Source organism: Eutrigla gurnardus (genome assembly GCF_963514095.1).
Source record: "Eutrigla gurnardus genome assembly, chromosome: 10".
NCBI classification, from domain to species: domain Eukaryota; kingdom Metazoa; phylum Chordata; class Actinopteri; order Perciformes; family Triglidae; genus Eutrigla; species Eutrigla gurnardus.
Window position 1 is genome coordinate 25,496,452 of NC_139924.1, and position 60,948 is coordinate 25,557,399.

At 41.1% G+C, this 60,948-nt stretch overlaps 9 protein-coding genes across 11 annotated transcripts; 5 read left to right on the top strand and 4 right to left on the bottom strand.

Moving 5' to 3' along the window:
* Positions 1–1,730: 1,730 nt before the first annotated feature.
* On the top strand, positions 1,731–14,350 carry LOC311019911 (protocadherin Fat 4). 3 transcript variants are annotated; one of them, XR_014597844.1, is made up of 16 exons: positions 1,731–1,801; positions 1,943–2,180; positions 2,339–2,680; positions 3,428–4,332; positions 4,410–4,584; positions 4,672–4,852; positions 5,281–5,531; positions 5,622–9,947; positions 10,038–10,139; positions 10,535–10,836; positions 10,939–11,024; positions 11,119–11,295; positions 11,419–11,546; positions 11,637–11,842; positions 11,965–12,180; positions 12,692–12,825. XR_014597844.1 is itself a non-coding variant. In XM_084019571.1 (16 exons), the coding sequence occupies exons 1-16, from the start codon at positions 1,754–1,756 to the stop codon at positions 14,002–14,004; spliced, it is 9,030 nt and encodes a 3,009-aa protein (XP_083875697.1). In that variant the 5' UTR covers positions 1,731–1,753; the 3' UTR covers positions 14,005–14,350. The 3 variants fall into 3 exon arrangements, 1 of the variants encoding a protein (XP_083875697.1); XR_014597845.1 differs by having other exon boundaries at positions 12,050–12,180; XM_084019571.1 differs by having other exon boundaries at positions 11,931–12,180; positions 12,692–14,350.
* A 1,404-nt stretch (positions 14,351–15,754) lies between these two features.
* Positions 15,755–16,730, bottom strand: LOC311019672 (olfactory receptor 51E2-like; the record flags this gene model as incomplete). The annotated part of the gene is made up of 1 exon (XM_084019268.1): positions 15,755–16,730. Exon 1 carries the CDS (start codon positions 16,727–16,729, stop codon positions 15,755–15,757), a length of 975 nt encoding a protein of 324 aa, XP_083875394.1. The 5' UTR covers position 16,730.
* A 1,738-nt stretch (positions 16,731–18,468) lies between these two features.
* Positions 18,469–19,434, bottom strand: LOC311019673 (olfactory receptor 52E8-like; the record flags this gene model as incomplete). Its single annotated transcript, XM_084019269.1, has 1 exon — positions 18,469–19,434. One exon carries the CDS (start codon positions 19,432–19,434, stop codon positions 18,469–18,471), a length of 966 nt encoding a protein of 321 aa, XP_083875395.1.
* Positions 19,435–23,269: 3,835 nt separating this feature from the next.
* LOC311019674 (olfactory receptor 2AT4-like) lies at positions 23,270–24,244 on the bottom strand (the record flags this gene model as incomplete). Its single annotated transcript, XM_084019270.1, has 1 exon — positions 23,270–24,244. One exon carries the CDS (start codon positions 24,242–24,244, stop codon positions 23,270–23,272), a length of 975 nt encoding a protein of 324 aa, XP_083875396.1.
* A 2,562-nt stretch (positions 24,245–26,806) lies between these two features.
* On the top strand, positions 26,807–27,733 carry LOC311019675 (olfactory receptor 13C8-like; the record flags this gene model as incomplete). The annotated part of the gene is made up of 1 exon (XM_084019271.1): positions 26,807–27,733. One exon carries the CDS (start codon positions 26,807–26,809, stop codon positions 27,731–27,733), a length of 927 nt encoding a protein of 308 aa, XP_083875397.1.
* Positions 27,734–41,346: 13,613 nt separating this feature from the next.
* On the bottom strand, positions 41,347–42,321 carry LOC311019676 (olfactory receptor 2AT4-like; the record flags this gene model as incomplete). Its single annotated transcript, XM_084019272.1, has 1 exon — positions 41,347–42,321. The coding sequence occupies one exon, from the start codon at positions 42,319–42,321 to the stop codon at positions 41,347–41,349; it is 975 nt and encodes a 324-aa protein (XP_083875398.1).
* A 2,288-nt stretch (positions 42,322–44,609) lies between these two features.
* Positions 44,610–45,530, top strand: LOC311019677 (olfactory receptor 13G1-like; the record flags this gene model as incomplete). The annotated part of the gene is made up of 1 exon (XM_084019273.1): positions 44,610–45,530. One exon carries the CDS (start codon positions 44,610–44,612, stop codon positions 45,528–45,530), a length of 921 nt encoding a protein of 306 aa, XP_083875399.1.
* A 5,046-nt stretch (positions 45,531–50,576) lies between these two features.
* Positions 50,577–51,497, top strand: LOC311019678 (olfactory receptor 10D3-like; the record flags this gene model as incomplete). The annotated part of the gene is made up of 1 exon (XM_084019274.1): positions 50,577–51,497. One exon carries the CDS (start codon positions 50,577–50,579, stop codon positions 51,495–51,497), a length of 921 nt encoding a protein of 306 aa, XP_083875400.1.
* Positions 51,498–56,160: 4,663 nt separating this feature from the next.
* On the top strand, positions 56,161–57,087 carry LOC311019679 (olfactory receptor 13C8-like; the record flags this gene model as incomplete). The annotated part of the gene is made up of 1 exon (XM_084019275.1): positions 56,161–57,087. The coding sequence occupies one exon, from the start codon at positions 56,161–56,163 to the stop codon at positions 57,085–57,087; it is 927 nt and encodes a 308-aa protein (XP_083875401.1).
* Between the last annotated feature and the right edge of the window lie 3,861 nt (positions 57,088–60,948).

A 60,948-nucleotide genomic window follows, 5' to 3' on the forward strand; every position in this document is an offset into this window, starting at 1 on the left:
TTGTAAATGTGCAAAACTCACGGTATGAATATAATGAATGTTATCTATCTGCCTGATTTCTATCTTGTGTGATGCTTTTTCAGTTTTGCTCTTCCTAAATTGCCTTGAAAAGTGAACGTAGTCCCTGTTTTGAAAATTGTACTGGGGTTTGAGGAACCAGAATCCAGGAGGTGGCGCCACTATTAAACTGTACAGTTTGCAGTTGAAACCATAGTTAAGTTAGTATTTGATTCAGGCACTCGGGGGCCCAGCCCACTTGCATTTATAGGACACAAAGTTGTCATGGTGACACATTTGGCGGACATGAACATAACTTTGTACGTTGTAAACAATGAACTTTGTCTTTTTTTCCAATCTCAAACGAAACGAAAACAGTCCAAGAAGACAAAAAGTCCTATTAAAGAATTAGTAGATGTGTTTTGTGACTGATGGAGGATGAATCCCAACTGGTGTGTGTGTGTGTGTGTGTGTGTGTGTGTGTGTGTGTGTGTGTGTGTGTGTGTGTGTGTGTGTGTGTGTGTGTGTGTGTGTGTGTGTGTGTGTGTGTGTGTGTGTGTGTGTGTGTGTGTGTGTGTGTGTGTGTGTGTGTGTGTGTGTGTGTGTGTTGAAGTCTCACCAAAGTGTCCGGAGAAAAAGCTCTTTCTGTGTGCATTCCCCCAGGGACCCTTTGTGATCCTTTCCCGGGATAGTGTTCCCTCTGCGTGTAATTGGAGACCGTCTCACAGTCACGGTGGCCTCGCAGTCGCTTAAAGGGTCTTCACATGTCCATTTATCAGTCTTTTCTCAGCCACATTGACCTTTGCCGTACAAAGACCCGTCCTCTCCGAAGTGTTTGCATATATGAACAGAGCCACAGCGGTCTCCTTTCAGCGGGACCCTCACAGAAACCGGCTTTCATCCTCCGTGTTGCTGCATCTAGTTAGCATTAGGATTACAGCAGATGTTTTAATAGGGAATAAGCAGTGTTGATGATGATGCTCCAGTTGGAACAGTAAATCATTAATGTAATCCCATAAGAGGCAGTGCATTCACTACTTTGGCAATGCTGGTCACATACTCTAATTCTAGGCTTGAGAAACCTAGATTATAGCTAATCTAAATTCACTTTTAACATTCTGTGCCACAGTTTTGTGTCAGCCGTCCTTGGAAACCTGTGATTCATAGAAGCAGTGTTCCTTTCTCTCCTTTCACCCGTTGACTGAATGCCTTGCAGTCCCTTAATGAATCCCCCGTCTGACATGCAGCAAGAAAGGATCCCTCTAGGCTACCTTACTGCCGGCAAGTGTTCAAAGAGTCCGTTACAACTCTACATCGTGGTCCCTTCACGGACGGAATATAAAACAGACCAATTCAGCAAAACGTGATAGTTTTACTTCCCAGAATTCATTTTTATAAAGAAAGCAACAAAAAAAACGTGGATAATTCATTCAGGGATTGTGAGGCATGCTTTCTTTTGAAACGCAACAAACTTTCAATCTGGAGCATTTCGGAGCCTCAAAGAGCTCTTTTTCCTCCGCTGCAGGATTTGCATAGAGTGATGTCAAAGGGGTGTGTCACTCAGGATTACAAGCTGAGCAGATTGAGTAATCACTATGGATACAGCTTTTATAGCTGTCCATTTGTCGGTGTTGTGTGGAGTAAAGCTGTGCTGTTTCCACGACTTCACACTTTTTTTAAGCCATGTCTCTTTTGTTTTGCTCATGATCTTTTTTTTTTGTTGTCCCTAAGAGGCACTTATGAAGTAAACGTTATAATGGACTCTACTGGACGAAAATGTGCAATTTTATTCTTTCAGTTTGTGGTAAGTTAGCCTCATTTGTTAAAAGTGCATTTTACCGTGTGGAATTGATCTTAAATCTATGGAATCTATCATTTAAATGCTGTAAAAGTTGCCTTTTTATGCACATTTCACTTCAAGTCTTTTCTGTGTTCCACGTCTCAGGTGTTTAATGGTTCCTCACGTGAACCGTCATCTGGAAATACAGTGAATGTGAGCAATGAAAGACAGTTTGCAGATATGGCTTCAGGGCAGCATACGCTTCCCTTCTGGTATTATACATCTGTTGCTGTTGTGGCCGAGCATGGCACAGTCGGCTCGCGCTCCCATAACAGATGGCCAACGCAGATGGCTTTCTCCAAAACTGTGTATTCTTTTGAAGTGAAAGAAGACACAGAACCAGGTTAGTCATCTGTGCAGCGAGGCCTCTCCACATGTCCATTCAGCACAAATTAAATTATGTTAATTTATGTGATTTTTACATACTATTTTTATTGAAATGTTTTTCTTTTTTATCTCCATGTTGCTATATCTAATATAGAATTATTCATGCGTTGACAGGAACAGTTGTGGGAAAGGTGGAAGCGGTGTTTGAGAGTCTCACGGCTATCACATACTCGGTGCAGGAGGACGACGGTGAGAGCCTGTTCCTCCTCAGCCCCTTCTCGGGGGAGTTCCTATTATCCCGCAGCCTGGATTTCGAAGCACAAAGATTCTACATACTCACCGTGCTGGTGCAGCGGGGGGATTCACAGGTATCCGGTGTCAGGGTGTACTTCAATGTGTTGGATATGAACGACAACCCGCCTGTTTTCAGTCGGGACACCTTTTCTGCGTCACTGCTAGAAGACGCACAGTTGGGCATCTGCTTCCTGTACTTGGATGTGTCGGATAAAGATGAAGGTAGGAGCAGAAGTACAATTGAAATAAAACATTCATGCAACATCCAGCAGATGTCAGATTGTATGAGTGCTGTTGCATTTGAAGGCACAGTAAATTCTCCACACAATAAGCAGCACCAACATGTCACAATAAAATGTATTTACATGTCAAAATGATGCATCTTCAGAAAACAATGAAGTAATCGTTAAAAACTGAAATTTAAGTCATAAAAAACCTAAAAGCCTCAAACTGTTGCACAAAGGATGTGAAATGACAGAACCTTCTGTAAAAGCATCAACTTAATGTTGCATAAGCATTTTTGGGCAGACAACCTCAAACAGCATCGTTCAAAAGTTAGATTTTTTTTAAAGGGTTGAGATTGTATTGAGGGAGAAGAAGGCAAAAGCTCATATTCTATGTGATGAATTCACCATAAAGATGGAATTAAATTAAATACAGCTAAAAGCACATTTGAATGTCTGCTTCATTGTTGAATTCATGGCAGAGAAGAAAATACAGATACATGTTTATTGAAAATGAAATTCTTAAGATTTGGACTGACATTCACACCTGGAAGCCTTCCAGTACAACCACATTCTGATAATTTGCCTTGCTCAAAGGCACCTCAATGCAACCTTCTTTATCTTTGTGGTATTTGAACCTACTGAACCCAAATACACAAATCCAGGTTCACATATAGAACACCAAACCATATGAGGAGGACGATCCATCACTTGTGATGACATCATGTGTTTTCCTCTCCGCCAGGTGACAACGGAGCACTTACACTAAGAGTGGTCGCTGGCGATGAAGAGGAAGTGTTCTTCATAAACCCAGCCGGGAGTTTATGCCTGAAAGCAGATTTGGACAGAGAGAGACGACCCGTCTACAATCTGACCGTCACAGCCAATGACCGTGTCCAGCCTGCGTCTCTACAGCTCACCAGCACAGCACACGTTATTGTGGTGGTCGATGACGTCAACGACAACGCTCCATCGTTTGTGTCGGCGATGGTCATCAGCGTACCAGAGGACGCGGCACTTCATTCGGTTATAACCACTGTACACGCCGAGGATGAAGACGCCGGACCCAACGGGGAAGTTGTGTATTATTTAAACGACACTTCTGGTGTCTTGAGCATCGATAACAGGAGTGGGAACGTCTACGTGGAAGAGGCGTTGGACCGAGAACAGGTAGATACCCTGACTGTTACTGTAATAGCCACTGATAAAGGCTCCCCCAGCATGGCAGCCGCTATGAATCTCACGGTGCACGTCTCGGACGCCAACGACCACGACCCCGAGTTTCCTCAGAGCGCCTACAGCCTGACAGTCAGAGAGGACGTCCCTCGAGGAACGGCCCTGTTTCAGGTGCAGGCTCTCGATCGGGACATCGGGACGAATGGGCGAGTAAGGTACACGCTGACCCAGGAGAGTCCGTTCATGGTGGACGCGGTTCGGGGTGTCATCACGGTCATGGAGGGACTGGACCGGGAGACGGATTCAAACTACACCTTAATCATAACGGCCGTGGATCAGGGGTCGACGCAGAGATCTACTACGGTTGCCATCGGTGTCACGGTGTCTGACGTCAACGACTGTGCGCCCGTCTTTACGCCACAAACACTGAGCGTCCACGTGATGGAGAATGGGAAGGATCAGCTCACACATCAGGTGTGACAGGCTCTTCATTGAATGTTGGCTCCAGAATGTTCTGAAGTTAATATCTAGACGTGTCCTTTGTTAACCAGGTATCAGCCTCGGATGAAGATTTAGGCATCAACAGCCAGCTGACGTATTTTATACAGGAAGGAAATAGTGATGGCTTGTTCTCCATCACTCCCAGTGGCACGTTTCAAATTCTACACAGCCTGGACAGAGAGAGGGAGCCACTGCACCTCGTTACTGTCATCGCTGTCGATTCAGGTGATGCAAAGCTAAATGGGATCACTTTATAATATGTACATCTTTTTACTCTGCGTGTTAAACCATTGGTTACTTTGCCCTGTGAAGGATCGCCACCTCTTACAGGAGCTCTAACCATCCACGTCGTAGTGGACGATGTCAACGATAACCGTCCAGAGTTTACTGAGGACGTCTACAACACCATAGTACCCGAGGACAGTCCCCCAGGCGCCGTGTTTGCCATGGTAACGGCATCTGATATCGATGACGGTGTCAATGGGGAAATAAGGTAAAATGTCAAAACGTCACTCCAAATTTGAGAAGCACAGTCTATAATACATGAGTAATTAAAGGTTGAGTAGCCGTGGCAAGACTGTAAAAACGCTGTCCAATCAAATGCTTACTTCCTGATTGAACGCCCTCTGCTGATCTCGAGCACTCATTGCAGCGTTCTGGGGTTTGGAAAGAGGTCTGAACGAAGGGGTGGGATTTTTTCAGTTCGGTGATGCGTTCAAAGTCAAAATCTCTGTGGTTTTTCCAAGTTACATACTCAACCTTTAAATTACTGCTTAAGCTACCATTAGCTGTGGGCGGCTTCGGTATCATGTTTCCAGTAGCGTAACATTACGATCAACATTTCTTCTTTCTTGTGAATTTGCTGAATATTCGACATTATAATGATTTATACTTCTATTCCATCTTTCGACTCTCCTTCAGGTATTCCATGGAGAACCTCGATGTGCCTTTCGCCATCGCAGAAACATCTGGCGAGCTGTTTACAACCGACATCCTGGACAGGGAGACACAATCCGTGTACCGTTTGATGGTGATCGGCAGTGATCAGCATCCCACCCAGCCTCTGTCGAGCTCGATGCTCGTCACCGTTCTCATCGGAGATGTTAACGACCACCGGCCCCGGTTTATGAACGGCCCCTATGTGGCCTACGTGCCCACGGAGATGACTCCAGGTGAGAGATTTCACTTCCATTCGACAGGTATATAATTAATTCTGCATAGCATGGAGAGTTTTTTATTTGATGCTTCTTTTTTTTTTGCAGGCTCGGTCGTTTGTGCAATAAGAGCAACAGATGGAGACACCGAGATGAATGCAGAACTGCATTATTCCTTGTATGGACAGAGTTCACATCTCTTTTCCATCCATCCTCACAGCGGCACTGTGTTCGCTTCAAGCGTTCTCTGGGGACCGGAGGCTATCATTGTCGATGTACTTGTGAAAGATGCTGGAGAGAATCCTAAATCTGACACCACGACCATCAGCGTCAGGTTTCAGAACGTCTCCCAGTTCCCAGAGATGAACGTGGACGTGGTGAGTGACGTCCTCCCCGAGGACGAGCCGGCGGGAGCGTTAGTCACCGTCGTCTCTGCGGCGAGCACCAGAGCCGAGCCCGTCTCCTTTTATCTGGCTTCTGGTGACTTTGGGGACAGGTTTCATGTGGATCGACTGAGTGGAGAGTTGACGGTGGAGAACCCCCTGGATTATGAGAACAACAAGGAACTCACTTTGTTAATAGAAGCCAGAGACTCCGGCTCGCCTCCTTTCTCCTCATTTGCAGAAATTCACATAAACATCAGCGATGTGAATGATAACCTCCCTCTGTTCACCCAAGCCGAGTACAGGTGTGAGGTCTTTGAGAACTCCCCGCCATCCTGGGTTTGCGATGTTCTTGCCACTGATGCGGATTCAGGCAGCTACGCTATCGTGCGGTACAATATCACAGGAGGAAACGCTGATGCTTTGTTCACAATTGGCCCTGAAAATGGTTTTCTGAGCACCGCCGTTCAGTTAGACAGAGAACACACTCCTGAATTCAACGTAACGGTTGAAGCTGCAGAGCTGAACAACCCTCTCCATAAAGACACTGCAACGGTTATAGTTGTGGTTTTAGACAGAAATGACAACGCACCTCGTTTTTCACAGATCTTTCTCACTGAAGTCCCTGAGGATTCCCCCGTCGGACACACGGTGATGCAAGTCAGCTCAACCGATGAGGATACTGGTGCCAATGCTATAATTAATTACTCCATAATGGACCAAAGTGATGACATGCCGTTTAATATCGACTTCACCACCGGCCACATCACCGTTGAAAGGCTTCTAGACAGAGAGATGCAGGATCATTACGTCTTGAAAGTAAATGCAAATGATTCAGCGTGGAGCATCAGCACTGACGTCACTGTAGTCATCGGAGATGTGAATGATAACAGACCGGTGTTCTCTGATGGTTTCTACAGCGTTGTCCTCTCTGAAACACAAGATAAAGAGGTGTTCGTCATGCAGGTTCTTGCCACAGATGCAGACTTGGGGCAAAACGGTGAGATTTTCTACGTTATTGAACCTCAGAATGAGCAGTTTTGGGTGAACCTGTCCTCTGGTGAGATCTACACAAAGCAGCCACTGATGTTACAGAACTCTGCTTTTCAAATCTACCAGTTTACAGTTATTGCGTGTGATCGTGGCAGTGTTCCTCTGTACAGCAATGCCACCGTCACTGTGAATTTAGAACCATATAACTACCACCCACCAATGTTTTTGCCTTCCCAGCCTCTGATTGCGATCCCGTACCACCTGGATGTGGGAACTGAGGTTGTCCAGCTCACGGCGATAGATCAGGATGTCGGTAACATGAGCGTCGGCGTTGAATACCTTTTGAATGGCGGTAATGCATCTGATTTCTTCTGGATCCAAGCCGACAATGGAAAAGTGATGTTGAATCAAAGTTTGGTGGAGAGCCTTAATTTGCTTTTCACTTTATCGGTTATTGCTAAGGATCAGGGCTCCCCCTCTCTGTCATCACAGACTGAAATCACATTTGAAATAACTGGCAGAAATCAATTCTCTCCCAGCTTTAGAGAGCCACATGTCATTTTCTCTGTCCCCGAGGACTTGCCGGTAGGATCAGTAATTGGGAAAATTCAAGCAGAAGATTGGGATGATGGTCCCAATGGTGCCATCGTGTACTGTATTACCCCCGAAAATCAATATTTACCGTTCTCTGTAGGAGAAGCATCGGGGCGGCTCACACTGATCAGAGAGCTTGACTTTGAAATAGAAGGTGTTTATCATTTCCAAATCACAGCACTGGATGGAGGCTGGCTCTCTACAACTGGCATGTTAAATGTTACAGTGGTAGTTATGGATGTAAATGACAATCCTCCAGTCTTTTCAGCCTCGACGTTTACCACATCAGTGCCTGAAAACTCTGAAATTGGAACAACTGTCTTAGTTGTGAAGGCTACGGATGCTGATTCAGGTGCACAGATATCCTACTCTCTTATCGCTGGCCGTGTGGATAAATTCAATGTTGATTCAAGAAATGGAACTATCACCACTTTGGACTTCTTTGATTACGAGCGAGAGCAGATCTTTGACATCACAATCAAAGCTTCGAACGTCGGCGGTCTTACTTTATTCAGTTTGGCACACGTCGTCGTCCAAATCTCAGATGTTAATGAGTTCATACCTGCATTCAGGAACAAAGAATATCACTTTTCTATATTTAAAAACGTGCCTGTTGGAAGTAGGATTGGACGAGTAGCAGCCACGGATTACGACCACGGCCCTGAAGGTCAGGTGTTCTACCTGATGTTTGGTCAAAACAAATACCTGGGCTTTGACATCAACAAACTTTCTGGGGAAATATACACAACTGGCAGTTTGAGGAAACAAGGCAACAGTCACGTCGTTGTAAAAGTCCTGGCGAAGAACTCTGGAGTCATCACTGGCTTGGATGTAGACGAGGCTCTGGTCCACATCGGTGTGATGGATACAAACGATGCCCCTGTTTTCACCGTTGCCCTTTATGTGGCCAATGTTGCAGAAGACATCCCACTGGGAACGTCCGTGGTCACCGTGAGTGCTCTGGATGAGGACGCCATCTTGGACTGGAACACGTTCTTCTTTGGTATTGAAAATGGAAACACAAACTTGTCTTTTGCCGTCGATCCATCGAGTGGTGTTATTTCAGTCAATGCTCCACTCGACAGAGAACTTTGGCCGGTTTACAATCTGACGGTTACGGCCACTGATGATGGTTCTCCACCAGCCACCGGGACTACTAACGTTGTTGTGACTATTGAAGACGTTAACGACAACGCTCCCAAGCTTGCGATCACCGAGGCTCGAGTGAAGGAAAATCAGCCTCAAGGCACGATAGTTGCCAGATTAAATGCATCGGATTCTGATTTGCCTTCGAATGGAGGTCCTTTTACCTACTGGTTGGTCAACCCTTCTCCTGGTGGTGCTTTTTCACTGACTGCCGATGGAGTTTTGTTCACCACATGGACTATTGATCGGGAACAAATCTCCGTATATCCCCTCCTGGTGGCTGTCAGGGATGCAGGGCTCCCTCCGCTCTCATCATCAACAATGATTCACATCAACATCGTGGATGAAAACGACAACCCCTCACTGCCTAGAAACATCTTCATCGAGGTGAAATATTTTGGCAGTTCTTTCCAAGGAGGCATGATCGGAAGCGTCCGTCCCGAGGATCGGGATGAGTCCGATACGTTCAACTGCACCATCAAAAGTGGACAGATGAACATGTTTACGATACCCGACGGGACGTGTGAGCTGTGGTCGTCTCCTTTCCAAGGCGAGGCTACATTTAACATCACGATTGAGGCTACGGACCAGCTTCACTTCCCGGTCAACAACAGCATCTATGTTCACTACAAAGGCTTCACGAACGCCTCTATAGACAGCTGCATATTATTCTATGTGTCATCGCCCTCAATGGAAGAGTTTATGTCTAATAAGTATTTGCGGTTTGTAAAAGCTCTTGACAGTCTGTTTAACCTCCAGGCCTCTAAGACACACGTGTTTGGAATCAAACAAATTGGCAGTGAAATCCTTCTATTGGCTGCGGTGAAAAATTACAACGGTCAATATCTTAGCAGAGAGGTAGCCAGTGGTATCTCTGTAGGCCATCAGAAGTTACTGGAAGGCCAGAACAATGTGACGATTTCTCACATTACAAGTGATCCGTGTCTCACTGGGCCTTGTCGCCATGGGGCAACGTGCAACAAAAACATCTACATCAGCCAGGACGTTGCTGTTCTGGAAAGCCCGGCGGTCATCTTCGTGTCACCGCAGAAGGAGATCTTTAATTGCACCTGTGCGGCCGGCTTCACCGGGACACTGTGTGAAGGTGACGTTGACGAATGCGAGGTGAATCCCTGTGAGAATAACGCCACGTGTGTGAATACGCCAGGAAGCTTCTACTGTCACTGTCGCCGAGGCTTCTCCGGCTCTTTCTGCTCCGCCGATGTCGATGAATGCCCGAAGGTGAAGTGCCAAAATGGAGGAACTTGTATTCCCACTCAGGACGGATATCTCTGTCACTGCGTGCCTGGATTTGAGGGTAGACTTTGGAGTATTCAAAAAAGAACATTATTCTGCATTAAACGAGTCTTCAAAGTCTGACCTTTGGTGTTTTTTTTCCCTCCTCCAGGATACATGTGTGAGCATTTCATAGACCACTGTGGATCACTCCCTTGTGTTCAGGGCAGCTGCATCAACTCACAGACAGGATTCTCTTGTCATTGTCCCTTTGGTAAGAATAATGCATTAAGATCTTTGAAGGAACATTTTGGGGAAATATGTGAGAAGGTCGATACAATATTTGTCTGTTTACTATAAGATCATAGTAAAACGACGAAGCTATTTTTGCCCTAAAGTTGTGATAAATGACCTTTGATTCTGGTGGTTTTGTTTCCTGTGGACAGAGCCAGGCTAGCTGCTGTCCCCCCATTTCCAGTCTTTGTGCTAAGCTAAGCTCACCGGCTGCTTGCCTTATTTTATTGACAATATGAGAGTGCTATCGAGCTTATCATTACATTTTCTGCAAAGAAGTGAAATTAAAAAAGTCATTAAATGTACTCCCAGCTACAGGTGAGAACAACTTCCTTGTACAAAATGTTCAAACGCAATGCTTCGTCTTTATTGTAGGAGTCAGTGGAGTCCACTGTGAGGAGCACGGTTACGGCTTCGAGGAGCTGTCCTTCATGGAGTTTCCCCCGTTGGATCGTTGGACTAATTTAATCTCCCTCGAGTTTGCGACGGTGCAGAGGAACTCCCTGCTCCTGTACAACCCCGGAGGACCATCCAGCAGGGACTTCTTGGCACTGGAGATCCTGAATGGGGCCTTGCACCTCTCTTATGACCTGGGCTCAGGACCTGTGAGGCTGCAGGCGCTCAAGCAAGTGGCAGACGGACATTTCCACAGCGTCACCGCCAGGAGGATCGGCAACGTGAGTTTGAGATATCTGGGGCACAAGAGTAGTGAGATGGCATTTTTAAATTGGAAGTGAGTGAAGTCAATCTGAAAACTCTTGATGATTTACATTTAACAGATGGGTTCTTTGCATGTGGATAACTGCACAGATGTTGAGAACGATGGGTTTTGTTCTTCACGGAGTGATGGCAGTAGTTTAAAGAGGTATCACTGACATAATAATCACCACTTACCCACAATTCACGGCCTTGGGTTTAATCTCTATTAATGACCCCTCTTTGTCTCCATCTGCAACCAGAACATTGGATGTTGGCAGTAATATGACGTTGGGAGGAACCACGACTTTTGAATCTATTTTACTGCTTCCTGCTCAATTAAAAAGCCACGACTTTGTTGGATGTATTCGTAACATTCGTGTGAATGGCATCCTGCTGAGACCTTCAATGGCATTCACAACGTATAACATTGTTGATGGGTAAGCGTTTATATACTTATACCTTGTGACCTTCAGCAGCTGTTTATCAGGCCGCTTCTCTCCATCTCTTAAATCGCCAAACACACTTTTAAAAAACTGTTTTGTTTACGTCTCCATGTCAAGGTGTCCTCGGACAACACCATCACCATGTCATAGCAACCCATGTAAGAATGGTGGCGTGTGCCGTGACCTCTGGTCGGACTATCTTTGCGAGTGCAGAAGCCCTTTTACTGGAAACAACTGTGCTAAAGGTACAAAAGTCCTTTTAAAACACAGTGCTGGTTCCTCATCCTAACTTTAAAACCATTTTTTTTCTCCATCATCTGTTTTTTTTGGAACAGAAATGTCAGAGGAGCTTGTGTTGCGATTTAATGGGAATGGCTACATCGAGTATGTCATCAAGGAGCGATTCAAGAGAGACTACCTGCTGAAAGATGAAAAAGAGGTGAACAACAGAGACCAAATAGGGATTAACATCAAGTTCAAGACCCAAGATAATGGAGTGTTAATATCTGTGGTTGGACAGACAGGATACACTGTGCTGAAGGTAGGTATGGATGCATTTATCCACATACTCACTCACCTTGGATTTAGGTCTGATGGGTGAAATGTTGTTTTATTCCTGTCTAATTCAGATATCAGACAGAAAGCCTGTGTATATTTCTAAAGATGCACAGTCGGGACACCTGTCAGAGTTCACTGCTGACTCTCCCGTGGCTGACGGGCTCTGGCATGTTCTCTCCCTGCTCAACAGTGGACAGAATACCATTCTGCTTCTGGACAGTAAATCAGTCTTGAACATCACTGACCACAGGATGGATCTCACTCCTGTTAGTGTGGAAAAGATCATTGTTGGTGCAGCTGTGACAGAGGACTCAAAGTCAGGTAATTATACACTAACCAGTGCTTCTTACTGAGATAATTAGTCAGAATCACAATGTATCTTGAGCACGAATCTGTAAGAAAAAAAGTGAATCTTTGTTGCATATAAGCTCAAGTAAAATTATTTTTATCTTAGTTTGGTGTTTGGATGGAGAATTGATGGTGTAAGATGGTGCCACCTGTAGCAGCTCACGATGTGCATTTAGATATTTTCATGTTTGTGTACATGTACATGTATATATATATGGGTTTGAAATGTAAATTCACTGTGTGTTTGCTGCTGTAAGACAATCATTTCCTTGTTTGGGGTAAATAAAGTCTGTCCATCCATCTGTTTGTGCTGTATACAGTATTTCTCTTACAATCTATAATAAACTCGTAGCAAAAGGACTTAAATGAGGAGCAAACACAACATGTAGATCACCCTGAAATCAACCTGTATGTCTACACTACAATGTTTTGAAGCACTTTGAGTAACACTGATGAAACTGTCTCCATTCTTTTTACATGGCAGGGTTCATTGGATGTGTGCAGTATTTCAATGTGAGCGGTTACACTCTGCCTGTCGGTGGACGCAGCGTGACGGTGGACGTCTGGCCGAGCTCCACTCTTGTTCAGTCGGGCTGCAGCTCTCCGGGCGTCTGCCTCCCCTCGCCCTGCTCTGAGGAGGACACAGCCGGGAGGCGTTGTCTCTCTGCAACCTGTCAGAGCCGGTGGAGTGTGTGTGCACCTGCTGTGCAGAACGGATCCTGCGTCTGTTTACAGAACGTTTCTGGCCACGCCTGTGATATATGCACATCTCCAACGGGGAGCCACAATCAGTGCTCTGAGGTGCAGGGCGGTGTGCCTCTGTGGCTCATCGCTGTGATCCTTCCTCTAATCTCCATCCTGGTGATTACAGGAATGTGTGTGTCCCTCTACAGAGCGAGGCGGAGGAACTCAAAGTGTCCAAGTGATGGCTCGCCTCAGAAAACGGGAGGGACAGACAACGTAGTGTTTTGCTTTGATGACGACCAAACGATCACAGATGCTGCAGCTGCAGAAAAAGAGACACAACGCGACCCGACGAGTGCCGATGTGGAGTTGTACGTTGATGCCAGCCTCTCAAGTCTTCAGCCGGCGCCAAACAGTGAGCTGGAGTATTATGAAATCGGCAGCATCTCCAGTGCACTCCATGCAGACGCTGCCTCACTGAAGCTCAGCTGGCACAAGCATCTGTACAGCGCAAAGTGTGTGAAAGCTGATCCCAAACGCTGGGGAGATGTGAGGACGCTGTTAGCAGGATTAAGGAAAGAACGCTCCACTGAGGAGAGGGCAAAAAGTCAGACGGAGCCTCAGGATGTGGCTTTCCTTAACAAGCAGCTGTTGGCTGAGATCGAGGTGGAGCGCTCCCAGCTTACACCGCCTTGTTACAAGAAGAGGTTCCTACAACCAGAGTGTCTGGAACCTGTACAATGCCTCACTTTTGAAGAAATTAGCAAATTAAACTCCGTCAAGAAAACAGCATCCCTGGAGTCTAGACTTGTCGAGTCCACCACGATGTTCGGTGCCTCCTCGTCTGACAGCGAATCAGACAGCACGCTCACCTGCTCCGAGGCTGACTTCAGACAGTTTCCCATCACCGGCGCCAAGTCTACCTTCACACACACCCGTCACTCTGCTCTGCAGCATAAAGCTCCCTCGGGTACATTTGAGCAATGGGAAAATATTTTAGATATGCACCTCCCTTTTAGCAGCTATGCTCCCGTATTTGAGGATATAGCATGTCTACCCACTGAGCCTCGTCAGAGCTATGACATGCAAAGTGATATAGAGGAAATGATTTGACGGCGGTAGACAGTAAATATTGATGCAGTCTGTCACTTTTATTTTCTTTCAATAATTGATGATTAATGGAAAGACGTTGCATGTTCGGCTGTATTTTTATTATTTTTTTGTCATGTTTTGAAGTGTCTTTTGTGCATATTTTATGTTTTATTTCCTGTTAACTCGTCTCACCATAGATCCCCATGTTCTGTTAGGTTTCCCACCCGTATGATTGCCTGCCCTGCCCTCATGTGTTTCACCTGTGTCCTGTTGTCTCCTCCCCTCTTAAACTGTGTGTTTCCCCTCGTCCGGATCAACTTAGCAACTCAGCGTTCCTTCCTTTTGGGGTTTCCCAGTGAGTATCCTCATGCTTAATAAACCACTAATACAACTAAATATCACCACATTTGACAATATCGCCAAATGTTTTCCTCAACCTTTGCTGAAACCTCTGACACCAGAGTTTTGGAGGTTAGCAAGGGAAAGACCATCTGTCTTGTTCCGTCTGACAACACTTTTGTCTGGCCAAGTTCTGATCCTAAATCCATTGCCATATACTTATCTCCGATTCCAAGCGTGGGTTAAAAAGGCTGGTCAAGAGTTCCTGGCCCTGGAAGTGTGTTTGGTCACCCGGAGAACAAGAGAGGGGCCATGTGTGGCCTTTAATTCACTGCATTGTCTGCCAAAAGCTAATCTTGGCCCGGCTCAGAGTCTTACTGCTCACGGCCTGTGAATGGATGACTGAAAAGTTAAATATGCTTTCAAATGTAAAACTGAAGACCGGCCTGGTATTGTGGTCATGGCATTGTGGGAATGTGAGATTTGCCGTAGACCAAGGCAAATGGAGGAAAGGGGCTCGTTTCAGTTAGAGATGCTGTAATTCTTTTAGAATTTGATGACTTGTGAAAAGAGTAGTGGACTGGTCGTTGGAGACTTCGCCAATGGACTTCAATTCATCACAGATAAGCACTGAGATTTCACCACGCTCCATTTAGCAACACAAATAAACACGATGGAAGTACTGATGAGGTCCCTCATATTTAAGTGTCTAATGTACTAAAGTGGTTTGTAAATTTTTAACAAACAAATGTGCCAGTAATTAAATTGCCACAGAAGCTGCTTTTATTCTTTTTTTGGTTAAGTGCACATTTGGGATTGCTTGAATACAGCTTAATCCTATTACTATAAGCTGTTATCAAATCAAGCACAAAATGGGTATTTCATAAAGTTACCTTCTTCCAAGTGTGATAATCCATCTGTTTTCAACTCGAATAGAAGCTCAGCTTGTCACGTTGTCAGAACTTGTAATTATCACTGGGAAAGAATATCATACGAAAGGAATAAATGTAGTTTATTGGAGAATGTACTTTGACTACAGTTGATTTTGATAACATCAACAGAAATTAATTTAACAGACATCTATACTTTTTGTTTTTTAATATTTTCAAAACTGTTAGAAAATGTACACATATTTCTTTCTCCTGCTAAAGCCAGATGAAATGCACCAGAATACACCAAATGTTCTGGGGGCGGACCCCACACCCCCGTTTAATGGTCCCATCCACATGTATTTTGCTTGCGACGCCCATGGGCAAATGTACAGTATTATTTCTTATCTAGCAATTATATCTGATATCAGACATTATAATCTGAACTACAGGCTTTACAGCAATGACACACTCAAGCACACAAAACATAGAATTTCGACATCATCCCAACCTTTAATTAAAATAATGACATTTCCATTGCACACATTTCTTGCAAACTAAGCCTAAATGTTAGAGTGGATGACTTTGGTATCAGTCTGTCCAATCCTAGTTGTTTTCAGCTTCTTTATCAAAGCCTGCTTGATATCCTGAGTCTTGAAACAATATATAACTGGATTAACAGCAGCAGGGAGAAGACTGTACAACATGACCAATAAAATACGAACATCTAAGCTGAAAGAAAATCCAACAGTATTGGCCACATAAACAAAACATCTGGGGAGGTAAAAAAGGCAAGTGATAAATATTTGTGGGGTACAAGTCGTGATGGCCCGTTTACGACCCGTTGTATTGGACATTTTCAAAATCACCACAATGATGGAGATGTAAGAAAACAAGATGAATACGAGAGGGAGCAAGAGAGAAAACATGGCCAGACAGAGAGCAGTGACTTGAACCGGTTTCACGTCCTCGCCACATGCCTGACTTGTTAAAGAGATGTGGTCACAGTAGCACTGAGCGATGACGTTCGCTCTACAGAAAGTGAGGGCATGGAGTACAATGGTCACCATCAAGGGCAGAGGTATAAACCAGGCGAACCCACAGAGCACAGATATGATGTTGTTGGTGATTAGGCCAGTATAACGAAGTGGAACGCATATTGCTATAAAGCGATCGAGAGCCATCACCAGCAAGATGAAAGAGGTTACTGCTCCTAAATAATGAACAAAGAACATCTGTGTAAAGCAACCATAGAATGAAATGATGCCGTCACCAAACCAATATTTTGATATGATCTTTGGGAGCGTCAAAATGCCAAATGTTAAGTCATTCAGTGCCAGGTGACAAAAGACCAGATATGTTGGTTTCTGCAGAGACTTCTCGTAGATCACAAATGTTAAAATGAAGATATTTCCTATTGTAATAGCCAGGTAGACGAAAAACAGCAGAGCTGACACAGGTCCGTAATATTTTGGTGAAAGTCCAGGGAATCCGATAATGAAGAAGCTCCTCATCCTTGTGGCGTTGGTGTAGATCATAATCACCTATTTTTTTGCAGTCAGTGAAAATTGTTTGATTTAAGTTGGCATGAAACACAAGAAATATAAGTTAAAGCTACTCAAACGTGAAGATGTAATCTCACACATTGCTTTAGGCTCTGTTAACTTCTTATTGTCACTTTGTAATTTTACATTTAATAATAAAATATAAATTGATAATATAAACAATATACAATGAAATCATTAATTGAAGGTAATTCTTTCAATTCAATTCAATTCATTCTTCTCTTTCTACCTGAGGAGGATATCAGAACAAACAACTTTTGTCATGAATTGTAACACTTTATTTCACACGTTTTGACAAAAGCAAACATAAAGATGATATAGGTTTTGAGTTTTACATTTATTTAGAATCCAAGTTTGAGTCTTACCTCCTCAGGCCAGCAGCTAAAGGCTGAGTGCAATGCCGGGTGACAACTAATATAATGTGATGTCTGACCATCCTCAAAGGGTCATATTCTCAAATGAATCTGCATAATGGCATCGTCTCCTCTAACGACATGGAACAATTCATTGAAGCTCTACATGATTAAAACAATTCAGAAATGTCATCAAGATGAAAAGAAATTCAAATTTAAAAGGCAAACTTTACAGGATATTGTGGCAAAACAAACAAATGTGAATCCCCATCCCCAAAATAATAATATTATGTTTGTTCCCAAACCTCCATTAACACTGTACACAGCTGTGTTTTTTCAAATTTTGTAGACTAGTGCATTTGTTAAAATGTCTAAAAATTCAGTAAATATGTGAGCAAGACCAGGTGAAGTGGTGTTTCACTTCCACACTGATCTGTAGCTTCTATCTTTATCTTTATTAACTATGATTAACTTTAATACCACAATGTGACCAAACCCCTCGGGAACACTGGTCCCATCATGTATTGTCATTTAATATGAATTAATGTGCATACAGTAGAACAGAAGTATGTGCTGATCTGGGAGCAGATGTAACAGAGGTAGTAGTGATCACGGCAGAGGTTAGTGCTCCCAGTCACCAGCGAGTGGAGCTCCAGTGCTAAAAGTTATTTATCCTATTGTGACAATGGTGATTCAGTGTGTTGTACATGTTTGTATATTATCTGAACCTTTAGGTTTGGGGCTTCCTCTTTCCGACAAATATAACTTGAGTAACACATTGTATCAATGCAGGCACTAACTCCCAATTATCTACTTTTTTTAAGCTTACATTAAACTAAAATCTGTGTTGAGACAAAAAAAAAATAAAAAATGTACATCAAATAATGAAAATGAGTTAAAAATAATCTGTAAGAGACGTTTTTCTTCTTCCCCTCAAGCTTTTGTGGCAGCCGATATCAAACCTTTGAACGACTTTTCATCATTATAATCTGAAGCAGTCTTTCCCTAACCTTAAACAAAGAGCCTGACAACACACTACACTATACACAAAGTAATTTATTTTATTTATTTATTTTTATAATGGGGCTTTCTGTCCATCCTTCTTTCAGTAAATGTGTAGCTACTCATGTATTGGACTGTAACATTTTCATCAACGCCTTCTCACATTTAATTTTGAGTGCAGATCTTTGTTCAGGTCTTTGACAGAACATACGAACAATCATATTTATATTTGCTGAGCAGAATGTGACAATTAAAATGTGACAATGAACGCCATAGCACTATAAAGAGTTCACATATAGCATAAACTTACAATCTGGTTGAGATGGAAGAATTAAATGCACACATTTAAACACTGCATTACCTTGAAATGTGATTAATTCTAACTTTAGCATTTTGCAATCTCTTCAGCAATATATTTTTGATATCTTTGGTTTTGAAGCAGTATATGATTGGATTCACAGCACAGGGTAGCAGACTGTATAACAGTATCAATACAATGCGGAAGTCCAAACTGAAAGTGTATCCTGTATAATGAGCTAGATAAACAAAACATCTTGGCAGGTAATACAGGCAGGAAATCAACAACTGTGGTGAACACGTTGATAAGGTTTTGTATCGTCCTGCTGTGTTTGATATTCCCAAAACAACTACAAAGATGGAAATATAGGAAACAATAATGAATGTAAGTGGAAGCAGAAGACTAAACATTGCAAAGCTGACAGCAACAACCTGAACATATTTAACGTCTCCATCACATGCCAGGTTTGTGATTGAGATATGGTCACAATAACATTGCACAATGACATTAGAGTTACAATAAGGCAAAGTTAGGGCATGAAATACAATCGCCATCATCCTGAGAAATGTCCCGAGCCATGACAACCCACACGCTATAGAAATAATGTTGTTTGTAATGAGAACAGGATATTTTAACGGAAAACAAACCGCAATAAAACGATCAACAGCCATAATCAGCAGAAGGAGAGAATGAATTGCTCCCAAGGAATGGACAAAATACATTTGTGTGAAGCATAATTCAAAAGAGATCATCTTGTCATCCCACCAATATCTGGATATCATTTTTGGTAAAGTCACTGTCCCGAATAACACATCAGTCATTGCCACATGACAGAAGATCAGATATGTTGGCTTGTAAAGCTGCCTCTCAAACGCAACAAAAATTAAAATAAACACGTTACCGACGAGAATACACACATAGGTGAAGAACAGAAGTGCTGCCACAGGTCCATAATATGTTGGGTTGAGTCCCGGTATTCCAAGTATCATGAAGTCTTTGATTGCCGTTAAGTTTGCATAAATCATTGTAATTTAGGTGTTAAATGGAATTGGTAAGATTGTTATTCAATTCAATTTTTCAATTCAATTTTATTTCTAGTGTCATATCACAGCAGAAGTTATCTCAGGACATTGAGCAGGACTAGAACACACTCATGATTTTCAGAGTTAATTCATTTTTAAAGTCCCAACATCATGGTTATTCATCATCAATCATCTCTCAGATATCATCTAGACCTAGTCTTCATGATGTAATTGTCTCTGGATCACCTCTGAGGCTTAGACGCGAACCCAAACCCAAACTGGAGCCTTAACGACGTCTTATAACGGCTCCTCAGCGAATTACGTACATGATGCATTATTCATGACTTCAGTGTGCACTGAGCAGAGCCTACACATTAATACCTTGCAGATCAAATATGTCTTAATTTTACACAGCTAACATTATGTTAGGAAACAGAATAACAGCTTGCAATAATGAAATTGTGTTTCATTCAGTCATTTTCTAAACAAATATGATTTTTCACAAACCCTGTCTCCCTCCTGCCAGTATTCTCTGTTCCTTATCTGCACAGTGAAACACGACAGCACCAGTTATAGAACCTTTTCTTCTTCATCTGCCTCTCCTACAAAGTCAAATATCTTAATAAGTAACTTTCTTTTATTGGTAATAAGAGAGAATTCATAACTCATCTATATGATTCTATTCGATAAGTTATTGATTAATTTATTTTTGTTTGTATTGAGTTAGGAGTAATTTGGACATATTTTACTCTTTATGATATAGTAGTGTGATCATTGTACACATCTTTTTGCAGTGCGTTTAAGACATTACTTTACATTCTGCCTCTCTGCCTTTTAAAGTCAATTCTTTGACAGACAGGAAGCCAGTGTAAAGACCTGAGAACTGGAGTAATATGATCCACTTTTTTGGTCTTAGTGAGGACTCGAGCAGCAGCGTTCTGAATTAAAGTGATGGTTCGGAGTGAAATGCACCCTAGGTAATTTATCAGGTCAACACTTGTTAACCTGATAATACAAGCATTTATAAAAATGTGTTGACCTGATAATACAAGCATTTATAAAGATTCAGCGAAACTTTTTAATACTCTCGCGTGAAACTTGCGTCACGGAATCGGCTGGGTAAACAAGGAAGTGGCGTCTACACTGCGGTAGCATAGCAGCCGAGGATAGAAGCTATCAGGCAAGTGTTCTTTTAAATAAACTCCTGATGTACTTACAAACTTTCAAATGCCTCGTTTTGTGAGTACAGACCCTATGTGTACTACTGCAGAAGTTTGGTAACCTTCCATGCATTATTAGTGGGGTAATTTACGAGATATACACTATGTACTATAGCGCTAGTACTAAGCCATTTGGCTGATCGCCCTATCTTAACCTATGCTGACCATCGCTAAAAATGCTTCCAAGGGGGTATTTGGCTGGATGTCATGGTGGAAATTACCTAGGGTGCATTTCACTCCGAACCATCACTTTAACTGCAGCTGTCTGATGGACTTTTTAGGGAGACCTGTGAAGACACTGTTACAGTAGTCGAGCCTGCTGAAGATAAATGCATGGACAAGTTTTTCCAAATCCTGCTGAGTTATAAGTCCTTTAATCCTTGATATATTCTTTAGGTGATAGTAGGCTGACTTTGTAACTCATTTAATGTGGCTGTTGAAGTTCAGGTCTGAGTCCATGACTACACCTAAGTTTCTGGCTGTGTTTGTGGTTTTTAGCATTACCGCTTGAAGCTGGGTAACTTTTGACCGTTCTTCCTTGGCTCCAAAAACAACTATTTCAGTTTTGTTTTTGTTTAATTTGAGAAAATTCTGCTCCATCCAATTATTGATTTGCTCAATGCATCTAATCAGTACTGGAATTGGACTATAGTCCCCTGGTGATATTGTTATGTAAAATTGTGTATCGTCTGCGTAGTTATGGTAACATATTTTGTTGTTTTTCATGATCTGAGCCAGTGGAAGCATGTAGATATTGAACAGAAGAGGGCCCAGAATGGAGCCTTGGGGGACTCCACATGTAATTTTTGCCTGCTCAGATGTGCAATTATCTATACACACAAAGTAGTCCCTGTCCTTCAAGTAGGATTCAAACCATTTTAATACTGTGCCAGAGAGTCCCACCCAGTTTTCCAGACGGTCTAGGAGTATGTTGTGATCGACTGTGTCGAATGCAGCACTGAGATCAAGTAATACCAAGACTGAAATTCTACCATTGTCCATGTTTAAGTGGATGTCATTGAAGACCTTAACAAGAGCTGTCTCGGTGCTGTGGTGTGGTCTAAATCCTGACTGGAATACATCAAAACATTACCATTCATTACCATGAAGTCGTTCAGCTGCTGAAAAACTGCTTTTTTTTAATGATTTTACTCAGAAATGGGAGGTTTGATATTGGTCTATAATTGTTCATTAGTGAAGTGTCTAAATTGTTCTTTTTTTAAGAGAGGCTTGATAACAGCAATTTTCAAGGCCTGTGGGAAGACACCTAACAGAAGAGACGTGTTTACAATCTGTAAAAGATCTGGGGTCATGCAGTTTGATGCATTTTTTAAAAGGCCTGTTGGCAGAATATCAAGGCAGCAGGAGGAGGATTTCAGATGTTGTATGATGTCCTCCAAGGTTTTATGGTTAATCACATGAAATTGTCCCATGGTTTCTGAATTGACCTTGAGTGGAAACATGGACAACACATGTCCTGCACCTGATGTGGAGGTGCTGACTGCTTGCCTAATTTTCTGGATTTTTTCTGTGAAGAAGGAGGCAAAGTCATTGCAGGCCCTGGTGGAAAGCAGTTCAGGGGCTACTGACACAGGAGGGTTTGTTAGCCTGTTGACAGTAGCAAACAAGGTCCGTGCGTTATTGTTGTTTTTGGCAGTAATGTCCGAGAAGATAGCCTCATTATGTTAGAAGGTACAAATTGTTTAAGCCGATTTTCTCAGATAGATATGTGATGGTTCCAGTGAAACAGTTATATTGTTTTATTGAGATGATATTTTGTCCATATGAAAAATAACATTAGCATGCTTGATGGTGTCTAACTGTAGCTGGGTGATGTCATAGCGTCAACACCTGATGATACCCAATCAAGTTTGGAGTAATAAACTATACCTAATGCTTATAGAGATGAATGTGGCAATCACTCTATGTTGAAACATATTTTTCTTAAAATACATAAAACATTATGGGGTACTTAAACTTTCATTTTCAGAGGCTGCGTCGTCTCCGTTCAACTTCTATTCTCATATATTACTTACATGGTGTTAAACATCTTGAAAGAAAGATGACTGAACACACTTTCCAAAACTCATCACAATATACATTTATTATGAAACAATTACAATAAACAATTACCTCCATAGAATAATAAAACAGACACTTTATAAGCAGTATTTATTTTTTACAGAGGAGTTTGGTCCTGGGAAAAAACACCTCAATGTCTGTGCTGGAGGTCAAAAGACAATGTAAATGATTCTACTTATTATTGTTAATATAACAACTACCATACTGTTTTGGCCTGGTGACAACAGCATGACAGGAAATATGTGTTATTTAATTCATTTTGTAATAAATACATAATAAAAATGATGCCATATATTTGAAATATGCCCTCATTCTGTATAATCACTTTTCTATTTATTTGTGTAACTTGACACAACGATGGGATTACAGGCCAGGACACGTTCACAAACCCATTTTAAGCTGTTTTCAAAATGACATGGTAAACATCGTGACAGCTTTGACTTTCAATGTATCCCAAGTCAGAATTTATTTCATGAACCTTTCCAGTCCTCTCAAAGAGAAAAAGTAAAAAGAAAGAAACATTTAATAATGTATTGTCAGTCACTAATGGCTGAAACTTGTGCTCTTTGTGGAAAGGCCATTCTTCTGAAGTGCTTCTGCAAGCTTTCTCTCATGTCTTTAGCTCTTAAACAGTATATAAGTGGATTAATCATGGGGGGTAAAAGGCTATACATCATTATAATTACTATTCGCCCATCAGCACTAAAACTAATGCCAACATTGCTGGCTAAATACACAAAACATCTGGGTAAATAATAGAGTGATATTACAATAAGTTGAGTACTGCAAGTTGACAGAGATTTTCTGCGACCTTGTGTATCTGCAATCCTAAGTACGGCTTTGATAATGGAGCAATATGAGAACACAATGAATGCCAGAGGTCCTAGTAAAGCAACCATTGCGAACATAAAAGCAGGAAAACCATAAGGGGCCCTGTCAGTGCATGCTAGGATTGTTATACCAACGTGATCACAGTAGCAGTGGGTGATTATGTTTGAGGCACAGTAAGGAAGAGGGTATGCCCTTATCACTAACATTAAAGGGCCTGCCTTGGCAACAACCCATGCTGTAATACTGAGAATCTGGATATTGCAGCTGTTGAGAACAAGGTGATATCTGAGAGGATGGCAGATGGCCAAATACCTGTCTAAAGCCATCAGGAAGAGAATGTAGGAGTTCACTGTGCCAAAATAGTGAACTAAGTACATTTGGACAAAACAAGCATTGAATGAAATATTCCCAGATTCAAACCAGTACTTACTGATGATCTTCGGTAAAGTGGTTGTGCTAAAGAGAATGTCGCATGTAGTCAGATTTAGAATGATGTAATAAATGGGTTTGTGAAGGCTTCGGTCGGTTGCGAATACAAAGAGAATTGTAACATTGCCCGTAATGGTTAAGAAATAAACGAAGAACAACACTGCTGAGACATGGCCTCTGTACTCTGGATGAAGTCCAGGGAATCCAGAAAGGATGAACTCGGTCACAATGCTGTGATTTCTCTCCGGCATGATGCAGGAGAAAATGAAATAAACGCACTGAAAAGGAAAGATGAGAGTTGTGAGTCAACACCTTAACATCAGTTTTTGCTACTTTTCCAACTGGTTTATAGAAATAAATGAAAAGCATTTAAAGACTGCTATCAGACTTTAGATGGTTGTATCAGTTTCTAGGTCTTAATCTTTTGCACTTACCTTTCTCGAAGAGTTAGGCAGCATATTCTGAGGACTCACCTGCAAACTCAGCTCTTAAAATGACTCCAGGTAGCATGTCTTGTAATGGAGGCCTATTCTTTTTCATTCTCTCTCTCTCTCTCTCTCTCTCTCTCTCTCTCTCTCTCTCTCTCTCTCTGCCCCCTCCCCCCCCCGTACCACACTAATGGCATTTAATTTTATTTAATCAATAAAAACAAACATCTCTGTTACAAGATAAGCAAAATGTAACAAACATTAATCGTAATAGTTACAGTAGATGTTAATATCCTGTTTCCTACCAATAATGAACTAATAAATAATTAACATAATAATCCACATTTAATATAGGTAGCAAATACTCTATATGCATAACAAAGAACACTCATCTCATGATGGTTATTTGGAAGAACCCCTAATTAAATAATGTTTATGGTTATTAATCCCACAGCGTTAAACAAGAGCACTTGCACAAACCCCCAGTGTGTCACCACATTTATTGCGAGGAGGGAGTGTTGATGTCCCCAGTGTTTAATGGTGGTCTCTCAGCACATATGTGTTTAATCTGAGCGGATGCCTTTACAGCATACCATAACAAGCAATTTATGAACATTAAATGTGAAGATTTGGAGTTTTAAGTTGTTGGGCAATGTCCGCATGTGGTTGTTGTTGTTATGAGTACAGTTCTTTGTGGTAGTTGTAGTTTTAGTCTGGGTGGTGTCATGGTAAAAACAGTTGTTGATGCATGATTAGAGCTGTGAGTATACACAAGCTTCATCTAACCTCAACTAACCTGTGGGCCGCTCGAGGTAGAGGCTGGGTGAGGCTGTGCTGCATCAAGTATTCCACCAAAAAGGGGACCAATGTTAGTGGATGCGGCTTGTATTCAGGTGCACTCAATTGTCTGGAAATTACGGTATAAGTGACTAACCTTGCTAATTCATGTTGTTGTCACTAGCCTGAGCTATGGTATCCCACAAGTGTTAAAAAATACAAAAATGCACAAGGCAACAACTCACCCCATATCTACATAAATGGTAAAAGACATATCTCCTAAATATGGATATGAATATATTTGAACTACAATCGAAGGGCGCCTTGGAAAGCGGGAAGTTTTCACCTCTACGTATAAGCGACTTTCACTTTTTTCCGTTGCTGTGATCTGAGAATTGACATTAAAACCAACCTCCTCGAGTGTTGCCATGTTTATTGTGTACATTACTTCTCGATGAACCATGAGTAACCCGCGTTGTACACATGCAAGTATGTTAACGTTCACAATGTTGACTACTACACTAGCAAGTATTGGACCTGTTAGGGTTACCACCAACAGTACATTTCTACTGTGCATTCCTTGCTTCCAACATTAGTATTTCCCAAATCTAAGGACTTAACTCAGATGAATTACAAAAATAAGTTAATGTTCACAAAATAGTTTGAGAAAATTTGTTCCAACAAGATGTTTTTGAAACATTGTTACATTGTATGTTCTGGAATAACAACGTTGTTATTTTGAAATGGCAATACTCTAAGGTACAAAGACACCAGCAGAGAGTACGCTCACACATGCACACAGTAATCACTCACATGAGACATTAATTAGCTTCCTTTGGAACTATTTTGCGTTGTTGCTTCTGTTTTTCACGACGGCCTGAAAACAAACATGTCACTGTTGATGGGGAAGTTGTTGAACACAACTTCGATAGATGTATTGAATATTACAGGACTTAACACTATCAAACCTCTCTCACACACTATCAAACACTCTCTCACACACTATCAAACCCTCTCACAAAAACCCTCTCTCAAACTCTATCAAACCTCTCTCACACACTATCAAACGCTCTCTCACACTATCAAACCTCTCACACACAATCAAACTTTCTCACACACTATCAAACGCTCTCTCACACTATCAAACCTCTCACACACAATCAAACTTTCTCACACACTATCAAACCTCTCTCACACACTATCAAAAACTCTCTCACACACTATCAAACACTCTCACAAAAACCCTCTCTCAAACTCTATCAAACCTCTCTCACACACTATCAAACGCTCTCTCACACTATCAAACCTCTCACACACAATCAAACTTTCTCACACACTATCAAACTTTCTCACACACTATCAAACTTTCTCACACACTATCAAACCTCAAATGAACTTCAGAAGTCCTGCCCCTCTCCCCTTACCTTTTACCCCATAAAAACCATCGGATTTGACGATGGATCTGCCCAGTAGAAGGTTTCTGTTACGTTGGGCCGTAAATCCTGTCTGGTAAACATAGTTGGTTATGATATACATTATGTTCAATCATTTTTTGCTTTGAAGGAAGTATTTTTTCCTGAACTCCTGTTTAGCTTGATTTAATTGAATATGCCTTTGTACAATACTTCAATCAAAGTAACAGAATTTATTATCGCTGGTTTTGACAAAACCAAAAGACCTTTAGTAGTTGGTGTGGTTATGTTGATTACTTATGTTCTAGTCATTCTAGCCAATGTGACAAACATCCTTTTCATTGTTTATGACAAGAGATTACACAAACCAATGTATATTCTGATTTGCAACCTTGCTGTTGTTGATATACTGTACACCTCCAGTAGCAGTCCGACAATGATTGGGGTTTTGGTCGCCGGGGTTAAGACTATAACGTATGTGCCGTGCTTAGTTCAAATGTTTATGTTCCACTTGGGAGGTGTGATGGAGATGTTTGCTTTATGGGCTATGGCTTTTGATCGATTGATTGCTATTGCCTATCCCTATCAGTACCACAATTACTTAACAAATGTGCGCACAATTGTCCTTACATGTATTCTGTGGATTGCTGCTTGTGCTTTTGTGGCTATACTGCCTGCAACTCTGCTTCGTCTCCCTCACTGCCACTCAACGCTGAAGTACACTTTCTGTGACTTTGCTGCCATAATACGAACAACTTGTGTTGACCTAACTTACTATTTCAATCTGGTTACCATCATAGTGTTTTTTCTGATATTTTTCACTTTCACCTTTATTTGCCTGTCATACTTTTGGATAACATATTTTGTGAAATTATCCTCAAACAGTGAAAAAAGAAGAATGGGAGGCACTTGTTTGAGTCACTTAATCGTGGTCACATGTTATTACTGTCCATTATTTATCTCCGTTATCTTGACCAGGTTAGGTGTTGTACTGACTCTCGAGGCTCGTCATGGTTTAACGATCGGCGCCGTCCTTGGTCCCTCTCTAGTAAATCCTTTGGTGTACTGTCTTAGGACAAAAGAAATCAAATGTAAGATCTCTAACATATTAAAAATAAGTTGAGATTTATCAGTAGATTATTATGAACTCTGCAATTTACTCGTGAAATGCATCAATTTATGCTCAAGGTATTTTGTTAAAAATGATATATTCAAACTCATTTTCTAAATTGTTTGCCTGTTAAATGTTTTTTATGTCAATGAATTGTATGCCATTGTTAACAAAATGATTTAAAACAAATAATTAAATGTGTGTTTATTCACACTAACATTGTCAGTCCTGACTGCTGCTGAAAAAAAGGGGGAAAACTTTTTCTTTTACTTTTTTACTTTTCAAGCACATTATCATCACAGTTAATGTAGGAGAGTAAGGACCTTTTAGGTAAGATTTATGGTTAATGTATTCATGACGTAATGCATGAAAAATCATGAATTAATTAATTTAGTACTTTATGAAAAATATCTTGTAAAAAATATTAATATAGTTGGTTTTCAGGCTTCTTGTGATAAATCAATTCATACATTTAAATAAAATGTCAAAGTCTATGAGCTCATAGACATTATGATGGATATATGTGTGTATATATATAATTGCTATTTCCATTCTCACATTTGTTGCAGCAACTTTTGTGTTGACACCTTACTATTATACAGACTTGTACTATTTTTTTTACACTTGAAAATTGATTAAAATTATATATATATATATATATATATATATATTTATTTTATTTTTATTTTGCCTTTATTTAACCAGGTCGGTCCCATTGAGACACAATGGCCTCTTTTTCAAGGGAAGCCTGGCCAAGACAGCAGCAGAAAAGTTACTACACATACATGACACAGAAATCACAAAACACACAGATAAAATACAACACAAGATATATATATATATACCGTATATATATAAAAATCAACAAACACTAAATAAATGGCCGAGGTAATGACATTTCAATGCTCTTGTTAAATTAAACACATCGGGCCCTAGTTTCGTGGCGCAGCGCAGGGTGGCGGAGCCGGCGCAATGCAAGTTTCGACCCGCGCAGCCTTGCGCACGGTCAGTTTGGTGGATCGCCTGCGCCAAGATGGGTGTGGCGGCCCAGCAGGGGGAGGCGTCACAGAGTCAGCTTGGCGTAGCGGAAGTTTCGTGGCAAAAAGCCTCGCCGAGACTGCGCTGAAAGCTCGCCAGCTCCAACCTGAGGGGTATTCCATCAAACTCGCTAAGTGCAAAGCCGGGCTAATTTCGATAAGCCTCGCTACCTTTAGCGAGAGTTGCGTTCCATCAACGTGACTTGAGGCACTCTCCGCTAAGTAACCATGGGAATTTATCCGACCAAACTAGCCTGCCCCGGGGCAGGCTAACCATCAGGCTTACTTTAGCGGGGGTTTCAGAGAAGTCCGTCTGTCGGAAACAACTGTACCAGCAGAAGGTTCCGCCAAGCCTAGTCCTCGTGATTTCGTCACGTGAAAGACCAAAAATTACCAAAATTACATATATCAAGTACAAACGGACTATATTTTCATCAAGCGTCTAAGAATACACGCTTGCAATTAAAAAAATATGAATAAATCGTTGATTTTGTTTAAGACCGACTGGCCATATTTTTATCTAAAGCCCCCAGTTGGGTGAGTGGTGATGCTCCTGCCCCCGGATGTGGGCATCCCAGGTTCACATCCCGGCGAAGACATCTCATGTGTGTTTTTGTTGTTATTTTTTTTGCCTGTATAATTGTCTTTAGATCAGAGAATTAGACCAACATTTTACCTTAACTATGATAAATATGTCATACAATTTCCCCAGAACCCAAATATAACTTGCAAAAACATGATAGGCATAAAGATGTTATTATTAATAGCATGTTATAGATCCCAATGACAAAGGCATTGCTGCATGCAATTGTCAGCCACATAAATTCCTTTCAGGTGAGTTCATTAATACGTTCATTGAATGTGTTCATTGAATTGTTGAGATAAATGAGTTGGTCAATGATGTAGATGCATTTACTAGGCCTATCTAAAAAAAAAGAGAGAGAGAGAGTTCCGGACAAAGAAAGAAGTTTCTTAAACTTACATAGTCTGGAATTGAACCGTGGCCGGCGGCATGCAAAGACGGCACGTTACCTCTACACTATCGTCACGTTCGAGAAATCGTAGTCAGAGTTATATTAGAACATGTTACTCTTAACGGTACTTCCGTATTTAATCGTTCGGCAATTCTTGCCCAAGCAGCCTCGCGATTTTTATTTATCACTACAGTATTGATGGGTTTGTACTCCTCATACAGTTCCATCAATATTTTTTGCGCTGGCTTTTCTGCCATTTTCTCGATGATTCGACATTCACGGTTCTGGTCTGGCTTCATATCCCGTGAACGGCGTAACACAAGACAACTTTAACCTGGCTTGAATTAGCCTCAACAAGGCGCGGCTGAAATGCGTTAATGGAACGGGTTTAGCCGCAAGTGGAAGTTGGCGTTAGTTCTAACCAGGCTTAACCAGGTAAGCGCCGCTTTAATTAGCGAGTTTGGTGGAATACCCCTCTGGTTTTTTTATAATATCGGCATTGTTATTATTATGATACGCGCGCACAGCGCCTGACGCGCGTGGTGGGAGCGGCGGCGCTGCTTCTGGCATCGGGTTGTCAAGTGACGGATTTTGCACTGAACCTCCCCTAACGCATTAAAGGAGAGGAGAGGAGCTTATTTGATTGGTGAAGATCTGAATCGGCTGTATTAATCCCAGTCCACGCCTCATCTCCTCCTCGTCTCCCACTCACGCCTTCTTCTCCTCCCTCTTTCCCATTTGCGCGGGTGGGCCAGACGGGAGGTGTGCCTGCGCGAGCCTGCGCAGTGCACGAAACGTGCAAAGTCCAGGGGCCTCATTTATAAACGTTGCGTACGCACAAAAGAAGGCGTACGCCACTCTCTACGCAAACCGTGGGATTTATAAAAAGAGAACTTGACGGGAAAATGTGCGGTCCTCCACGCCAACTCTGACCCATGCGTACGCACATAACTGGGGTAATGAGAAACTGCGCCACTGATGGCAGAAGAAAGAAACGGGAGAAACTGTGTGAAACTGATACTGATCGTTTAAAATAAATAGTTATATTACCTCTCATATATGAACAGTTCATTTGCAAGAAATGTAGCCATAAAAAAAAACACTATTTCTACAATGAATAACATACTCCCTGGAGTGCACACGGGAAACATATGATTTAGGACAATAGTAAGACAACAGCAGGGCAAAGTATGTTCACACTGATATGAATGCAGTGTAATATATTAACATCCTATATCATATAGCCCATTCCGTTTCATCTCCGTTTTCAATGCATAACGCATAAAACACTTTGTAACTGTGTTTTGTTGCCATACAAATAAAGACTATAATGATCTTATATTGTTAGTCTGAAGAACTGTTAGTTAATCGGGGTAATCCTCACACGTGTAGCAGATTCCACCTAATAGATGGGCATATAAAGGCAGGTACTCACAATGCGTCATGACGCACAATGGCTGCTTTGGCACTGTTAGAGGATGTGGCAAACGGAAGGATACGGAGGGAGCGGAACTTCAGAGACCAGCAAGATCCACTGGCCAACAGTGATGAGTGGCTGATGAGCCGTTTCCGACTCCCACGAGCTGTCCTCTTGGATCTGTGTGCGGCATTGGGCCCAGCCTTAGAGAGGAGCACCCGCAGAAACCACGCCGTGCCAGTCCCGCTCCAAGTGCTCACAACAATCGGGTTTCTGGCAACCGTCACATTCCAGAGGGAATTGGCAGACAGGTCAGGGATATCCCAGCCAACCTTCAGCCGTGTCATGCCAGACGTGTTAGGAGGTATAATTGGTTTGTCGAATCAGTACATAAAGTTTCCTTATACGGTGGGTGAACAGGCAAATAAAAAAGCACAATTTGCAGCAATGTCCGGTTTCCCAAATGTAATCGGTGCCATTGACTGCACTCATGTTGCTATAAGGGCACCGAGTGAGAATGAATTTGCTTTCATTAATCGTAAGCATTTCCATTCCCTCAATGTCCAAATTGTATGTGATGCAGACATGTTGCTCACAAATGTAGTGGCTCGGTGGCCTGGATCAACCCATGATTCATTTATACTGAGACACAGCAGTGTTGGGCGCAGACTGGAGGCCGGCGCTGTACGTGATGGCTGGCTTCTAGGTACGGATAATTAATGTGGAAATCCTGAGACTTGCAATTCTGTATTTGTGTTTAACCCGTTCACCGACCTTGCAGGCGACAGTGGATACCCCCTCAAGCGGTGGCTGCTCACCCCTTTTCCCAACCCACAGAGCGCAGAGGAGAGCACCTACAATCTGCGCCACAGCCAGGCGCGCAGTATTGTAGAGCACACCATCGCGCTCCTGAAGGGCAGGTGGCGGTGTCTCGACAGGACAGGGTGAACGCTAGCCTACAAGCCCGAGAAGGTCTGCAACATTGTTAGAGCATGTGCTGTGCTGCATAACGTGGCAAAACTGAGGGATGTGGCCCTGCCCCCCGACGCTGATCGTCTTGGCCCCGACCCGGACCCCTATCCCCAGGCATTTGAGCCAAACGCTGCTGCCGTGCGCCAGCGTTTGGATGTGATGCGTCGCTTATAAAAATACATCTTTTTAAGACAAACGGACTTTGCCTAAATAAGCTAGGGGCAAAGCTATTCATCACCAACATGTCTTACTGCCTGCGTCATCCATCTGTCGCCAAGGACAAGAGATGAGAGGAACCAACAAAGAGGGAAGACGAAACACAGATTATCAGAAACGTCGAAGGAGGACTGAATGTGGATCCCTCCCCCACCCCCCCCAAATCTCCATCCAGGTCTTCATCATTCTCCCTCCCTCCGATAAACCTTTCTCTCCCCTCCTCCCCCTTGGAGTTCCAAGAGCTACCCCCACCTACCCCCCGCCCTTCTCAGATTATCAACAACGTCGAAGGAGGACTGAATGTAGATCCCTCCCCCACCCCTCCCAAATCCCAATCCAGGTCTTCGCCATTCTCCCTCCCTCCAATAAAACTTTCTCTCCCCTCCTCCCCCTTGGAATTCCAGGAGCTACCCCCACCTACCCCCCGCCCTACTCAGACCCCCTCTCCCAAGGCTGCAACTAAGTCACCAAAACTCAAGACCCCCTCTTCCAAAGCTGCAACGAAGTCACCAAAATCCAAGACCCCCTCTTCCAAAGCTGCAACTAAGTCACCAAAACTCAAGACCCCCTCTTCCAAAGCTGCAACGAAGTCACCAAAATCCAAGACCCCCTCTCTCAAAGCTGCAACTAAGTCACTAAAATCCAAGACCTCCAAGACTCTTCCCTTATGGCCACCTCTTCCCTTTTGGCCACCCCCTCCCCACCCTGACAGCAGCCCTGAATATTACTGAGACAGAAAAGGGTTCAGCAGTAGACCGCATTATCAGCTGGACCCAAGGTCGCCTACATCAAAACATGGCACCTTCTGTATTCCTGTTGTGACTACTAAGAGAGTAAACATTGGGAAACTTGAACACACTGCTAACCTAAACAATCTCATTCCTGTTCTCTCAAAATCAAAGTCAACCTCAAAGCCTGTCAATAACACCATCAGGATGGGTCTGCTAAATGTAAGGTCTCTTAATAACAAATCATTTTTAGTCAATGATTTTATTACCACTTCTAAACTTGATTTTATGTTTTTAACTGAAACATGGCTAGAACAAAATAACAGTGCAAGCATTCTGATCGAGACAGCACCCCCCAACTATAATTTTATTGATGTTTGTAGATCTGGGAAAAGAGGTGGAGGGGTTGCTGCTATATTTAAAAATACATTTCAGGGGAAACAGATGTCCCTTGGTGTTTTTCCATCATTCGAATATCTTTGTGCTGTGTTGAAATGCTCTCCCAGAGTTCTCCGGTTAATTATTTACAGGCCACCTAAATATTCGTCAAATTTTTTCGATGATTTTACTGAATTATTGTCTAGCATCTCCACTGATTTTGACTGCCTAGTTATAACTGGTGACTTTAATTTTCATATTGATGATTTGAATGACAAGGGTGCAAAAGAACTTTTTAATATTCTAGACACATTTGACCTTTCTCAACATGTGAAAGAGGCTACTCATTGTAAGGGACACACCCCCTGGACCTGATTATCACAAAAGGTCTCCATGTTTCTGATGTTTTTGTGACTGATCCTTCATTGTCTGATCACTTCTGTGTTTTCTTTAATATTTCTTTCATTCCTGACACACAAACAGAATCAAATAAGGTCAAAAAGCGGTACATCAATGAACATGCCAATGTACTCTTTAAAAATGCCATTTCCTCGTTACCACCTCTAAACCCATGTCATGCTGATGATCTTGTAAACATCTTTAATTCCAAAATTCTGAATGTCATAGATGTCATTGCACCTGCTACGGTTAAAACAATTTCTGGTAAGCAAAAGGCACCCTGGAGAAAAGCTGCTGTTGTGACAGCCCAGAGAAGAGAGTGCAGGAAGGCTGAACGAATCTGGCGGAGTACTAAACTTCATATTCACCATGACATCTATAAAGAGAGCCTCCGGGCCTACAATCTAGTCTTAAAAAGTGCGAGAGAAACATACTTCTCCAATATCATAAACAACAACACTAATAAGGCGAAAACCCTATTTGCAACTTTTGACAGACTGACCAACCCCCCAACACAAATACCAGCTAAACTCCATTCCACGCAGAAATGCAATGAGTTTGCATTCTTTTATACTAATAAAATTGAAGGCATCAGACGCGCCATCAATATCTCAAACAAAAAAGTTGGATCACCACCCTGTTCAGGCAAAAGTAACACAGCAATGATGGCAAGCTTTAATGCCATAGACTCTAAAACTCTAGTGGATACGGTGACAAATCTAAAATCATCCACCTGCTGCCTTGATGCTTTACCTACCAACTTTTTCAAGAATGTTTTTGACTGCCTATCAATAGACGTATTGCAAATAGTTAATAACTCCATTCAATCAGGCAATTTCCCAAAGGCCTTCAAAACTGCAGTCATTAAACCTCTTCTAAAAAAGCGGAGCCTAGATGCCTCTATTATCAACAACTACAGACCAATTTCAAATCTACCCTTCATAAGTAAAATAATTGAGAAAGTTGTCCTCCAACAACTAAATCACTTCCTGGCTTCAACTGGCTGCCACAACAACTTCCAGTCAGGATTTCGACCTTTTCATAGCACCGAGACGGCCCTTATTAAAGTTGTAAATGACATCCGTCTTAACACAGACTCTGGCAAAACTTCAATATTAATGCTATTAGACCTCAGTGCTGCATTTGACACTGTCGACCACTCAATACTCTTGGACAGGTTGGAAAACTGGGTGGGGCTCTCAGGCACAGTCTTAAACTGGTTCAAGTCATATCTACAAGATAGGAACTATTTTGTTTCCATTGGCAACTTTGTATCAGAACCTACCAATGTAACGTGTGGAGTCCCCCAAGGTTCAATCTTGGGGCCAACTTTATTCAACATCTACATGCTCCCACTAGGACAAATCATGCAAAATAATAACATTGACCACCATTGCTATGCCGATGACACCCAAATCTATGTAGCACTATCACCAAACGACTATCGCCCCATAGATCTTCTGTGCCAGTGCATTGAGCAAGTCAAAGACTGGATGTGCCAAAACTTCCTACAACTAAATGAGGACAAAACTGAGATAATTGTTTTTGGTGCTAAAAAAGAAAGGTTTAAAGTAATTCAACACCTTCACTCTCTGTCCCTGAAAACCTCAAACAAAGCCAGAAATCTTGGGGTTATTATGGATTCTGATTTACATTTCGACAGTCACGTTAAATCAGTAACAAAATCAGCCTACTACCACCTAAATAATGTAGCAAGACTTAGAGGGCTCATGTCAGCTCAAGCCTTAGAAAAACTTGTACATGCCTTTATTACTAGTATGCTAGACTACTGTAATGGTCTCCTTGCAGGTCTTCCGAAAAAAACTGTCAGGCAGCTACAGCTTGTTCAGAACGCTGCTGCTAGAGTTCTTACAAAGACCAAAAAATGTGAGCACATTACACCAATTCTTAAATCCTTACATTGGCTCCCTGTATGTCAGAGGATTGATTTCAAAATCCTCCTGCTCACATATAAATCACTACATGGTCTAGGACCGAAGTATATCACTGATATGCTCCCACTACATAAGCCTTCTAGACCACTAAGATCTTCTGAGACCAATCTGTTAGTGATTCCCAGAGTAAACAACAATCACGGGAGAGCATCATTTAGTCACTATGCAACAAATGGCTGGAATAAACTTCCTGAAGATGTAAGACTTGCCCCAACTCTGACCACTTTTAAAACTAGACTGAAAACTTTTATGTTCACCATAGCTTTCTGCTAAATCTTTTAATGTCTGCACTGTTTTTAATTATTGCAAATATGTTTTTATTCTATTTTCTTTCTGTAATGCATTTTTAAAATTTTTATTATTTTCTTTTAATTCTTCTATTTTTTTTTTATTTTTTCTTCTCACTTTGTTTTATGATGTGAAGCACTTTGAGTCTGCCTTGTGTATGAAATGTGCTATACAAATAAAGTTGCCTTGCCTTGCCTTGCCTATATCAAGTACAAACAGACTATATTTTCATCAAGCGTCTAAGAATACACGCTTGCAATTAAAAAAATATGAATAAATCGTTGATTTTGTTTAAGACCGACTGGCCATATTTTTATCTAAAGCCCCCAGTTGGGTGAGTGGTGATGCTCCTGCCCCCGGATGTGGGCATCCCAGGTTCACATCCCGGCGAAGACATCTCATGTGTGTTTTTGTTGTTGTTTTTTTTGCCTGTATAATTGAGAATTAGACCAACATTTTACCTTAACTATGATAAATATGTCATACAATTTCCCCAGAACCCAAATATAACTTGCAAAAACATGATAGGCATAAAGATGTTATTATTAATAGCATGTTATAGATCCCAATGACAAAGGCATTGCTGCATGCAATTGTCAGCCACATAAATTCCTTTCAGGTGAGTTCATTAATACGTTCATTGAATGTGTTCATTGAATTGTTGAGATAAATGAGTTGGTCAATGATGTAGATGCATTTACTAGGCCTATCTAAAAAAAAAGAGAGAGAGAGAGTTCCGGACAAAGAAAGAAGTTTCTTAAACTTACATAGTCTGGAATTGAACCGTGGCCGGCGGCATGCAAAGACGGCACGTTACCTCTACACTATCGTCACGTTCGAGAAATCGTAGTCAGAGTTATATTAGAACATGTTACTCTTAACGGTACTTCCGTATTTAATCGTTCGGCAATTCTTGCCCAAGCAGCCTCGCGATTTTTATTTATCACTACAGTATTGATGGGTTTGTACTCCTCATACAGTTCCATCAATATTTTTTGCGCTGGCTTTTCTGCCATTTTCTCGATGATTCGACATTCACGGTTCTGGTCTGGCTTCATATCCCGTGAACGGCGTAACACAAGACAACTTTAACCTGGCTTGAATTAGCCTCAACAAGGCGCGGCTGAAATGCGTTAATGGAACGGGTTTAGCCGCAAGTGGAAGTTGGCGTTAGTTCTAACCAGGCTTAACCAGGTAAGCGCCGCTTTAATTAGCGAGTTTGGTGGAATACCCCTCTGGTTTTTTTATAATATCGGCATTGTTATTATTATGATACGCGCGCACAGCGCGTGACGCGCGTGGTGGGAGCGGCGGCGCTGCTTCTGGCATCGGGTTGTCAAGTGACGGATTTTGCACTGAACCTCCCCTAACGCATTAAAGGAGAGGAGAGGAGCTCATTTGATTGGTGAAGATCTGAATCGGCTGTATTAATCCCAGTCCACGCCTCGTCTCCTCCTCGTCTCCCACTCACGCCTTCTTCTCCTCCCTCTTTCCCATTTGCGCGGGTGGGCCAGACGGGAGGTGTGCCTGCGCGAGCCTGCGCAGTGCACGAAATGTGCAAAGTCCAGGGGCCTCATTTATAAACGTTGCGTACGCACAAAAGAAGGCGTACGCCACTCTCTACGCAAACCGTGGGATTTATAAAAAGAGAACTTGACGGGAAAATGTGCGGTCCTCCACGCCAACTCTGACCCATGCGTACGCACATAACTGGGGTAATGAGAAACTGCGCCACTGATGGCAGAAGAAAGAAACGGGAGAAACTGTGTGAAACTGATACTGATCGTTTAAAATAAATAGTTATATTACCTCTCATATATGAACAGTTCATTTGCAAGAAATGTAGCCATAAAAAAAAACACTATTTCTACAATGAATAACATACTCCCTGGAGTGCACACGGGAAACATATGATTTAGGACAATAGTAAGACAACAGCAGGGCAAAGTATGTTCACACTGATATGAATGCAGTGTAATATATTAACATCCTATATCATATAGCCCATTCCGTTTCATCTCCGTTTTCAATGCATAACGCATAAAACACTTTGTAACTGTGTTTTGTTGCCATACAAATAAAGACTATAATGATCTTATATTGTTAGTCTGAAGAACTGTTAGTTAATCGGGGTAATCCTCACACGTGTAGCAGATTCCACCTAATAGATGGGCATATAAAGGCAGGTACTCACAATGCGTCATGACGCACAATGGCTGCTTTGGCACTGTTAGAGGATGTGGCAAACGGAAGGATACGGAGGGAGCGGAACTTCAGAGACCAGCAAGATCCACTGGCCAACAGTGATGAGTGGCTGATGAGCCGTTTCCGACTCCCACGAGCTGTCCTCTTGGATCTGTGTGCGGCATTGGGCCCAGCCTTAGAGAGGAGCACCCGCAGAAACCACGCCGTGCCAGTCCCGCTCCAAGTGCTCACAACAATCGGGTTTCTGGCAACCGTCACATTCCAGAGGGAATTGGCAGACAGGTCAGGGATATCCCAGCCAACCTTCAGCCGTGTCATGCCAGACGTGTTAGGAGGTATAATTGGTTTGTCGAATCAGTACATAAAGTTTCCTTATACGGTGGGTGAACAGGCAAATAAAAAAGCACAATTTGCAGCAATGTCCGGTTTCCCAAATGTAATCGGTGCCATTGACTGCACTCATGTTGCTATAAGGGCACCGAGTGAGAATGAATTTGCTTTCATTAATCGTAAGCATTTCCATTCCCTCAATGTCCAAATTGTATGTGATGCAGACATGTTGCTCACAAATGTAGTGGCTCGGTGGCCTGGATCAACCCATGATTCATTTATACTGAGACACAGCAGTGTTGGGCGCAGACTGGAGGCCGGCGCTGTACGTGATGGCTGGCTTCTAGGTACGGATAATTAATGTGGAAATCCTGAGACTTGCAATTCTGTATTTGTGTTTAACCCGTTCACCGACCTTGCAGGCGACAGTGGATACCCCCTCAAGCGGTGGCTGCTCACCCCTTTTCCCAACCCACAGAGCGCAGAGGAGAGCACCTACAATCTGCGCCACAGCCAGGCGCGCAGTATTGTAGAGCACACCATCGCGCTCCTGAAGGGCAGGTGGCGGTGTCTCGACAGGACAGGGTGAACGCTAGCCTACAAGCCCGAGAAGGTCTGCAACATTGTTAGAGCATGTGCTGTGCTGCATAACGTGGCAAAACTGAGGGATGTGGCCCTGCCCCCCGACGCTGATCGTCTTGGCCCCGACCCGGACCCCTATCCCCAGGCATTTGAGCCAAACGCTGCTGCCGTGCGCCAGCGTTTGGATGTGATGCGTCGCTTATAAAAATACAGGTATGGAAACAGATTCAAAATAATCATTTATTGATTAACTCCTTGATGGTGGTGTTGAGCTCGGACAGGACACGTTTTATCTCCCGCAGTTCTCCAGCAACTTCATTGATTGCAGTGACTGTGTCTCTCTGTGTCTGCAGGACTGCATCTGAGAGGACACGGCTGCTGGAGGGCTGGGATGCACGAGGTGCAGTGGAGACACTGGGCGCACGTGGCTCAGCTGCAGCACCACTGACCTCGCTTGGACCCGCAGCAACTACAAAAAAAAAGTTGAATAAAGTCACTTGTTTTGTGAACGGAGTCTCAATCGTTTCTGTACATAAATGGGTGAACACAACTTTGATGCATTTGGTTTACACTCTTTTCACATATGGGAATACAAATGACATACCTTGGTCTTCTGCTTCTTGTGGGCCGGCATCGGTGTCCCCCTCCACCTCCGTCACCACTCCATTCAGGAGGGAGTCTTTGATGATCCCCGCCAGTTTTTCCTCCAGCGGGGTGAGCTCCGGTTGGCCCGTCCCCCCGTCCGTGGCACAGACGCTCTGCCTGTGTGCTGCCAGGCGCTTTTTTGCGTCTACTTTTATGTCTGACCACTTTTTTTTCACCTCGGCCACACTCCGACCTTCTGAGGCAACAGCATTGACGTTATCCGTCACATGCTGCCACTCTAGGGCCTTTTTGGCATTGGTGACCCGAACACTGAGTCCACCAAACAATAAAGCCTTCCTCTTCTCCACCTCCCCGACAAGTACTTCCACCTCACACTGGGTGAAATTGCGTTTTTTGGCCTTTCGCTCCGATTTCGCCATGCTTTCAGTCATGAATCAATAGTCATGAGGGGCGTTTCTCTGAATATTTATAGGCAAATATGGGCGTGGTATGGCCCGCACACAGGTGCGCCACATTTAGAGTGGATTGTGATTTATGAAGGGAAATCGGCGTAGGACGTGCGTGCGCACAGTTTTATAAATCTGATTTTTTTTTGGCGCACGCAAACTTTGGCTTTTGGGCGTACGTACACTTTTAGTAAGGATCCTACGCACAGTTTTATAAATGAGGCCCCAGGCGGACACACCCCTTCGGCGTGGCGCAGGTGCGCTGAGAGCTGACTGCGCCTGGTCTACGAAACTAGGGCCCATAGCGTCACCACCTGATGATACCCAATCAAGGTTAGCAGAGTAATACATTATACCTGATATCTGTAGAGATAAATGTGGCAATCACTCTATGTTGAAACATATTTTTCTTAAAATACATAAAACATTATGGGGTACTTAAACTCTCATTTTCAGAGGCTGCATCATCTCCGTTCAACTTCTATTCTCATATATTACTTACATGGTGTTAAACATCTTGAAAGAAAGATGACTGAACACAATTTCCAAAACTCCTCAAAATATACATTTATTATGAAACAGTTAAAATAAACAATTACCTCCATAGAATAATAAAATAGACACTTTATAAGCAGTATTTATTTTTTACAGAGGGGTTTGGTCCTGGGAAAAAACACCTCAATTTCTGTGCTGGAGGTCAAAAGACAATGTAAATGATTCTACTTATTATTGTTAATATAACAACTACCATACTGTTTTGGCCTGGTGACAACGGCATTCCAGGAAATGCATGTTATTTAATTAATTTTGTTATAAATTAATAAATAATAAATAAAAATGATACCATACATTTGAAATATGCCATCATTCTGTATAATCACTTTTTTATGTATTTGTGTAACTTGACACAACGATGGGATTACAGGCCAGGACACGTTCACAAACCCATTTTAAACTGTTTTCAAAATGACATGGTAAACATCGTGACAGCTTTGACTTTCAATGTATCCCAAGTCAGAATTTATTTCATGAACCTTTGCAGTCCTCTCAAAGAGAAAAAGTAAAAAGAAAGAAACATTGAATAATGTATTGTCAGTCACTAATGGCTGAAACTTGTGCTCTTTGTGGAAAGGCCATTCTTCTGAAGTGCTTCTGCAAGCTTTCTCTCATGTCTTTAGCTCTTAAACAGTATATAAGTGGATTAATCATGGGGGGTAAAAGGCTATACATCATTATAATTACTATTCGCCCATCAGCACTAAAACTAATGCCAACATTGCTGGCTAAATACACAAAACATCTGGGTAAATAATAGAGTGATATTACAATAAGTTGAGTACTGCAAGTGGACAGAGATTTTCTGCGACCTTGTGTATCTGCAATCCTAAGTACTGCTATGATAATGGAGCAATATGAGAACACAATGAATGCCAGAGGTCCCAGTAATGCAACCATTGCGAACACAAAAGCAGGAAAACCATAAGGGGCCCTGTCAGTGCATGCTAGGATTGTTATACCAACGTGATCACAGTAGCAGTGGTTGATTATGTTTGAGGCACAGTAAGGAAGAGGGTATGCCCTTATCACTAACATTAAAGGGCCTGCCTTGGCAACAACCCATGCTGTAATACTGAGAATCTGGATATTGCAGCTGTTGAGAACAAGGGGATATCTGAGAGGATGGCAGATGGCCAAATACCTGTCTAAAGCCATCAGGAAGAGAATGTAGGAGTTCACTGTGCCAAAATAGTGAACTAAGTACATTTGGACAAAACAAGCATTGAATGAAATATTCCCAGATTCAAACCAGTACTTACTGATGATCTTCGGTAAAGTGGTTGTGCTAAAGAGAATGTCGCATGTAGTCAGATTTAGAATGATGTAATAAATGGGTTTGTGAAGGCTGCGGTCGGTTGTGAATACAAAGAGAATTGTAACATTGCCCGTAATGGTTAAGAAATAAACAAAGAACAACACTGCTGAGACATGGCCTCTGTACTCTGGATGAAGTCCAGGGAATCCAGAAAGGATGAACTCGGTCACAATGCTGTGATTTCTCTCCGGCATGATGCAGGAGAAAATGAAATAAACGCACTGAAAAGGAAAGATGAGAGTCGTGAATCAACACCTTAACATCAGTTTTTGCTACTTTTCCAACTGGTTTATAGAAATAAATGAAAAGCATTTAAAGACTGCTATCAGACTTTAGATGGTCGTATCAGTTTCTAGGTCTTAATCTTTTGCACTTACCTTTCTCGAAGAGTTAGGCAGCATATTCTGAGGACTCACCTGCTAACTCAGCTCTTAAAATGACTCCAGGTAGCATGTCTTGTGATGGAGGCCTATTTTTTTTCCACACTCTCTCTCTCGCTCTCTCTCTCTCTCTCTCTCTCTCTCTCTCTGCACCCCCCCCCCCCCCCCGTACCACACTAATGGCATTTAATTTTATTTAATCAATAAAAACAAACATCTCTGTTACAAGATAAGCAAAAAGTAAGAAACATTAATAGTAATAGTTACAGTAGATGTTTCCTACCAATAATTAACTAATAATTAACATAATAATTCACATTTAATATAGGTAGTAAATACTCTATAGAACGTTCATCTCATGATGGTTATTTGCTAATTAAATAATGCTAATGGTTATTAATCCCACAGCGTTAAACAAGAGCACTTGCCCAAACCCCCAGTGTGTCACCACATTTATTGCGCGGAGGGAGTGTTGATGTCCCCAGTGTTTAATGGTGGTCTCTCAGCACATATCATGTGTTTAATCTGAGCGGATGCCTTAACAGCATACCATAACAAGCAATTTATGAACATTAAATGTGAAGATTTTGAGTTTTAAGTTGTTGGGCAATGTCCGCATGTGGTTGTTGTTGTTATGAGTACAGTTCTTTGTGGTAGTTGTAGTTTTAGTCTGGGTGGTGTCATGGTAAAAACAGTTGTTGATGCATGATTAGAGCTGTGAGTATACACAAGCTTCATCTAACCTCAACTAACCTGTGGGCCGCTCGAGGTAGAGGCTGGGTGAGGCTGTGCTGCATCAAGTATTCCACCAAAAAGGGGACCAATGTTAGTGGATGCGGCTTGTATTCAGGTGCACTCAATTGTCTGGAATTTACGGTATAAGTGACTAACCTTGCTAATTCATGTTGTTGTCACGAGCCTGAGCTATGGTATCCCACAAGTGTTAAAAAATACAAAAATGCACAAGGCAACAACTCACCCCATATCTACATAAATGGTAAAAGACATATCTCCTAAATATGGATATGAATATATTTGAACTACAATCGAAGGGCGCCTTGGAAAGCGGGAAGTTTTCATCTCTACGAATAAGCGACTTTCACTTTTTCCGTTGCTGTGATCTGAGAATTGACATTAAAACCAACCTCCTCGAGTGTTGCCATGTTTATTGTGTACATTACTTCTCGATGAACCATGAGTAACCCGCGTTGTACACATGCAAGTATGTTAACGTTCACAATGTTGACTACTACACTAGCAAGTATTGGACCTGTTAGGGTTACCACCAACAGTACATTTCTACTGTGCATTCCTTGCTTCCAACATTAGTATTTCCCAAATCTAAGGACTTAACTCAGATGAATTACAAAAATAAGTTAATGTTCACAAAATAGTTTGAGAAAATTTGTTCCAACAAGATGTTTTTGAAACATTGTTACATTGTATGTTCTGGAATAACAACGTTGTTATTTTGAAATGGCAATACTCTAAGGTACAAAGACACCAGCAGAGAGTACGCTCACACATGCACACAGTAATCACTCACATGAGACATTAATTAGCTTCCTCTTGGAACTAAGTTGCGTTGTTGCTTCTGTTTTTCATGACGGCCCGAAAACAAACACGTCACTGCCTCCGTGACAAAAACTTTTTGATGGGGAAGTTGTTGAACACAACTTCGATAGATGTATTGAATATTACAGGACTTAACACTATCAAACCTCTCTCAAACTCTATCAAACACTCTCTCACACACTATCAAACCTCTCTCACACACTATCAAACGCTCTCTCACACTATCAAACCTCTCACACACAATCAAACTTTCTCACACACTATCAAACTTTCTCACACACTATCAAACTTTCTCACACACTATCAAACCTCAAATGAACTTCAGAAGTCCTGCCCCTCACCCCTTACCTTTTACCCCATAAAAACCATCGGATTTGACGATGGATCTGCCCAGTAGAAGGTTTCTGTTACGTTGGGCCGTTAATCCTGTCTGGTAAACATAGTTGGTTATGATATATGTTCAATCATTTTTTGCTTTGAAGGAAGTATTTTTTCCTGAACTCCTGTTTAGCTTGATTTAATTGAATATGCCTTTGTACAATACTTCAATCAAAGTAACAGAATTTATTATCGCTGGTTTTGACAAAACAAAAAGACCTTTAGTAGTCGGTGTGGTTATGTTGATTACTTATGTTCTAGTCATTCTAGCCAATGTGACAAACATCCTTTTCATTGTTTATGACAAGAGATTACACAAACCAATGTATATTCTGATTTGCAACCTTGCTGTTGTTGATATACTGTACACCTCCAGTAGCAGTCCGACAATGATTGGGGTTTTGGTCGCCGGGGTAAAGACTATAACGTATGTGCCGTGCTTAGTTCAAATGTTTATGTTCCACTTGGGACTAGTGATGGAGATGTTTGCTTTAGCGGCTATGGCTTTTGATCGATTGATTGCTATTGCCTATCCCTTTCAGTACCACAATTACTTAACAAATGTGCGCACAATTGTCCTTACATGTATTCTGTGGATTGCTGCTTGTGCTTTTGTGGCTATACTGCCTGCAACTCTGCTTCGTCTCCCTCACTGCCACTCAACGCTGAAGTACACTTTCTGTGACTTTGCTGCCATAATACGAACAACTTGTGTTGACCTAACTTACTATTTCAATCTGGTTACCATCATATTGTTTTTTCTGATATTTTTCACTTTCACCTTTATTTGCCTGTCATACTTTTGGATAACATATTTTGTGAAATTATCCTCAAACAGTGAAAAAAGAAGAATGGGAGGCACTTGTTTGAGTCACTTAATCGTGGTCACATGTTATTACTGTCCATTATTTATCTCCGTTATCTTGACCAGGTTAGGTGTTGTACTGACTCTCGAGGCTCGTCATGGTTTAATGATCGGCACCATCCTTGGTCCTTCTCTAGTAAATCCTTTGGTGTACTGTCTTAGGACAAAAGAAATCAAATGTAAGATCTCTAGCATATTAAAATAAGTTGAGATTTATCAGTAGATTATTATGAACTCTGCAATTTAATCGAGAAATTGCATCAATTTATGGTCAAAGTATTATGTGAAAAAAATGATTTATTCACACACATTTTCTAAACTTTTTGCCTGTTATTTTTTATGTCAATGAACTGCATGCTATTGTTGTTCACAAAATGATTTTAAAAAATGAATTAAATGTTTATTGTTTATTCACGCTAACAAAGGTGAAAACCTTTTTTCTTTTTCTTTTTTCCAAGCACATTATCATCACAGTTAATAGCTACAGTATTTCTATTCTCACATATGTTGCAGCAACTTTTGTGTTGACACCTTTTTATTACACAGAAATTGATTAAAATGGTGTGTGTGTGTGTGTGTGTGTGTGTGTGTGTGTGTGTATATATATATATATATATATATATATATATATATATATACATTAATAAAAGAGATCAACAAACACTAAATGAATGGTCGAGGTAATTCAATTTCAATACTTGTGTTAAATTGAACACATCGTCTCAACACAAATATGACAATTTACTCTGAGCCAGTTTGAGGGGAATCTACTTATTCAAATGCAAAAACTTCTTCTATTTCTTTAATTAATAACGAGTAACCAATTATTACTCTGTTGAGTTTGAAGCTTTAGAATATTTAATATTTTGTAGATCGATGTATTGTGACCCTGTAGGAGGCATTTCTCCAAGGGGACATTAAGTACATGTACAACACATCAAACCAGTGTTGCTGGAACTGACTGGACTGTTGTTGTTTGTGGACCAATATAGGAATTAAGAGTTACTGGCTTAGATTAGATAAGAGTATCTTTTAAGAAGATGACTAGACCCGAATTAATTCAATAACTACCGTCCTATCTCAAACCTCCCTTTCATCTCAAAAGTTCTCGAACGTACAGTTGCCAGCAGAGGCGCTGTTTGTGAACAGGCAAGGCAGGCAACTGCTTGGGGCCCCGAGTTGCCAGGGGGCCCCCGAGACTCGGCCCGAGGGCTGTTTTATGAATGTTTAAAAAATCGATTTGATGCCCGCCCCCCACCGCCGCCGCTGCCGCTAAAGACCACAATGGAAGACAGAAACTAATAAAGACATATCTCAGGTCAACCATGTCTCAGGAGAGACTTTCAGGACTGGCTCTCCTGTCAATAGAGCGCAATGTAAGAAGGGCTTTGGATCTGGAGGACATTGTTTCTGGATTTGCTGCAGCCAAGGCCCGTAAGAAGCACTTTTAGAGCCAGTGCCGATGAGAATTTTGTGGGTTTGTAATCATTGTTTTGCACATTTTGTAGATGTATATTTTCAACTAAGGCTTTGTTAAAGTTATTTCTGTTATTTAAATTTGTATTTTATATTTGATGCCAAATGTGCAGACAAGCACCTTGTTATTTAGTTAGTTATTATATTGTTTTTATTGTTCTTGACATTTATATATGCACATTTTGAATATAAAAAACGTTGGTTTCATATACCTTTCGTTGGCGTCAGATTATTTAGAAGATTATTATTGTTATTGTTTAGTCAGAAGGGCCCCACTGAAAATTTTGCTTGGGGCCCCAACAGACTCTAGAATCGCCTCTGGTAGCCAGCCAACTTCAAGATCATCTATCAAGAAACAACCTCTTTGGGCCTTTCCAGTCTGGTTTCCGTCCCGTCCCAGAATACATTAGTGTTTTTGTTATCATGGACACAGAAGGGATGGTATGAGCAGAAATATGTCTAAAGAAACTCACTTTGATTGATTGAGATGTGAATTTGAATTGCTCAACTTGAATAATTGCATTTAAGAAATTGAATAATTAAACATAATTTTAGGGGGGGGGGGGGGTTTAGATATGGGTCTGATCCCAAAATAGGTGCTTTTGACATTCACTTCAGTAATAATAATAATAATAATAATAATAATAATAATAATAATAATAATAATAATAATAATAACAATAATAATAATTCTAATAATAATACATTTTTTTTGTTTACTCGTTCAAACACCCAAGGTCACCTTACATGTTAAAAAACTGAAACAAAACAAAAAAAACATATTAAATACAATGGCACATATAAAAACATACACACATACAAGGACAATACAATGTTGCCAGTGAAGTTGCATGAGGATAGGTGTAATATTATCTGAGGACTTGGTGCCGGTGATGATTCTGGTGGTGGTGTTTTGAATGGTTTGTAGACGGTGGATGAGCTTCTGCGGAAGACCGGTGAGGAGGGAGGGAGTTACAAAAATCCAGGCGGGAAGTGACCAGAGCATTTATTAGGATTCTGGTGGAGTGCTGGGTGAGGGAGGGGTGAAGTCTGGAGATATTGCAGAGATGGAAAAAGACTGTGCGTGAGATGTTATTGATGTGGGATGTGAATGAGAGGGTACTGTCCAAGATAACACCAAGACTTTTAGCTTCAGTTGAAGTGGGGGCCAGACAGCCGTTGTTAAGAATACTGAGGGGGTGGGATTTGGAGAGTGATGATTTGGATCCGATGAGTAGGATTTCACTTTTATTGCCGTTGAGTTTGAGCTTGTTGTTTGACATCCAGTTTGTGATGGTTTGCAGGCAGTCGGTAAGGGCAGTAGGTGTTGATGAAGTGTCCGGTTTGGTGTTGATGTAGATTTGGGTGTCATCAGCATAACAGTGGAAGTAGATACCAAATGACAGAAGATATTACCAAGGGGGAGGATTTAAGAGAGTAGGGGACCGAGAACAGAACCTTGTGGAACACCGTGGAGGAGTGGTGAGGGTGAAGAACTGGTGTTTTCTCCTTTGATAAACTGCAAACGGTCAGACAGGTAAGAATGAAACCACTGAAGGGCAGTGCCAGAGACCCCAGTGCCAGCCAAAAGATCTAAGAGGATGGTGTGAGATATTGTGTCGAAGGCGGCACTGAGGTCGAGGAGTATGAGGATGATGAGTTGGCCAGAATTCGCTGCTAAAAGAAGGTCGTTAGTTATTTGAGTGAGAGCTGTTTCTGTGTTATGATGGGGACGGAAACCAGACTGGAAAGGCTCAAAGAGGTTGTTTCTTGATAGATGATCTTGAAGTTGGCTGGCTACTGTATGTTCAAGAACTTTTGAGATGAAAGGGAGGTTTGAGATAGGACGGTAGTTATTGAATTCATTCGGGTCTAGGCCAGATTTCTTTAGTATCGGTAATACAGAAGCAGTTTTGAGTAGGAAGGGAACAACACCATTTGACAGAGAGGAGTGAACAATTTGTGTCAGGAGAGTGTGGGGAGACAGGCCTTGACCAATGTGGTAGGAGGTGGATCAAGTAGACAAGTCGTAGACCTGGAGGACATGATCAGTTGAGAAATCTGTTGATCCGAGGGAAGATGGAAATCAGACAGGGTACTGGTGGGCCGGACAGTAGCATTAAGCCAAGGAGTGTGTGACTGAGAAAACAGGCAGGGGGTAAGATGGTGATGAATGGAGTACGTTTTGTGATTGATGAAGTCCAAGAATAGCTGACACTGAAGGGCTGATGTGAAGCGGGTGACAGATTCTTTTGGCTTGAGTAGTTTATTTACTGTGGAGAATAGAATCCTGGTATTGTTTCCGTCGCGGTGGATGATGTTGGAGTAAAAGGCAGATTTGGCAGCATTTAGAGCAGTCTTGTTGGAGGTGATGTGATCCCAGTACATTTGAGAGGGAACAGTGAGTCCAGTTTTCATTGCAATGCGCTCAAGGGGGAGACCATGTGTTTTAAGTTGGCGGAGGTCAGAGGTGAACCATGGAGCAGTCCTAGAAAAGGTCACTGTGCGGGTTTTTGATGGAGCCAGGGTGTCCAGTGCAGTGTGTAGTGTGCTGTTGTAATGGTCGACAAGTTCAGTAGCTAAGAAAAGGTGTGGATGAGAAATTAACCTAGAAATTGAACTGTTGAGTTCGGTGATATTGATGTTCTTACGGAAGGACATGATACGGTCTTGGCGGGATTTGCAGACAGGAAGGTTGACATAAAAAGTTATGAATTTGTGATCTGACAATGGATGTTCTGTACCGCAAAGATTAAATGGGACAACACGAGAACAGCAGATCAGGTCTAAAATATGGCCCTTATTGTGTGTTGGAAATGTAACATACTGAGTGGGGTCAAAACTGTCCAGGGTGGAAATAAAGCCTGTGGAAAAAGTGTCCTTAGGATTGTCAACATGAATATTAAAATCCCCAGTTAAAATTATATTTGGAGTGATGGCACATAGATCTGCTAAAATAGATGAGAGTTCAGTGATGAAGGTGGTAGAGGCCTTAGGTGGACGATAGACAGACACAATAATGGTGGGTACAGATCCCTTTAACTGCACATCCAGCACTTCAAATGATGGCCAATCTTTCACAGGAACGGGGAATATTTTTAAACTCTTGCGATATACCAGGGGGAGGCCACCGCCTTTACCGGAGGTGCGTGGTTTAGCAGTGTACACAAACCTATGTGGCAGAAACTGATTTAAATAAAAACAGTCGTTAGGCTGCTGCCAGGTTTCAGTGAGACAAACAATGTCCAAGTTAGAGTCTATACACTACAATACAACAATCACCTCACAGGCACTTGACAGATGGAGAGTAATTTCCTTTTACCATTTTAAACAATGTTCAAGTGTTAAAACATACTTAAATATAGTACAAAATCTATATAATAAAAAGTATCAACCCAAAAGTTGCTGCAAAAACATATGTGAGAATTGAAATTACACTTTGACAGTTTATTTAAATGAATGAATTGATTTATGACGAGAACAACTTGACGCAGTGCTGAACAGCATCTCAAATTGATCTTCAGGTTCATAGCTTTGAGATGATGCAAACTTCTGGAAGTCCCACCCCTCACCCCTCCTCCCTCCCCCCTCTCCTTACCCTATAAAAACAATAGGATTTGATGATGGATCTGCCCAGTAGAAGGTTTCTGTTACGTTGGGCCGTAAATCCTGTCTGGTAAACATAGTTGGTTATGATATACAATATGTTCAATAATTTTTTGCTTTGAAGGAAGTATTTTTTCCTGAACTCCTGTTTAGCTTGATTTTATTGAATATGCCTTTGTACAATACTTCAATCAAAGTAACAGAATTTATTATCGCTGGTTTTGACAAAACCGAAAGACCTTTAGTAGTTGGTGTGGTTATGTTGATTACTTATGTTCTAGTCATTCTAGCCAATGTGACAAACATCCTCTTCGTTGTTTATGACAAGAGATTACACAAACCAATGTATATTCTGATTTGCAACCTTGCTGTTGTTGATATACTGTACACCTCCAGTAGCAGTCCGACAATGATTGGGGTTTTGGTCACCGGGGTTAAGACTATAACGTATGTGCCGTGCTTAGTTCAAATGTTTATGTTCCACTTAGGAGGAGTGATGGAGATGTTTGCTTTATCGGCTATGGCTTTTGATCGATTGATTGCTATTGCCTATCCCCTTCAGTACCACAATTACTTAACAAATGTGCGCACAATTGTCCTTACATGTATTCTGTGGATTGCTGCTTGTGCTTTTGTGGCTATACTGCCTGCAACTCTGCTTCGTCTCCCTCACTGCCACTCAACGCTGAAGTACACTTTCTGTGACTTTGCTGCCATAATACGAACAACTTGTGTTGACCTAACTTACTATTTCAATCTGGTTACCATCATATTGTTTTTTCTGATATTTTTCACTTTCACCTTTATTTGCCTGTCATACTTTTGGATAATATATTTTGTGAAATTATCCTCAAACAGTGAAAAAAGAAGAATGGGAGGCACTTGTTTGAGTCACTTAATCGTGGTCACATGTTATTACTGTCCATTATTTATCTCCGTTATCTTGACCAGGTTAGGTGTTGTACTGACTCTCGAGGCTCGTCATGGTTTAATGATCGGCACCATCCTTGGTCCTTCTCTAGTAAATCCTTTGGTGTACTGTCTTAGGACAAAAGAAATCAAATGTAAGATCTCTAGCATATTAAAATAAGTTGAGATTTATCAGTAGATTATTATGAACTCTGCAATTTAATCGAGAAATTGCATCAATTTATGGTCAAAGTATTATGTTAAAAATGATTTATTCACACACATTTTCTAAACTTTTTGCCTGTTAAATATTTTTTATGTCAATGAACTGCATGCTATTGTTGTTCACAAAATTATTTTAAAAAATGAATTAAATGTTTGTTTATTCACGCTAACAAAGGTGAAAACCTTTTTTCTTTTACTTTTTTCCAAGCACATTATCATCACAGTTAATAGCTATTTCTATTCTCACATATGTTGCAGCAACTTTTGTGTTGACACCTTTTTATTACACAGAAATTGATTAAAATGGTGTGTGTGTGTGTGTGTGTGTATATATATATATATATATATATATATATATATATATATATATATATATATATATATATATATATACATTAATAAAAGAGATCAACAAACACTAAATGAATGGTCGAGGTAATTCAATTTCAATGCTTGTGTTAAATTGAACACATCGTCTCAACACAAATATGACAATTTACTCTGAGCCAGTTTGAGGGGAATCTACTTATTCAAATGCAAAAACTTCTTCTATTTCTTTAATTAATAACGAGTAACCAATTATTACTCTGTTGACTTTGAAGCTTTAGAATATTTAATATTTTGTAGATCGATGTATTGTGACCCTGTAGGAGGCATTTCTCCAAGGGGACATTAAGTACATGTACAACACATCAAACCAGTGTTGCTGGAACTGACTGGACTGTTGTTGTTTGTGGACCAATATAGGAATTAAGAGTTACTGGCTTAGATTAGATCAGAGTATCTTTTAAGAAGATGACTAGACCCGAATGAATTCAATAACTACCGTCCTATCTCAAACCTCCCTTTCATCTTAAAAGTTCTCGATTGTAGAGTAGCCAGCCAACTTCAAGATCATCTATCAAGAAACAACCTCTTTGAGCCTTTCCAGTCTGGTTTCCGTCCCGTCCCAGAATACATTAGTGTTTTTGTTATCATGGACACAGAAGGGATGGTATGAGCAGAAATATGTCTAAAGAAACTCACTTTGATTGATTGAGATGTGAATTTGAATTGCTCAACTTGAATAATTGCATTTAAGAAATTGAATAATTAAACATAATTTTAGGGGGGGGGGGGGGGGTTTAGATATGGGTCTGATCCCAAAATAGGTGCTTTTGACATTCACTTCAGTAATAATAATAATAATAATAATAATAATAATAACAATAATAATAATTCTAATAATAATAAAAACATTTTGTTTACTCGTTCAAACACCCAAGGTCACCTTACATGTTAAAAAACTGAAACAAAACAAAAAAAACATTAAATACAATGGCACATATAAATACATACACACATACAAGGACAATACAATGTTGCCAGTGAAGTTGCATGAGGATAGGTGTAATATTATCTGAGGACTTGGTGCCGGTGATGATTCTGGTGGTGGTGTTTTGAATGGTTTGTAGACGGTGGATGAGCTTCTGCGGAAGACCGGTGAGGAGGGAGTTACAAAAATCCAGGCGGGAAGTGACCAGAGCATTTATTAGGATTCTGGTGGAGTGCTGGGTGAGGGAGGGGTGAAGTCTGGAGATATTGCAGAGATGGAAAAAGACGTGCGTGAGATGTTATTGATGTGGGATGTGAATGAGAGGGTACTGTCCAAGATAACACCAAGACTTTTAGCTTCAGTTGAAGTGGGGACCAGACAGCCATTGTTAAGAATACTGAGGGGGTGGGATTTGGAGAGTGATGATTTGGATCCGATGAGTAGGATTTCACTTTTATTGCCATTGAGTTTGAGCTTGTTGTTTGACATCCAGTTTGTGATGGTTTGCAGGCAGTCGGTAAGGGCAGTAGGTGTTGATGAAGTGTCCGGTTTGGTGTTGATGTAGATTTGGGTGTCATCAGCATAACAGTGGAAGTAGATACCAAATGACAGAAGATATTACCAAGGGGGAGGATTTAAGAGAGTAGGGGACCGAGAACAGAACCCTGTGGAACACCGTGGAGGAGTGGTGAGGGTGAAGAACTGGTGTTTTCTCCTTTGATAAACTGCAAACGGTCAGACAGGTAAGAATGAAACCACTGAAGGGCAGTGCCAGAGACCCCAGTGCCAGCCAAACGATCTAAGAGGATGGTGTGAGATATTGTGTCGAAGGCGGCACTGAGGTCGAGGAGTATGAGGATGATGAGTTGGCCAGAATTCGCTGCTAAAAGAAGGTCGTTAGTTATTTGAGTGAGAGCTGTTTCTGTGTTATGATGGGGACGGAAACCAGACTGGAAAGGCTCAAAGAGGTTGTTTCTTGATAGATGATCTTGAAGTTGGCTGGCTACTGTATGTTCGAGAACTTTTGAGATGAAAGGGAGATTTGAGATAGGACGGTAGTTATTGAATTCATTCGGGTCTAGGCCAGATTTCTTTAGTATCGGTAATACAGAAGCAGTTTTGAGTAGGAAGGGAACAACACCATTTGACAGAGAGGAGTGAACAATTTGTGTCAGGAGAGTGTGGGGAGACAGGCCTTGACCAATGTGGTAGGAGGTGGATCAAGTAGACAAGTGGTAGACCTGGAGGACATGATCAGTTGAGAAATCTGTTGATCCGAGGGAAGATGGAAAGCAGACAGGATACTGGTGGGCCGGACATTAGCATTAAGCCAAGGAGTGTTTGACTGAGAAAACAGGCAGGGGGTAAGATGGTGATGAATGGAGTACGTTTTGTGATTGATGAAGTCCAAGAATAGCTGACACTGAAGGGCTGATGTGAAGCGGGTGACAGATTATTTTGGCTTGAGTAGTTTATTTACTGTGGAGAATAGAATCCTGGTATTGTTTCCGTCGCAGTGGATGATGTTGGAGTAAAAGGCAGATTTGGCAGCATTTAGAGTAGTCTTGTTGGAGGTGATGTGATCCGAGTACATTTGAGAGTGAACAGTGAGTCCAGTTTTCCTTGCAATGCGCTCAAGGGGGCGACCATGTGTTTTAAGTTGGCAGAGGTCAGAGGTGAACCATGGAGCAGTCCTAGAAAAGGTCACTGTGCGGGTTTTTGATGGAGCCAGGGTGTCCAGTGCAGTGTGTAGTGTGCTGTTGTAATGGTCGACAAGTTCAGTAGCTAAGAAAAGGTGTGGATGAGAAATTAACCTAGAAATTGGACTGTTGAGTTCGGTGATATTGATGTTCTTACGGATAGACATGATACGGTCTTGGCGGGATTTGCAGACAGGAAGGTTGACATAAAAAGTTATGAATTTGTGATCTGACAATGGAAGTTCTGTACCGCAAAGATTAAATGGGACAACACGAGAACAGCAGATCAGGTCTAAAATATGGCCCTTATTGTGTGTTGGAAATGTAACATACTGAGTGAGGTCAAAACTGTCCAGGGTGGATATAAAGCCTGTGGAAAAAGTGTCCTTAGGATTGTCAACATCCATCCATTCATCCATTGTCTACCGCTTATCCTGTATTTAGGGTCGCGGGGGGGCTGGAGCCGATCCCAGCTGTCATTGGGCGAAGGCAGGGTACACCCTGGACAGGACGCCAGTCTATCACAGGGCTGACATGTAGAGACAAACAACCATTCAAGGATTGTCAACATGAATATTAAAATCCCCAGTTAAAATTATATTTGGAGTGATGGCACATAGATCTGCTAAAATAGATGAGAGTTCAGTGATGAAGGTGGTAGAGGCCTTAGGTGGACGATAGACAGACACAATAATGGTGGGTACAGATCCCTTTAACTGCACATCCAGCACTTCAAATGATGGCCAATCTTTCACAGGAACGGGGAATATTTTTAAACTCTCGCGATATACCAGGGGGAGGCCACCGCCTTTACCGGAGGTGCGTGGTTTAGCAGTGTTAAACAAACCCATGTGGCAGAAACTGATTTAAATAAAAACAGTCGTTAGGCTGCTGCCAGGTTTCAGTGAGACAAACAATGTCCAAGTTAGAGTCTATACACTACAATACAACAATCACCTCACAGGCACTTGACAGATGGAGAGTAATTCACCACAGTGAGCATTTTTGACTGTACAACTCGGACAGAGAGGGTGATGTAGTATTACTTTTAGTATGAAATATTCAGAAACCCAACATTCATTTTGTTGCATAAACTTAATTGTGTTAAGTTCTTTGTGTCTTAATGTGATATTTTGGAGGTATTTCCTTTTACCATTTTAAACAATGTTCAAGTGTTAAAACATACTTAAATATAGTACAAAATCCATATAATAAAAAGTATCAACCCAAAGGTTGCTGCAAAAACATATGCGAGAATTGAAAAGACACTTTGACAGTTTATTTAAATGAATGAATTGAATTATGACGAGAACAACTTGACGCAGTGCTGAACAGCATCTCAAATTGATCTTCAGGTTCATAGCTTTGAGATGATGCAAACTTCTGGAAGTCCCACCCCTCACCCCTCCTCCCTCCCCCCTCTCCTTACCCTATAAAAACAATAGGATTTGATGATGGATCTGCCCAGTAGAAGGTTTCTGTTCTGTTGGGCCGTAAATCCTGTCTGGTAAACATAGTTGGTTATGATATACATTATGTTCAATCATTTTTTGCTTTGAAGGTATTTTTTTCCTGAACTCCTGTTTAGCTTGATTTTATTGAATATGCCTTTGTACAATACTTCAATCAAAGTAACAGAATTTATTATCGCTGGTTTTGACAAAACCAAAAGACCTTTAGTAGTTGGTGTGGTTATGTTGATTACTTATGTTCTAGTCATTCTAGCCAATGTGACAAACATCCTTTTCATTGTTTATGACAAGAGATTACACAAACCAATGTATATTCTGATTTGCAACCTTGCTGTTGTTGATATACTGTACACCTCCAGTAGCAGTCCGACAATGATTGGGGTTTTGGTCGCCGGGGTTAAGACTATATCGTATGTGCCGTGCTTAGTTCAAATGTTTATGTTCCACTTGGGAGGTGTGCTGGAGATGTTTGCTTTAGCGGCTATGGCTTTTGATCGATTGATTGCTATTGCCTATCCCTTTCAGTACCACAATTACTTAACAAATGTGCGCACAATTGTCCTTACATGTATTCTGTGGATTGCTGCTTGTGCTTTTGTGGCTATACTGCCTGCAACTCTGCTTCGTCTCCCTCACTGCCACTCAACGCTGAAGTACACTTTCTGTGACTTTGCTGCCATAATACGAACAACTTGTGTTGACCTAACTTACTATTTCAACCTGGTTACCATCATATTGTTTTTTCTGATATTTTTCACTTTCACCTTTATTTGCCTGTCATACTTTTGGATAACATATTTTGTGAAATTATCCTCAAACAGTGAAAAAAGAAGAATGGGAGGCACTTGTTTGAGTCACTTAATCGTGGTATTTTGTTATTACTGTCCATTATTTATCCGCGTTATCTTGACCAGGTTAGGTGTTGTACTGACTCTCGAGGCTCGTCATGGTTTAATGATCGGCGCCATCCTTGGTCCCTCTCTAGTAAATCCTTTGGTGTACTGTCTTAGGACAAAAGAAATCAAATGTAAGATCTGTAACTTATTAAAAATAAGTTGAGATTTAAATGTTGTTTATTCATATTAACATTGCCGGTTCTGACTGTTGCTGAAAAACAGGGGAAACGTTCTTTTCAAGCACATTGTCATCACAGCTAATGTAGGAGAGGAAAGACCCTTTTAGGTAACATTAATGGTACGGACACATGAGTTATCATGTATGCATGACTAAATGCATGAAAATCCTGAATTAATTAATCGAGTACTTCATGAACTACCAGTCATGTGCAAGGATTAATAATACCTCATGAATTAAGTGCATGAACAATGTGTTAATCAGAGTTTTAATGATGTTCATCTCTTCTTCATATGTTGCTCTGCGGTTAAAGTGACAGGCCAATAAGACCACAGTGTACATACATTGTTCGGTCTAATTCCAAGTGTTGATTTCATCATAAACTATGCATAACATGACCTGGTCGGCCTTTAGCAACAGGGTCATTCCTTGTCATTTCATCAAATGCTTCCCACCTGACCATCTCAGAATGTCCTGAAAAAATTCAAGTACAAAGACACACTTGTTACTAGGACAAATCCAAAATATTAGGTCTCTACTGTCAATAGTTTTCTCATGAAACATCATTGAATGAAGGGTAGTTTAGACGGTTTTTGGCATCATGCTCTGAAAAGCCATTTTTAAACAGCAATATCTGGAAAATTATCTCACCTGTGGCCTTCAAAATTTTTACAGAGTATATCTGTTACTAATAGCCTCCAGACTTGAAATATCAGGGGTGTAGCTCAATGATAACCTAATATGGTAGGTACTTAGAATGTGGCTTGTTGAAATAAAGTAGTACATTTGAAGAGTGGCTGAGCTCCCATTTTTACAGATAAAAGACTTCTATCACTTCTGCCTCTATCTCTGGTGTTAGCTTAAACATTCTACAAAATATGGTCTCTCTTAGATTATTAGTTTCACAGATATTAAGGCTCAAAAATGGAAGTAAACACATCTTTGCCCAACTTCAGAGTCATATTCCAAAAAACTGACAACAGTTATCAGGTCCAAACTTACTTTTTTTAAAAGATCATATTCTTGTTAAAATCATATTAAAAAATTTGGAGGGTGTTTTGCCTCGATTTGTCGCAGTGATTTTTTAAAATCCTGATATTGGTGGGGTTTTTGTGGCCGGTTTTGGTACTGCATGTCCTAACAGCCTACTCGTAAACATCACAGCAGGGCAATTAAATTGTGTTTTTTTTTTACCATTTACCAAAGTCTTACATGTGACTAAATGTTACTGAAAAATTTAGCCTTACGAAAACATTAAAATGTAGCAGTTGTAGTTACAGAGGCAATACGTCCTTGAATGTGAGTTAAACATGGTGAAACCAGCTTTTAATGTCTTAAACCATGAACAAACAGCATAATATTGAAGAGTTTTGAAATACTTTAAGTATATAAATTACACAACCAAATCAAATAATAATCTTAATTTGAGCATAAAGATTTTACATTACAAAAGTCTCCAAAGTTTGATATTGAATAACAGTTTGTCTCTATGCTCACTGTGAGGGATCACACATTTTTCATCTTTTAGATCCAATTCCTTTGTCACATTCATTAATTTGGCAGTCACTTTACAAATTGTCTAATGTACATCTCTGCTCTGTTGTGCTCATCTTTTTTGATGGCATACATGCGCCCAGTTTCTGTAGAGGGAACGTCAAATCTTGCAATTCGCTGCAGTGGGACATTGCACATCTTCTCTTCTTGGCCAGTAGAAACTCTTGGCAGGGCCATGTGGGTGCATGAGCTGAACCAGTAGATCTTCATCTTGATCTGAAACATCTCTGATACTTCCTATCCACCATTTCTGATTATAACTCACATATTGTCTCATAGTGAGCATAGAGACAAAATGTTATTCAATATCAAACTTTGGAGACTTTTCTACTGTAATGTAAAATCTTTATGCTCAAATTAAGATTATTATTTGATTTGGTTGTGTAATTTATATACTTAAAGTATGACAAAATGTACAGTCTTCAATATTATGCTGTTTGTTCATGGTTTAAGACATTAAAAGCTGCTTTCAGCATGTTCAACTCACATCCAAGGACGTATTGCCTACAACTGTGCTACATTTTAATGTTTTCGTAAGGCTACATTTATCAGTAGCATTTAGTCACATGTAAGTCTTTGGTAAATGGTAAAAAACACAAAATTAAATTGCCCTGCTGTGATGTTTACTTGTAGGATATTAAGATATGCAGTACCAAAAACGGCCACAAAAACCCCACCAATATCAAGATTTAAAAAAATCACTGCAACAAAATGAGTCAAAACACCCTCCCGATTTTTTAAATATGATTTTAACAAGAATATGATCTTTTTAAAAAACAGTAAGTTTGGACCTGATACGTGTTGTCAGTTTTTTGGAATATGACTCTGAAGTTGGGCAAAGATGTGTTTACTTCCATTTTTGAGCCTTAATATCTGTGAAACTAATAATCTAAGAGAAACCATATTTTGTAGAATGTTTAAGCTAACACCAGAGATAGAGGCAGAAGTGATAGAAGACTTTTATCTGCAAAAATGGGAGCTCAGCCACTCTTCAAATGTACTACTTTATTTCAACAAGCCACATTTTAAGTACGTACCATACTAGGTTATCATTGAGCTACACCCCTGATATTTCATGTCTGGAGGCTATTAGTAACAGATATACTCTGTAAACACTTTGAAGGCCACAGGTGAGATAGTTTTCCAGATATTGCTGTTTAAAAATGGCTTTTCAGAGCATGATGCCAAAAAACTACCCTTCATTCAATGATGTTTCATGAGAAAACTATTGACAGTAGAGACCTAATATTTTGGATTTGTCCTATTAACAAGTACTTGAATTTTTTCAGGACATTCTGAGATGGTCAGGTGGGAAGATTTTCAGAAATTTGATGAAATGACACGGAATGACCCAACAATAAGAAAGAAAGAAAAAAAAGCATAATAGGTCCTCTATAAAGAGGTATTGGTCTGAGTACAGGGAAAAAAACTGTTGTGGACAAATTTGTGCAAATTAAATGAATTTAAACATTTACATTTAGGTCATTTAGCAGACACAACAAATGAAAATTGAAGGAAGGAGCAGTGGGCTGCTGTTAAGCCCTCGTGGAGCCACTTCCATGTCTCGCTCACACTTTAACATGCAGACAATAGGAGCGTGGAATCGAACCGCCATTTTTTGAGAAAAAACAATATAGAATTTTGTGCAACACGCATGCCAACAATCATCATTTAAATCCCAGACATAAAATAACAAAATATAAACATTGATCTTCATATAGCTAAGCTGCAAAGAACTAGAGGGACAGTTCTAGTGGACATGAGATGGTCAGATTATCTACATGTTTTAATCAACTATTAAAATCCATAGCTTCCCACTCACTCATGAATCATCTAGTTACTTCCTGCCCTCTCCATTTCCTTTCATCAGTATTCTATCTATCACATCTATCTATCAAATCCATCTATCACATCTTCTTCCATCTATCTTTGACTACTTTTTTTTCATTTCCTAATTCACATTGATTTATTTCTCCTTTTTTTGTCAAAGTTTATTTGTCAGCCTTATACACTGTGATTATTGAAAGGGGTGGAACTCTTGTACAAGCCGATTTGGCTTTGTTCCCTCCTTGCACCATTTGATGTTAATGTGTGCTAAATAAATAAACTAAACCTAACCAATAGGTTAAAAAATTAAACTAAAATGTTTATTTATTTTATTATCCAGAGACAAAACCTCAGTGGCAAGAGTAAGAGATTTAAGTTACAGACATCTATAGTACTAATGGATATAGATTTAGTTTGTTTGTTGAGTATTTTATAGGAATAGACTAGACCAGAGATCTTTAACAA

What these genes read in the sequence shown, in the direction of transcription:
- LOC311019911 (XM_084019571.1), top strand. Translation starts at nt 1,754, where the DNA reads ATGGACTCTACTGGACGAAAATGTGCAATTTTATTCTTTCAGTTTGTG. An exon ending in GGTGTCAATGGGGAAATAAG is followed by an intron (nt 4,853 to 5,280) that starts GTAAAATGTCAA and finishes ACTCTCCTTCAG; the next exon opens with GTATTCCATGGAGAACCTCG. An exon ending in CAGGATACACTGTGCTGAAG is followed by an intron (nt 11,843 to 11,930) that starts GTAGGTATGGAT and finishes TGTCTAATTCAG; the next exon opens with ATATCAGACAGAAAGCCTGT.